At 35.3% G+C, this 57,321-nt stretch overlaps 9 protein-coding genes across 18 annotated transcripts; 4 read left to right on the top strand and 5 right to left on the bottom strand.

The window, feature by feature from the left end:
* The first annotated feature begins 336 nt into the window (after positions 1–336).
* LOC109008861 (protein NDL2-like) lies at positions 337–4,328 on the top strand. Of its 2 annotated transcripts, none has more exons than XM_018989110.2 (11): positions 337–579; positions 1,217–1,316; positions 1,890–1,987; positions 2,106–2,194; positions 2,483–2,543; positions 2,654–2,740; positions 2,817–2,894; positions 3,030–3,086; positions 3,213–3,268; positions 3,589–3,724; positions 3,818–4,328. In XM_018989110.2, exons 1-11 carry the CDS (start codon positions 520–522, stop codon positions 4,037–4,039), a joined length of 1,044 nt encoding a protein of 347 aa, XP_018844655.1. In that variant the 5' UTR covers positions 337–519; the 3' UTR covers positions 4,040–4,328. The 2 variants fall into 2 exon arrangements, with proteins under 2 accessions (XP_018844655.1, XP_035541840.1); XM_035685947.1 differs by having other exon boundaries at positions 338–579; positions 3,030–3,074.
* Positions 3,906–10,040, bottom strand: LOC109008860 (homeobox protein ATH1-like). Of its 4 annotated transcripts, none has more exons than XM_018989102.2 (7): positions 9,242–10,040; positions 8,867–9,147; positions 6,378–7,764; positions 5,679–6,034; positions 5,441–5,501; positions 5,107–5,290; positions 3,906–3,980 (listed from the first exon to the last, which is right to left on the bottom strand). In XM_018989102.2, exons 3-6 carry the CDS (start codon positions 7,542–7,544, stop codon positions 5,123–5,125), a joined length of 1,752 nt encoding a protein of 583 aa, XP_018844647.1. In that variant the 5' UTR covers positions 7,545–7,764; positions 8,867–9,147; positions 9,242–10,040; the 3' UTR covers positions 3,906–3,980; positions 5,107–5,122. The 4 variants fall into 4 exon arrangements, 3 of the variants coding, with proteins under 3 accessions (XP_018844647.1, XP_035541838.1, XP_035541837.1); XM_035685945.1 differs by having other exon boundaries at positions 6,381–7,764; XM_035685944.1 differs by having other exon boundaries at positions 6,378–7,685.
* Positions 10,041–17,218: 7,178 nt separating this feature from the next.
* On the top strand, positions 17,219–17,617 carry LOC109008804. Its single transcript, XM_018989036.1, has one exon. It carries the CDS (start codon positions 17,219–17,221, stop codon positions 17,615–17,617), a length of 399 nt encoding a protein of 132 aa, XP_018844581.1.
* Positions 17,618–19,401: 1,784 nt separating this feature from the next.
* On the top strand, positions 19,402–19,776 carry LOC109008805. The gene has a single exon (XM_018989037.1). It carries the CDS (start codon positions 19,402–19,404, stop codon positions 19,774–19,776), a length of 375 nt encoding a protein of 124 aa, XP_018844582.1.
* A 317-nt stretch (positions 19,777–20,093) lies between these two features.
* Positions 20,094–28,108, bottom strand: LOC109008862 (K(+) efflux antiporter 6-like). 3 transcript variants are annotated; one of them, XM_018989112.2, is made up of 20 exons: positions 27,732–28,108; positions 27,503–27,546; positions 26,903–26,961; positions 26,674–26,752; positions 26,398–26,459; positions 26,231–26,306; positions 26,037–26,111; positions 25,419–25,490; positions 25,251–25,334; positions 24,804–24,872; positions 24,610–24,687; positions 24,345–24,433; positions 23,668–23,764; positions 23,527–23,580; positions 22,600–22,695; positions 22,061–22,249; positions 21,895–21,972; positions 21,546–21,590; positions 20,672–20,786; positions 20,094–20,581 (listed from the first exon to the last, which is right to left on the bottom strand). In XM_018989112.2, exons 1-20 carry the CDS (start codon positions 28,009–28,011, stop codon positions 20,556–20,558), a joined length of 1,767 nt encoding a protein of 588 aa, XP_018844657.1. In that variant the 5' UTR covers positions 28,012–28,108; the 3' UTR covers positions 20,094–20,555. The 3 variants fall into 3 exon arrangements, with proteins under 3 accessions (XP_018844657.1, XP_018844658.1, XP_018844656.1); XM_018989113.2 differs by having other exon boundaries at positions 20,094–20,603; positions 20,697–20,786; XM_018989111.2 differs by having other exon boundaries at positions 20,697–20,786; positions 27,732–28,107.
* A 2,273-nt stretch (positions 28,109–30,381) lies between these two features.
* Positions 30,382–33,766, top strand: LOC109008863. Of its 4 annotated transcripts, none has more exons than XM_018989115.2 (7): positions 30,423–30,483; positions 30,566–30,745; positions 31,842–31,912; positions 31,992–32,029; positions 32,112–32,621; positions 32,698–32,788; positions 33,400–33,715. In XM_018989115.2, the coding sequence occupies exons 2-7, from the start codon at positions 30,604–30,606 to the stop codon at positions 33,484–33,486; spliced, it is 939 nt and encodes a 312-aa protein (XP_018844660.1). In that variant the 5' UTR covers positions 30,423–30,483; positions 30,566–30,603; the 3' UTR covers positions 33,487–33,715. The 4 variants fall into 4 exon arrangements, with proteins under 4 accessions (XP_035541990.1, XP_018844660.1, XP_018844661.1 ...); XM_018989116.2 differs by having other exon boundaries at positions 30,433–30,451; XM_035686097.1 differs by having other exon boundaries at positions 30,382–30,745; positions 33,400–33,766.
* Positions 33,767–34,014: 248 nt separating this feature from the next.
* LOC109008806 (non-functional pseudokinase ZED1-like) lies at positions 34,015–35,025 on the bottom strand. The gene has a single exon (XM_018989038.1). It carries the CDS (start codon positions 35,023–35,025, stop codon positions 34,015–34,017), a length of 1,011 nt encoding a protein of 336 aa, XP_018844583.1.
* A 1,198-nt stretch (positions 35,026–36,223) lies between these two features.
* Positions 36,224–46,118, bottom strand: LOC109008864 (serine/threonine-protein kinase EDR1-like). The gene is made up of 13 exons (XM_018989119.2): positions 45,500–46,118; positions 43,511–43,951; positions 43,189–43,292; positions 41,051–42,000; positions 39,278–39,318; positions 38,996–39,064; positions 38,781–38,881; positions 38,043–38,121; positions 37,857–37,955; positions 37,668–37,736; positions 37,489–37,538; positions 37,198–37,374; positions 36,224–36,722 (listed from the first exon to the last, which is right to left on the bottom strand). Exons 1-13 carry the CDS (start codon positions 45,920–45,922, stop codon positions 36,626–36,628), a joined length of 2,700 nt encoding a protein of 899 aa, XP_018844664.1. The 5' UTR covers positions 45,923–46,118; the 3' UTR covers positions 36,224–36,625.
* A 7,444-nt stretch (positions 46,119–53,562) lies between these two features.
* Positions 53,563–55,511, bottom strand: LOC109008865 (putative GATA transcription factor 22). Its single transcript, XM_018989120.2, has 3 exons — positions 55,226–55,511; positions 54,414–54,773; positions 53,563–54,077 (listed from the first exon to the last, which is right to left on the bottom strand). The coding sequence occupies exons 1-3, from the start codon at positions 55,445–55,447 to the stop codon at positions 53,697–53,699; spliced, it is 963 nt and encodes a 320-aa protein (XP_018844665.1). The 5' UTR covers positions 55,448–55,511; the 3' UTR covers positions 53,563–53,696.
* Positions 55,512–57,321: the final 1,810 nt, after the last annotated feature.

Genomic DNA, 57,321 nt, shown 5'->3' with positions numbered 1-57,321 from the left:
TTATCATTTACCAATCATCTGAAATATTTTTAAGTTTACTCAGGTTAAAAGATAGATAACACCCAATCATTTCGTCAAACATTGGATACTAATATCTTATATTTGTCAAAAGTCAACCGTACAACTTAAGATGCATTATTTTCGAGGCAAGGAAAAAAAGCAAAACAAAACAAACAGGAATACGCGGCGTTGTTGTGTCGTCCGGGGCCACGGGGGGCAATATAGTATTTCAACTAAAACTGTCGGCCTCTATTAACTCTGGTTAAATGTCTTAACTAGAGGCCCCAGTTAAAGGATCCTGACCGACCGCTCGACTCGTGTCCCTCTCTCCTCTCTCTCGTTCAAGCGTCGGTGACTCGGGGCGACTCGGTCCTAGTTTAGGCACGAGTTAATTTTCAACTAGATAGCCGAGAGAACTCTCTCTCTCTCGCGCGCGCTCTCTCTCTCTATATATGTATATATTGACGTACATGGAGGCCTAAGCCAACTGCCTCTGCAAATTTGAGAGAGAGAGAGAGAATGGGGTATTCGAGCGATTCAGTGTCAGTGGATATGGAGGGGATCTCTTTTGGCGGAAAGGTTACTTCCACTTAATTTATCTGGTGTTAACGCATTCCATGCATCTCTTTTTGATGTGCATAAATGCTTTGTTTGATTGCTTCGAAAATGTAGGAAAATTGCGAATAAAACGACTTGTCTCTCTATTCAACTAAGCATACTGCTAACGTCTGACCAAGTGGAGGTTCTTTTGAAACAGTTTTAGATTTTTCCGTTCTTTTAGGCATTGATGAAGAGGCTCGTAGTTTCTGGGTTTTATCATTTTTTTTTATAACATTTACTACGTTTGTTATATCTATCTTGTATCTCTATCGTTGAGTTGATTTCTTTGTGTATTTTAGCTGAATTCTCGTGAATTTATTGGGAATAGTTTGATTAACATTAGAAAGTTGCTCTTCTGGTTGTTGACTGTACATGTTGCGTTGAGTAAAGCTTTTCTGAAATGCCAACGACTCGTTACCTTACTTAGTCTTTGATTCTAAAGTTTGGGCATTCAAATTAGGATTGCATGGAAGGGGATTGGATAGTATTACATGTATGTGTGTGTGTGCATACTTTGTCAGGAATGAGCGTTTGGGGAAGTTTATTTATTTTGACTTTTTAATTTGCTCAGTTTCTTTCTAAAGTTATTATTTGCCTTTCGAAATATGTCTTGCAGGAGCATCGAATACAAACTTGCCATGGTTCTGTGTCTGTTGCAGTGTATGGATACCCGGACAAGCCAGCTCTTGTCACTTATCCAGATTTAGCTCTAAATTGTACGTAAAAACTGAACTTTACATTTTCCTAGAAGGTTTTTCCCCTTTCCAGTTTCCCGTCGATTCAAATTTTAGATTGTAACGAATGCGGCATTTCCAACGCTGTATTATTTACTCACGAAGCCAATTAATTGGCACATGTGTTGACTGACTTCTTAATCTGCAGCATTATATGGTGAGCTCTTTTTTAGTATAGCTAATTGCTTTGAAATTAGCATGGAGATCCTTGTCAAATTTTGGCAGGAGTTTTTTTAAATTGAAAGCTATTGCCAAATTACTTTATCTTTGAAGTTGTGTGGTTCAGGTGGTCTTGGAAAATTATTTTTTCTAAAGCAATGTCCGAAAGACACTCACATTCCATCAAATCTAATCGAATAATTGCATTCTTGATGGTAATTGTCATATTTGAATCCAAACTCTGTATTTTGTAGGATATGAAAATGAAAATATGCAGTATATATATCCTTGATTTGTTGCATTCGGAGATTAAGATAAGAAATCAAATGATACTATAAAACTATTCCACCATTTTACAAAGCTCTAACTTAGCTTTGTCTATATGTGATTGACCAGATGTGTCCTGTTTTCAAGGATTATTCTCTTGTCCAGAAGCATATTCCTTACTGCTCCACAATTTTTGCATATATCATATTAGTCCTCCGGGGCATGAGGTTTGTAACTTACTTTTTTGCATATCATGGTCCTGCGTGATTTTCATATCTGCATTGCTCTGTCTCGTTCATTTAATCTAATAATTAACATCATTTCTTACTTCAAGAGCTGTTGCAGTTGGGAGCTGCTGAAATTAGCCCAGATAAGTCTCTGCTTTCCGTTGATGATTTAGCAGATCAGATTGCCGAGGTTCTCGACTTCTTTGGGTATCTTTTTTGAACTTTTTCACTTATATTTATCTATTCTATTTTTAGCAGCAGCCAATCAGGAGTTCGCTTTAGGGTTATCTCTCTTTTGCTTCAAATAGTTTGTATGTTTTTATCACAACTTCTGTTGGCTAGCAATGCTTCTGGTAGTTGTCTGAAAAAATAACAAGACATTCGAAAGATTTTTTTTAAGGCCTTAAATATGCTGTGTTCATTCCTCACCGTCAGCATTTACTTTGGATATATTGAAGGGAAGCAACTGATGCTCTCTCTCTCTCTCTCTCTCAGACTTGGTGCTGTGATGTGTTTGGGGGTTACATCTGGAGCATATGTCCTTACCCTGTTTGCTGTAAGTTGTCTAAATGGGAACAGATGCATGTTTTGGTGTCAAGCGACTTTTAGGTTCTGTTTTGGACACTCTTGAGTGTTAACCGATCTTACGATTACTCTTGCTGACAGATGAAATACAGAAAACGTGTTCTTGGACTGATACTTGTCTCTCCTCTATGCAAAGAACCTTCTTGGACAGAATGGTTGTATAATAAGGTTTTTTTTTCTGAACCTTGCTAGTTATTTGGGTTGGAGAATCTTATTCTTATGTGAGATCTAATATCATCTACAGGTGCTGTCAAATTTACTCTACTTCTATGGCATGTGTGGAGTGGTAAAGGAGTTATTGATTAAGCGGTACTTCAGCAAGGTATGGTTATGCGTCAACTTTTCTCTATTGATCTTCGTGTTTCGAGAAATTGGTTTGGTTTCTTTATTTGTTTCTTCACTTGTCAAAAAAGGAATTTGGTTGGTTGAGTGATTGGATTTTAAATAATGGTGGCAGGAAGTTTATGGCCTTGCTCAAGTATCAGGGTCAGATATAGTTCAGGCATGTAGAAGAGTCAGTACTCCAACTTTTCCCATATTACCTTTCTGACTTTCATTTATTCACGAATTGGAACTGAGAAATTTTAGTTGAAGGCTTGGCAATTTGTTGGTTTCCATGACATTAAGTTTCTTTTGACAGTCTTTGGAAGAGAGGCAGAGCTCAAATGTATGGCGGTTTCTTGAAGCAATCAATGGGTAAACCCCATTGCTAAGATGGTTTTACTTTACTTTCCATAAGGGTAAAATCCATATTATTTGATACGTTGAGCATCAATGTCTAATTTGAAATCCTTTCATGGTAGAAAGCAGCTCAGGAGTGCAATTGTTATAATGCACTCAGTGATCAATGTTATAATTGCCAGTCTGTACGGTTCAATTGTTTTAATGCTTTATAGAAGAATATCTAACACAGCGTAATAAGCTATGTCCTTGTGGTTTCGTGATGCGCACACATGCTTGATGCTTGATGCTTGTGCCTTGAGATTTGGATTAACTTTATTTTTTACATCTAGCAGGAGACCTGACCTTACCAACGGATTAAGAAAACTACAATGTCGTTCGCTCATCTTTGTCGGGGATAACTCTCCATTTCATTCTGAGGCTCTCCACATGACTTCTAATCTAGATAGACGATACAGTGCTTTAGTAGAGGTATGTAACATGTCTATCCTATGATTTATGCATTTATATTAAGCTGGCATGAGAAGCTAGCTTTATTTACTGGATGGTACTGGGAAACCACAGGTTCAGGCTTGCGGGTCAATGGTGACAGAAGAGCAGCCCCATGCCATGTTGATACCATTGGAGTACTTCCTAATGGGATATGGCTTGTACAGGCCATCTCAAGTAAGTGTCAGCCCAAGGAGCCCCTTGAGTCCCTCTTGCATTGCCCCGGAGCTTCTTTCACCTGAAAGTATGGGCTTGAAGTTAAAACCAATTAAAACTCGAATTTCTCTGCAAGTTTGAATGAAAGATCAAAATGGGTGTAGAAAAATGGTTTCTTGTAATGTATTTTATCATAGGGGGTGTTTGGATGGGCTGGATAAGTGAGAGGTTAATATGTGGTGTTGTGTAGATAGAGGGGAAAAATAGAAGGAAGGAAGGCATATATTTTCATTCATTAATTTGTAGTAATCACTCTGTTGAGGTGGGCTGAACAAAGTTGTCTGTAAATCCTCAACCAATCATTCATCAACGACAAACGAAGGATAATAATAAGAAGAATAAGCCTTGGATGGTGGCTATGCTTTTCTCAGGTTTTGAAGTATGGTTTGGTTCTTTGGCTAATTTATTCTCTCTCTCTCTCTCTCTCTCTCTCTCTCTCATTTGGGGATTTAGGTTGTTTGAACGTGAAGGAAGTAATAGCTTTATAGTTGCACTTTTACAGTTGTATTTTTATTTTATTTTTTTATGTTGGGGACCTCTCCAAGGTAGGGCCATTCGGATCCACTCCTGCAAAGTAAACCCTAGTACCCGCACCCTCGAAAGTTTACCTACGTGGAACTAGTAGGAGCCTCCATGAATTCGCAATTTGGAGCCTCCATCTTTTCCATGAAGACAAAATAACTATTGGCGTTCTGGCATTTATAAGTAGGTGTGTATACACACTACCTACTATGTCTCATTACAGTTACCAAAAATAAAAAAAAAAATTCTAAAGCATGAATAATTTGAAATCGAAGGCTTTCAGAAGTAAAGAACTTTTCAACTGAAGAAGGATGGGTATTCACAAGATACTCATGCTCAGAAGCATGCAAGTAGGCGAATACTAATTCTTTAACACTCCCCACCCCCTAAATTTATGGAAAATTATTAAGTACCGGATCATGTCATCTAATTCAAATAGCTTATGGAAACACTAACTTTAATTGATATAGCATGTTGTGCTTGGACGGGAGCACCATGTGTTGGAAGTATCTATAATTACTACAACTTTATAGAGCACTATCCACAGTTATTGGTAAACATGATCTGGATGTGGTTTGTTTCTTATAGAATGACAAAAAAGTTGTTCATCCAATTTTTCTGTTTACCTTTCTTCCTTCAGCTTCAATTCACATTAGATCTACGGTTGCTGATACTTATGATGTGGCTTCTGTGATTGCTTTGGGCTCCTTCCTCAACCCGTCGCCCCTTTCTTCTATTCATCTCGGCATACATTTCTTCAATCATTGGTTTCCACAGACGAACCCGAGCATTTATAAACCAATTGGATACCTGATCATATATCCAAATACAGATAAGAAAATAAATTGAGTCTATTCTATTTTTCTATCCCTTGTTAATTCTTAAAAAAAATGCAATCCTTGGTTAATAATACCGCAAAGCATTCTATATACTTCGATCCACAATGATGGAGGGAAGTACCTGGCTTCTAGTCAATCCACTTTTTACTGCAAGTAAATGCTTCTCTGCGTCTTTAGGATACCTGACATTTATCATGTGCAAGAGGTTCTTGTATATCATATATCATATACCATATAAAAATGTGAATTTTCACCAAATACATCTATCTATCTGATAATTGAGTTCAAAAACAATGTTAGCCGTGATATATTAATCTTACCGCACAAATGTTAAGATACTCTATAGTAAGAGAGCTTACGGATGAAGAAAGTTCTGAAACATCCATGCCCGTAAAATTGAGACAGATCTTTCAGGCAAGCCTCGTTGGGGTCTCCATATATGATGATCTTTAGTTTTTAGTTGCTGGAGAGCCCATTGCTTTTGGATGAAAGAAGTTTCAAAAGATCTTTCCTTCTCTTTCTTGCATGTGCTGTTAAAATGTGCTCCCATTGCAAGGATGTGGTTGCTAATCCTCTCTCTCAAGTTTTTGTAAAAGAAAGAGATTGTTTGCAGGGCAAACCGAGCATCTATCTGAGGGTCCAACTCAGTAGCAGCATGAAATGCAGATATCACAGTATGGATCTCATCCATACATTGGTTGCAACGGTCATCAACCTAGGTGCAAAAAAGTATGATATTCAAGGCAAACTATGGCAAAAAAAAAAAAAAAAAGTCCAACAGTCATCTGAGAAAGAGAGAGTGAGAGAGATGGGTAAATTGCAAGACAGCTTGGTCCACAAAAGCTTTAATATTGAAAATTTTCTGAACAGTTGAATCCAATTTAATTTTTTGAAGAAATCCATTCTCTTTTGATTCACAGCAGTAAGTGTTTCAGCATGTCTCTACCCATAAATACCAATATGCATGACAAAGTTAGCACTAACAGACTACGATTGATACCAAAAATCCAATCAGGTAACTGTTGACATAATTAGTAGCATAAACTAAGCCCACATACCACCTGTAGCAGAGTCAGCAGATGGTTTTTCTTTGCTTCAACTGTCCATATTCGCAATGTGGACTCCATTTGAAGCTCAAATCCACCATCCACGTCAGGAAACATTGACGGCATCCATCTTTCAGCGGCGAAATTTGAAGAGAATGGAGCTGTTGGATAACTCGAATGATCTAGATTTTCTAGAGAATATTTTGCAATCTGTGCAAATATCTGTTTAATTACATGAAGATATCTAGATCCTAATACCCCTTGAGAGAATTGAGGCGGATTGTAAGAACCAAAATTTAAGGAAATCTCCGTACTGTTGCAAGACATTGGCTGAGATCTTAACCTTTTTTTATTCAAGCAATGGCGAGTTACATCAGACATGCCCATTTCTGAGGGCCGATCCGGGATATTAATCTCCCTGAGAATAGAAGGCTCAGATGTAGCAAGAGTTAGAGAGAGCTCATTATTAAAATTGGATGGACTGTACGAATGATTTGCAGAAACATGCCCACGATTTGATGACATCCATCCATCTGGAACCAAATTTACTGCAGATGGATAGGGCTGAAGCTCTGCTCTTACAGGGGATTTCCCATCAAGCTCCAGTGGAGCGGGGTACTTGGTATCCCACTTGGTGTTCATACTACCAAGTACATTATCGTATCCGCATTTCACAGAAGTTGCAAACAAGGCGTTAGAATTGCCATTTGAATCATAAGTTGGTAAAACTTCCACAGGACAGATTGAAGCTGCTGAAAATGCTAAATTGTTAAAATTTTCTTGAAGACCACTTCTTGCAGGTAGAAATGTAGCATGTGAAGCAGTAGAAATAATCGTTCCTCCAGCTGCTTGGTCTGGAAACCCAGAGTTATCAGTGAGGCGTGGACTGCAAGGTGTGGCATCCCTCACAACATGTCTTCCTAGCAATGTAAGCAATGCATTCGATTCAGCAATGCACACACCATTTGGGATGTGAAGATTAGCATGGAGACCGTTAATAGGTTCACCTTGCAATGCTGAAAGCACTGGGAAACCAGCCATGACATGGTTTTGGTTATTAAGGTCAAATGACTCAGGTTGTGTAAGTGCATTTGTTGTTGTACACGGTGCAAATCCATCTATGTCAACAGGACTTTGGCTGCCCATACCCATCGGAACTCTACCCAAATTATTCTCCATCGTATGATATACCAAAAATTGCTTGGCATCAGGTATAAACAATGACTAAGTGCTGCATAACTGGGTTCTTGTGCTTCAAATGAATGCTAGGCCAGCTTTATTTCAAGAGCACCATTCTGACTCTCCCAGGAAATCTTCTTACTAAAAACCAGAGGAGATCAGAACATATTAATGCCTTTTTTCTTCATGCTTTCAACGTTTTCTGCCAAGTAATATTAACCTGGACGAATGCAAAAGTGGAAGCAGTAAATGAAGTCCATAAGAGCACACACATACCACAACAATATTGAGAAAACAACTCTTCAGAGTTGTTACTAAGATGAAGGAAATCACTTAGACCTATCATATCAAGACCTAGTTGGTATGCAATTGCAACTTTCATTCTTTCCTTTATATTCTCAGCAAACACACAAGCCAAAAGGCAATACAAGGCATGTAAGACATTTGTTGTTATCAAACACTTCAGGCATAATTTTTTTTATTGGCCCCAGCAAATCCCGGGGGTGCACAGGTCCTCAGCAAGGAGTTTTCTGCAAGTGCACCTCGGGTAATTCAAGGGGAAAATCCCCCAATCCGATGACCCCTACAGATTGTGTGCACCCAGTTGGATTTGAACTTTGGACCTTGGAGGGAGCATACCACCAAGACCAAGGTCTTTTACGACTTGAACCAACCCCTAGAGGTTACTTCAGACATAATTTAACCATACAAATGAAAGGTGAAGATTATTTTTGACAGGTTTCAACACCTCAGGCACAAAGGAACAGATATTGACTAGTAACTATGAGATGCACAAAGGAATTAGTTATGAATATCCCTAAACAGCCACATGTAGCCTTAATTGCAAACAAGTGAAACTGCATCCAAGCAATAACATCACTGGAGCAAATGTAAGACATTTAAACAAGAGTGTGCTCATATCATTCACTGAAAAGCCAATACCCAGGTAAGGTAATAGGGAATACTCAAATTGTTCTTTCAAGCTCTTTGAGCCTTATGTTTAATCTTGGAAAGGCATTAGCATACATTTTCATTTTCTTAGAATAGCTCTTTGAGCTCTTTACATCCTGGGACACACTGAGAATTAAATGGTGGCACAAGTTAAGATAGAAGCAATACTAAGTCAGACCTAAACCGTGTTACTCTATCACCACAAACTAATAGCTAGAAAACAAAATGAACGTAAAAGTCTGAGCATACCATATTACAGAAAATTTACAGCTTCAAATTCAAATTATAGCAGTTAGCGCTATTCTGAGTACATAACATAGAAGGTGAAGCATAGGTCATTGAGCAGAAGGAAACATGAAAGAACAACCAACCTCCCATTCATATGCAGAGGAGCTAGCACGCACAACAAAACGCTCACGAAGACTGCAGCTTTCTCCACCAAACCTCCCAGAAAGCAAAACACTGGTGACAATAGTACTCATGCAGGTTCTTAGGATTTCCCCAACTTAGATCACAGAGATCTTCCAAATCTCAAAGATAAAGTTGTATATGAAACTGTTTGCTGCTGCGTGCAGTTTTCCTTATGAAAACCAAAACAAGCTACGGCAGTGCAAGGTTCACTCGACAGCGCTGGTTTCTCTTTTCACATTTTCTGCAACCAGAAAGCAGTGGTTAAAACAAAAAAAATCTCTTTTTTAATCAAGAGAAAAATTGGAAACGCTAACAAGAAATAGACATTGTCCCACCTTCTCAAACCACAAGAACTTCATGAGCCAATACAAAAAGTGGGTTGCTTTCTTTGCATGAACAAAGTAGAATTTCCTTCAAGAACCCAAAACCCAAGAACCTAAAATTTAGAGTCTCAGCAACTCGGACCCCATCATGACCCTCGATCTTTCTCTTTTTCTATTTCTGTGCACAAATGGGTCTGGAAAATAAAGAATACTAACTTCACAGAATCCACCAAGAGGAAGACTTAGAGAGTGCGCCAACAAGCGAAAAAAGGCCTTTGCAGAGAGCTTGGTGGAGACGAATAAAAATGGTGTGCAGAGTGAACGAATATAGCCACTCGAGCAAAAACAGAGAGAGAGAGAGAGAGACATTAATCTTTGGGGCAGCAGTGCCACTGATTTCTGCTGCAGTCTTTAGAGGGCCCATCCCTTCCCCCCGTCTCTGATCTCCTTTGTCCTCACTCCGTCTCATTATCTGCTGGCCTGCAATAATCACAACTAAAGTATTTGGATTCTCTCTGTTCAAACTTCTGTTCATGCCAGGTCTCCACGGCACCATTTTTCAAAGAACCAAAAAAGGCTTTCTTTTCACCTATTTTTAGACAAGAAACTAGTGTGATTAGAGAAGAGTGATTAGAGTCAGAGGGTCTCTCACTCTCTAATAATCTTACACGACTCAACGGTGAAGGCAATGGAGCTGTGGAAAGATAGAAACGACTACTGTTCAAGTACTGTACTTTCTCTGTGAGACAGAGAGTGAGATGTCTGAACTCTGAAATGACGATGCAAGCAACAGAGGATGATAGGGGAGATCTTGTGGGATTGGGAAAATCTTTGACAAATTTATTGGGACAATTACAAGCCCATCTACTTCTTTTGGGTGGCTTTATTGGAACAATTCAATATTATTCGCAGATTATATTATTATTATTCATAAATTTTTGATAATGTCTAGCAAGCACATTTTTAACTGAAAACTACAAAAACATCCCCTCATCGAATTATGTAAATGCTAAACTAGCCAAAGTTCTTAACTTCAGCTAATGTAAAATGAGTATTTTATTCTTATATTATTTGATCACTATAATTTTATGATTTTCATTTCTTACTTATATAGAACTTCGGATGGACCATATAAGATTTAAGTACTCCCAAATGAAATTTTAAGAAATGCTAGCAAAATAAAATGTAAGAAAATAAAAAATTTATGATTTCTGGAATTTTTTTAATTTAACGAAAACTTTATCCTTATCTACGCAACCTTTCGAGTTTGACTATCTTAGGAAAATGCTCTTACAAATTATAACTGTACTTTGAGTTTGCAGAACAATTCTCTTTGGATTCAAAGATAAAATGGTATGAGTTGAGATGATTTATAAATAATAATAAAATTTATAAGTTAAAATTTATGAATAATAATAAATAGTAATGAGATTCATCTCCCAATCCAAACCAACATCGTAATAAAGTCAACCAAAATCAACTTTAGAGCATATTCTTACATGTTTGCTGCACATAAAAATCATCCTTGTTTAATTCATTTGGGTTAGATATAGCATAGTGTGCATTTCAAAAGTGTAATGGACGTAAATAAAAACAATCCTTATTTAAAAATTATCATTAAAACAAAAGACTTTAATAAAAAAACGTTTAGATGAAATAATACATACTCATATAATACGTTGAGAAGTATCTTTATTTGCCAATTATGGTTGGAAGGTCAAGATATCAATCTTTTAGCATAATTAAGGATCGGGTTTGGCAGAAGTTGAGTAATTGAAAAAATCAGTTTTTGTCTCCATCAGGAAAAGAAGTGTTATTAAAAGCAGTTATTCAAGCTATCCCAACGTATTATATGAGTGTTTTCAAATTGTCAATGAAGTTATGTAAGGAGATTGCATCTTATATGGCTAAGTTCTAGTGGGGATTTAAGCATAATGACAATAGAATTCAGTGGAGGAGTTGGGCAAAAATGGGTCTGTCTAAAGCTGAGGGAGGTTTGGGTTTTAGAGAGTTGGAAGCTTTTAATAAAGCTATTTTGGCTTGTTAGATAGTGCATGCTTCTTTGGGATTTAAATCTTCTGCTATATGGAAAAGCTTGTGGGATTCACTAGGATTATTGAAAGAAGGTTTGGTGTGGAGGGTGGGGGATGGGAAGACTATAAAAATTTGGAAGGATAGGTGGATTCCTAAGGCTGTAACTTTCAGGATACAATCTCTGTGAATCTGTTACAAGATGAGGCAAGAGTGGAGGAGTTGTTTGCAGTTGGTGGATGATAGAATGAGGAGCTAGTAAAGCAAGTTTTTAATGAAGATGAAGCTGCTATAATATGTAGGCTACCTGTTTGCTTTTTTGGACTCCCTGATAAACAGATATGGGCTTATGCAAAGAGTGGTTTGTACATTGTTAAAAGTGCTTATCATGCTGAGATGAAGAGGAGAAGAATGGAGAATGGGGAGGCTTCATAAGAAGTTGAGAAAGCATGCAGAAAGTTATGGAATCTGAACATTCCAGGGGTTGCAAAGGTTTTTGTGTGGAAGGCAATTACAAATTGTCTACCAACAAGAAGGAATCTAATGAAAAGAAAAGTCCTAAAAGAGGCTTTATGCCCAGTCTGTAAGAGGATGGATGAGTCTGTTTGTCACGCTTTGTGGAGTTGTTGTGGAGCAAGTGATGTGTGGGGTTGTGAGAGAAGTCCAGTGCAGAAATGACCCTGCTGTGAAAGAGATATGTTGGAGCTGTGGTCAGAGTGGAGTACAAAACTGGCTCAGGTTCAGCTGGAAATAATAGCTGTGGTTCTGAGAAGAGTGTGGTTAAGAAGGAGTTGGGTGGTTTTTGAGAATAGTTTTGAGGATCATTCTGTTGTTTTTAACCAAGTTGTTGAGTGCTTACTAGATTTTTGACAAGCTCAGTGCAGACAAGGCTCTGGTCAGAGTCATGGGGTTGGAATTAGTAGAGCTACTAGATGGAAATCTCCTGTGGGGGAGACTGTTAAAGTAAATTGGGATGCAACATGGATGATGAATGATTATAGATGTGAGATTGTGATTGTAATTAAGGACAACAGTGGTGAAGTACTGGCCTCACTGTGTTGTCCAAAACAAAACTTTGTTGATCCTGTTGTGGCTGAAATATATGCACTGTGGAGGGCAATGGAGTTCTGTGAAGAATTACAGTTCAATAGGGTGCAACTGGAGGGAGATGCTCTATTTGTAATTGAAGTCGTGAATAAAGAGGAAACCTCATGGGAGTGGAATGAGCAACTGATAGATGCAGTGAAGACTGTGTTGAATAACAGAATGCATTGGGTTGTCTTGCAAAAAGTGCTTTACATGTAAATGAAGAGATAGTGTGGATGGGGGATTATCCTCAAGAGATTAGGAAATTGGTAGAAGTTGATAAAATTTGTAACTCATTTGATTCATGAATAAAATATACAGTTTTACTTCAAAAAACAAAAAGAAAATTACAAAAGATTATTAGCAAACATAATTTTAATAGTTTGACAAATTTATACATAATCCAATGTGTGGATGTATAAGAAATATATTACCTAAACTAGCAAAGATGGCATTTCTAACAATGTTTTGAATACCGTACTAGACGCCGTACCGATCAAGGCACTTAAATGAAATATTTCAATACCGGTACCGTTTCGTGTACCGTTTTGGGAGAGTCAATATATGAATAAATTATATATAAATATAAATATATATATATATAAATTATAAATAGTCTAGTCTGAATTGTGGGTAAAAAAATGAGTTTGTAGTTTGAAAAAATGAAAAAAAGAAATTAAAGGCCGAAATATAGGCCGATACGAAATATATGTAATACATGTACCAGACCAGTGGCCGGTACGGCATATTTCGGCCGTACAGGCTGGTACTGTATTTAAAATAGTGATTTCTAGCTCAATTTTAACTACAAATTTAGAGAATCTAATGCTAATGATCAATAATATCTAAGGTCTCGTTTAGATACAGAAACACTTTCAATCCATCTTATCTCATCATTATAATTTTTTCAAATTATCATACAAAATATAATAAACAATTCAACTTTTTCAAATCCTAAAATAATAATAATATTAAAAAATAATATTTTAATAATATTTTATTCAACTTATATAAAATCATCTTATCTCATCTCACTATCCAAACGAGCATTAAAAGTATTTTTTATTGACTTAGCCAATGATCAATCATGATGGATTTTTGCTACAGTTGTTCAACAAATATGTAAGAAATTACACTTTAGGCAAGACAATTTTAATTATTATTTACTTGTTTTCTCCGATGGTCATTTGGGTTGAGAAAATAATATAAGAATAACTTAGCCAACCTTATTCCTAATTCAATGTGGGATGAAATTGATTGATGTTAGCTAAAATCACATGGATGTCTTTTTTAATTAAATTTGGCTATAATTATGCACAAGTCAATAGTAACGCTCTTAAGACATGTAAAACAATTTATGTTTTCTGTTTTTAGGAAAGTAACAAAACATAAGGAAAATTGTTTTCATTTTTTGGAGAACAGAGTGATCACTGTCTTGAAATATGCAAATGGTATTTGAATCTGCTAAAACTTAAATCTCAACTATGAGGATTTAAGTGATAGAGAAATAAATATATAAAACGAGTCTTGTAATATTTATTGAACATTTAACGTTATCCAAGATATTCATTCAGATGGTCATAAATGTCATGTAATTTGTTTTATGTGTCTATTTCTCTCACACTCTAAATCCTAACGTTTGAACAAAAATTCTAAAAAGTTTAAATTCATGCAAATGCATGGGATGATTTTAAATTTTCCTAAATATAATCACATAATAGCACAATCAAGTCATTTTCCCCCATATAAAGAAATTCAAATAGTTCAATGTATAATATAATCCTTCTTTCTTAAAAAAAGTAAAAAAACACACTTGGTCATCGATTATACTATTTGTAATATAACCAACAAATTATAAAAATTATACCTGAACCTCTCTTTGTAATTAAAACATAAATTGTAATGTTTTCATTATTAAAATATGACTACTATGCAAAAAGATGTGACGTGAAGAATGTAAAGATCCTACAAGGAGGCGAGGATATAGAATATGGATGGTAATAGATGACATGTCATAACCCATGAACTTAACACAAGCAAAACACAAAATACTCTGGATTTGAATTTAATATAAATGAGTTTGAGTCCAGACGAATTGACCCGATAAGATATGATAATTAGTAAATGGGTTAATTGCAGAAAAATTCGTGAAACCTGCAATTAACTTTTATAATACGAATAAATTCTATTTTTAGATTCTATAAATGTTTAGTTTTATATTCCTTTATTGTTGTTTGAATGTAATATTAATATATTTGCCTACTTAATATCTCAAACTATTAAACTTTTTTTGTCAATGTAATTTTATTTTATGGAAATATTAGTTTTTTTTATATTATTGATTTGGATATTAATTATAAAATATTTTATTATGAATATAATTATAATTGTGAATGATTTATATACTTATTATTGTATTATATGTAAAGTTATATTAATTGGGCCAAAAAAAATATATGGGGAAGCTTAAGCAATTTATATGAAACAATTTAAATAGGTTAAGACGAGTTAAACGGGTGATATCCATGTTAATCCAATAAAAGTTAATCGTTAAACAAGTTATGCGAGTCGTTTCATATCATCCATTATTAATATGGGTCATGTTAGGATTTTGGAGTCTAACTTGTTTAATTAAATAGATCGTATTCGAATTAATCTATATAGTCTAATACTCAACCTTGATATGACATGAATACGACCTGCGAATACAAATTGACACCCCTAATTTAGAAGCGCAATGCCAATATTAACTAAGATAATGAAAAATTCGATTTATGTGACAATGTGGAGTATACAATCCCCAACGTGTCTAATATGACAAGAGTTTTTTTTTTTGGGTATAAGATTCAAATTTTTAAACTTTAAAATTCTTAAGATATCGATTAATAAATTCTATCATGAAAACCACATCCATTTTTGTACCCAACTATGCATCTTTTTCAGACAATTTAAGAACAACAACTTAATAAGATGTTTTAGGGAATTGAGAAGAATGGCTCCTCTTTCATAGAGACTCTCTCTTGTCTACGTACAAGTGGTTCATTTCTAGCTTTCCATTCGTTTTTCTCAGGGACTCTAATAGTATCTTGATCCCTTACGAAGATGGAGGAAGAACTGGAAGATCTGTAAAAGCAATTATCACTCTCAGAAAAGGAAAAGGAGGAAGTCCTAGTGGAAACTGAGATACTGGAAGAGACCATCACAAGGGGGAAGAAATGCCTGATTATCTCCCTTCTCATGAACCACCATTACAATAAGGAAGCACTGAAGCCAACGATGCGAAAGATTTTGTGACTGGTCGAGAGTATTTACCTTTACCTTTAGAAACCTGGGGCCGACAATGATTTTGGTGGAGTTTGAGGATTGCAGAGATAGAGATAGAATTCGCTCAGAAGGTCCTTGGTCTTTCGATAAGAATCTGATTTTGATGAAGGAGCTAGAGGGCGAATTACATGTAAACCAAATAAAACCAAACGAAGCCTCATTCTGGATTCATCTGTATGATTTACCTCTCTATGTAATGAATGAGAGAGTTGGGTAATTGATAGGTAAAGAAGTGGAGGAGGTCAATGCAGAGTAAGGTGAAGCGACATGAAAGGAATATCTTAGAGTCAAGGTTAAAATTGATATCACAAAACCATTGCTGCGTGGAAAAAAAGATTAATCTAGAGAATCTTGGTACAAGCTAGGTTCGATTTGTATACGAAAGAATGCTGAATTTATGTTATGCGTGTGGAATGATAGGGCACGACTATAAAGATTGCGCCTTGTGGAAGATGAAAGAAGAACACTTTGAAAAAAAGGGCTTGCCTTTCGGGCAGTGGATGAGAGTGGAGAAAATTTGGTAAGATGGGGGGAGAAATAGGATTAGAAACAAAGAGAAACTCAAAATTCACCACTGGTGACAGAGCGTAGAGCAACACCGAAGGCAATGGTGGAGGGTGGTACATTTCCAAAAATTAAGGATCTAATCAAGTATGTTAAATCGAAAGACACTTTGACAGAGTCCCAAAACGTTATAAAAGAGATATAGGATAGAAACTTGTCTGTTTGACTAGGAACTGTTGGATCAGCATAAAAGTTGTCAAAGGAACGAGGAGGCTCAGTTACACAAAAAGGGGAAGGAGTAACATGTCAGCGAGATATGGTGGATTTAGGAGATAGGGCCTTGGTGGAGTGCCTCATAGCCCAATTTGTAACCCAACCCAAGCAAACAAGAGGCATAAAGTGGCAGAGGATCTGTTGTAGTGCCACAACCAATACCCTCCACAACTCAACAAAAAAGACCAGAAGAGAAGAGTGCTATGAGGGGAAGAAGATCCCTCTAATCTCCAACAAAAAAACTCATAAGAGAATGAAAGTTGAGAGTACTGGTAAGGGAGCAACAAAGGAGATATTGGCGGAGGCTTGTCCCCAGCCCCGCTGGGGGCAATGAAGCTGATAAGTTGGAACTCTCGGGGGGCTTGGAAACCATCAAGGAGTCTCGATCTTGTGTTTCTACAAGAGACAAAACTGTCAATAAGGAAAATGCAAGCACTGAAATTTAAATTGGGGTTTGATTATTTTCTAGCAATGGAGAGTGAAGGAAGGAGTGGAGGACTTGCCATGCTGTGGCAAAATAAGCTCAACCTAACGGTTAAGAGCTACTCAAAACATCATATTAGTGCCTATGTAACAGAAGTGGAAAGTATAAACCAATGGGTTTTAACAGGGGTGTATGGATACCTAGACACATAAAAAAGAGAAGAGACATGGAGCCTGCCGAGATCTCAGAAAGAATAAGAAAATAAGGCATGGTTGGTGTTGGGGGATTTTAATGAAATACTAAGTGGAACTAAGAAAAGAGGTGAGAGAGAGAGACTTGAAAGACAGATGGATGCATTTAGAGCATTGGTGTATAAATGCCATTTAAAGGACCTAGGTTATGAAGGCGTCCCTTATACTTGGTTTAATAAAAGAGGACCCCAAGATAGTATAAGTGAGAGATTAGACCGATGCCTAGCCAATCGGAAATGGTGTAATCTCTTCCCATATGCTAGTGTCATCCATGGGACAGTAGCTCATTCTAGCCACATCCTCATTATCTTGCACCTGAATGGTGGAAGCCACAGAAGGAGGGGAAAAAAGCCCTTCAGGTTTGAGGCAATGTGGGTAGAGACTGAGGACTATGAGAAAATTATAGCAAAATCTTGGAAGGAAGATACAATGAATGCTGACCTTGAGACATTAATGGACAAAATAGATTCTTGTAGTAAAAGTTTGATAGCATGAAACCATCAGGTTTTTGGAAGAATCCACACAAATATAAACCATGCCAGAAACAAACTTGAGCAACTGCAAACAAGCTACCCAAATTATATCAGAATTGGTGAACAAAAGGCAGCTCGAGCTAACTTACAATGCTGGCTAGAGAGAGATGAAATTATATGGAGACGAAGATCCAAATCCCTATATTTGAGAGAAGGCGGAATATCAAATATTTCCACTATAAAGCATCTCAGTGGAAAAGGAAGAACACCATTGTGGGTGTTTTGGACGAGGCAAGAGTATGGCAAGTAGAGGACAAAAGAGACAAAGTGATCCTTGAGTATTATCAGGACCTCTACACAACATCCAACCAGTTGGATGAAATGGAGTTCTTGGAAGGACTAGAAGGTAGAGTCAGTGAGGAAATGAACCAAATGTTAGACCAAGATTTCATTGATGAAGAAGTCTGTAGAGCTTAGCACCAAATGAACTCCACAAAAGCTCTTGACCTCGATGGAATGGCACCTATTTTCTACCAGACATAGTGGAAGATTGTTGGCAAGATAGTAACTTTTGCAGTCTTGAAAGCTCTAAACACTGGTATGTTTCCTAGCTCCCTAAACCATACTTATGTCACTTTAATTCCAAAGAAGAAAAGGATTGAGAGGGTTGCAGATTATCGACCAATTAACTTCTGCAATGTGGCTTACAAACTATTGGCAAAGGTGCTGGCCAACAAACTCAAGTTAGTTCTCCCACAAATTATATTTAGCTCCTAGAGTGCTTTTGTTTTAGGAAAACTAATCACAGATAATATCTTAGTAGCTCATGAGGTAGTTCACTTTTTAAGACAAAGGAGAAGGGGAAAAACTAGTTACATGTCCATCAAGCTAGACATGAGCAAGCAAGGCTTATGACAGAATAGAATGAGGCTTCCTTCAAAGAACAATGCAAAAGTAGGGGTTCTATGCAAAGTGGATGGACCTAATCATGAGATGTATCAAAACTGTTTCCTTTTCAATTCTAATAAATGGGGATCTTAAAGGACCTGTTACTCCTCTAGAGGATTAAGGCAGAGTGATCATTTGTCACCTTACATGTTCCTTCTTTGTATTGGAATTATATCACACTATTGAAGTAGGCTGAAGTTAAAAACCTTATAACATGCATCAGGGTCTGTAGGGGGCTTCACGTATTAACCATTTATTTTTTGCAGATGACAATGTCTTGTTTTGTAAGGCAACAATGTAAGAAAATGCTCATATTCAAAATTTGCTGGAGAACTATGAGAGAGCATCAAGCCAGAAGGTATTGAAGGTAATCTGGAAGATGCATATCCCCTATAGAATCAAAATTTTCGCTTGGAGAGCTTGTAAGGAAGGTCTATCCACCATAAACAACCTGAAGAAAAGGAAGGTGCTTACTGATATTTTTGCCAATTTTGTTGCAAGGAACCCAAGGATCCAATACATGCTTGTCTTATGCCTTCAACTAGAAGAATGCTAGAGAAACGTCCCACTGGCCTCATTTGTTAATGACATTGAGAGAAACAAAGGCTTCTTGGAGATTACTTATCAGATATATGAAAGGGGTTGAAACTCGAAAGGAAGATCTAGAAACATTTATGATGATGGCATGAGGTTTCTAGTATAGAAGGAACCAAATGGAACATGAAGGAAAGTTCCCACTTCCAGACCAGGCACTGGAGCATACTGTATCCCTGTTAAAGCTGCACTAGGAACTGAAGTTGAGGCCCAAGAAGAAGGATCAATCTCCCATTTGCTGGAAAAAAACCTTCACCAAGAGTGATGAAACTCAATGTTGATGGGGCTGTCTTCCAAGACCAACACAGGGCAGGGGTGGGCATCATTCTTAGAGATGCAAATGGGGAAGTATTATTGACTGCAAGCAAGAAGGAGAAGGAAGTCAATGATCCAGCAGAAGTAGAGTTGCTGGCAATGCTGAGAGGCTTACAACTATGCCCTCCCTTGGGCATCGAGGAGCTTATTATGGAGAGTGACTCATTACTCATGGTGACTCAGGTGCAAGCGGTAGAAGAGTATTGGTCCTTGCTCGGCAACATAGTCAAGGAAATAAAGCTACTCATGAAAAGATTTAGAAGATGCACAATTCAACATGTTGGACGTATGGGGAATGTAGCTGCTCATAAATTAACTAGATGATATCTCCATTTGGTGGGGATCTTGCCTTGAGTTTATAGTTTATACAACAGATTGTATGGATGGATGAGCGTTTGTAATAGTTTGTTTGTTTGTTTGTTTGTTTTTTTTTTATTATTTATTATAAGTCGTTTGTAATAGTTTGTTATTCAATGAAGCTCCTTTAACTATAATTAAAAAAAAAAAACAAAAAAACTTAATAATGGAACAATCAAACCTTGATTTATAATATATTCAAAATTCGAACTCGACTCAAAATCATCTGTGAATGACAATTTCACTTTTACGTTCACAAATTGCAATCATCAAAGAGAATCTAATAACAAAACAAACAAGCCTGGATACATTTTTTGAAATCATCTATGAACAAAAATTGCCACTCTAGATTACAAAACTGAAACTATGTTACATTTGAAAAGAATAGTTCTCCACAAATAGGTCATGCAGTGGAGACAGGTGAATCACAAATAAAGAAAGCTTCAACTGTTAGTCCTTTCAGCAGTTAGATTACCTCTTTCCCGATCTTACAATTCCTCAACTCGAATCGATTCGTTGATCTTTGGTCAAATCAGTAGCAGGCAACAGCGATGATCATGGAAAAAGCTTTTGTATAGTGAAAGAAATGTAATAAACTTCACCAGAGTCTGTTGGAAAAGCGAGTGCTATAGTACAAATGTGTCCTTTAAATCATACTGAAATTGCTTTCAGTTCATAAATGTCATGAATCATGAGGTCCTTGGTCGATCAATATAGCACGCTGCTTTGCACTTTCTGACCGGAGGTTATCTCCTTTTAATCCTATCTGAATCTGGAAATAGGGAAAAGGAAAACTATTCAAGATTCATTAGGAACAATAAAAACCAGAAGGATATGAGAAAATTTGTAATTAGAATATGACCTTTTAATTGTATACTAGTAAATACCTCAACAGAGCTGTTGAGGGAGAACCACCGTACCAACACACCAAGGTGAACAACAGCAGGAATTAACTTGAAAAGCAGAGGAGTTGTCACCTGGAGAAGTTTTTGTGAATGATCCACTCAGATAAAAGTATGGTTATAGTAAGGAAGATCATTACTGCAGCCATGATCATATTTATCATTGACATATATGAACAATTCCAAGCTTCAATTGCCTTCCTGTTTCTGTAAGATTGTGTCACATCAGCATGCCCTTATCATTTCAATGCAACATGAGAGAACTAAACATTGCCTTGTTTGTTTTTGCAGATGAGATGAGATGAATTGAGATTAAAGTTAAAAGTTGAATAAAATATTGTTAAAATATATTTTTTTAATATTATTTTTATTTTGGTATGAAAAAGTTGAATTATTTATTTTATTTTGTACAAGAATTTGATAAAGGTGTAATGATTAGATGAGATGAGATGAGTTAAGAGGAGTTGTGAAAACAAACGAGGCCTTAAGGTTTGAGTTGCCTTTTTGTCATCATACAACCTTTTCTTATTGGCTTCAGGAAATTGTTATTCCATCATCATTCATGGCTTGGGTTCCAGTAAAAAGAAAAGAAACTGCTAACTCATGTAAAAGCAGGTAATGGATCAGTTCACCAAACCTATAAAAAGATGAAACACACAATGCAGACTTGTTCCAGTTTTAGTAAGAATTGTTTATATCTGATATTACTTTGTTATTCATCAAACAAAAACCGAAATGTTGAGGAAAAGACAAATAAGGTACATCCTTAGCATGCATGGACTCCATCAACTACAAAAAATATAAGCTAAAGCATAACACAAAATAACTCCATACCAGACTTAGAGCGGTAGTTCCAAGAAGCAACAGGTACACTTTCCCCTGAAAATGTTTAAAGTTTCAGCTCTATAATAGCTTATATTTTCCACCTACTTTCTGGCCAGAAGTTAAAGACCTGGCAAACAAGGCCATAGTAATATATGATGGACATTAGTGCAAAATGGGAGCACCTGACATGTTTGCTCTCCAAAATAATCCTTGCTAGGAAAATTCTGGAGAGCAAACATGCTAGTAGAATTTTGGAGAGCATACATGTCTGGTGCACTCATTTTGCGCCAATGGCCATAGCTAGCAAGGGAAATTTTCTGCAAGTATCAGCATGAAAAACTGAGACTGCAACACTAACCTCAACTAGATGCAGATTCGAAGCACGACTGAGAAGAACAAAAGCAAATTCCCCTATCTGTGCCAAAGACACTCCAACCTATACATGTACCCAAATTCCCTCAAAAAATAAAACTTTTATTTTTCCAAAAGAAAAAGGTAAAACTATTGTGATATCAAAATCTTACAAGAAGAGAAGTTTTGTTGTTATAACCAAATCCCTTGACAACAGTAGAAATTATGATTGTCTTTACAACGATCACCAAAATAACAGATGCTAGCAATATATCCACATGGTTCCAGAGAAATTGAACATGGATCAACATTCCAATGCTAGCGAGGAAAAGAGCCGCAAAAAGATTGCGAATGGGTTCGATCTGCAGAGGTAACAAAATTTGATGAGGGATCACTCAGAGCACAGCCTAATAACCACCCTTGAAATGTTTACTCATAAGACGTACACGTGATCAACAGTTTTTTTACAAAGACAAATCAAAACATATTGCATATCACAAGACTTTTGCATGATGGTTGTGCAGTCTATAGTACAGGAAGGGGGGGGAGGGGGTGGGTGAAACCGCCACTGCTACAGTTGGGAGAAGATGAAAAATGTAAAAACTTGGGGGGGAGGGGGTGGGTGAAACCGCCACTGCTACAGTTGGGAGAAGATGAAAAATGTAAAAACTTGGACGCTGGAAGAATAACAAAATCAAATAAAAAAGTTTACTTGTTCTAGTGTGTGTTGAGCAAGATCAGTTGTTGATATCATCACTCCAGCAGCAAAGGAGCCCAGTTCTAGACTTAGCCCCAGCTTATCACTACACTGAAATCATTAGAAAAATTAAACAACAGTTGCATGCTTAGGGTCTATTATAGTATATGCAAGAAAAACAAGTCCATTCAAAAGCAAAATTTTGCTAAATTAAATATTACATTGAAGCAACCAACACTAGTTAACAAGGAAACTCTGACCATAGCCTTTTATGCCATCTAATGCACCACCGGTAGATCCGTTCTAATCCTTTTAGATTTTCATTTGTGGGTGATAATGTCAGAACATATGAATATACTCTATACTTTATGCATAGCAGACCAAGACAATCACAAATTTTTAATGGAAGATTATTCTTGGGGTGATATTTAAATAGAATAACCTGATGCAGCATCTTTCAACCATCTGAGATGAAGCCTTTTCCCATAGGCTTAACCAATACCACACAATTCATCATTATAAGACAATACAACAAGTTTATAATTCGAATGTTGCAATCCATTGGCTTAAATGTTTGAATCACCATGAAGAAGCAGGGAGCAAGTACTGATGGTGGGCTGTTTTATATTTATTGGAATCATGGAAGAATATCCTATTGAGTGTAAACCTTTCCCTTTCTTTTGTGCCAAGATGAATCAAGAAATTGAAATCCTCACTTTCGCATACCACCCTTACTAATGCATAGAAGAAAGCAAATGAAATTAACATCCTTTTAAGGTAACCACTATCAAACTTCTTGATGATGTATCCATGCATTAATGAGCCTCAAACTCTTCTTTTCCAAACCTAAAGAAATTTAAAATTTAAATGGAATGAATATAGATGACTGTCTTAGTGAAAGCAAGAATTCCAACAGAAGAAGAATTGGGAAGCAAAACCAACCCAGGCTACAAGCAAGCAGAATGCAACTGATGCCAATTGATACAGTTCATTGGTCTGCACAGATAAAAATAAAATTATAGAACAGATAACAGTCAGTCAGGTTTCTATCTCTGACATTTTGTAAAAAACAAATAATCACACCTGTGATGATAGGCTTATCATGAGTTTAAGTAACCAGGGAACACAGGTACGGGATAATACTGATAGAACAGCCAAAAATGTAATTAACATCACCAGCCTGGAAAAGAGAAGAAATAAGATGTTATAACATATAGTACTCGGCAGGGACAAAGATGAACAAAATGATAAAGTAAACTTCTGAAAAGAAACAATCTATCATCACTGTACTAACTCCCACCCCTGGCAGTGTCAGTTCATCAAAGCCAGATTTTCCTGGGCCATTTACTCTTCATATCTACATGTAGTATCATCATCTCAAGCAGAAATACCTCTTTCTTTCAGCTTTGCTCACTTGTAAAGAATCAAAACATCTTATCCAGTTTAATGGAAATAATATAAAAGTAGTTAGTTCCATTTCAGTTGTATATAATCTATCAAATATGTAAGCTTCACATTACTTGGTATGTAGTACTAAATAGTCCTATTTGTCCTCTTCAAAATAAGATACACTTTATTCTTTTTCTTTATGTACTGTTACAGAATAAAGTGCCAGCGATGCGCTTCAACTCCTTTTGCTATATACTAAATAGCAGAAACACATCTTCTCTTGAAACATTTCATATCAGACACATCGACACTTCTGAGACACAGAGAAAGAAGGTTGAAAACGTGGAGAGTTTCACAAGTTCATTACTTACACTTTAGTCATGGACATCACTCCTTGAAGGACACCAGAAGTCCCTCCCAGAACTGGAAGCAAAGCAAACAGTAAACCCACGGCACAGTCCTGGAGGGCAAAAAGTTTTTAAGACTGAAAGAGTATTTGAGAGAAGAAATTTAGTGACCACATCAATTGTTTAGTACTAGAAGGAAAAAACACTGACAAATGAATTGGAGTTCATGGAAAGAAGATTGCTAAAGAAAAAAACTAATTAAAGAAAATAGGAAAAAGCAGCTAAATACCTGCAAAATAAGGGTGCCGATGGTTACTTGGCCATGAAGCGCATTAGTAGAGTTTTTTTCCATCAGAAACTTCAATACCTGTGTCCCAAAGAATAAAACCTCACCATTCTGGGCATTATCCATTATCCAACCAGTAGATAGTTGTAGAAGTCAAAGCACACGCATTCAAAAGACAGATTCACATAGAGCTTTACCACTGCTGTTGAAGACATTGAAAGTAATGCGCCAACAAATACCCCCTCGGAAGCTTTACCACCAGACAACTGCAAAAAGATAAGTGCAGCTTTGAAAGTCAGAAACATCATATAACAGTCTGTTTTCGAGAAAGATATTTGGAACTTAACAACACTGGCATCAAACATCCATTTGAGCTGCGCAAGCACCATACAGTAAACATTTCCCCTTTTTTGTTCACAAAACCTAATAACCACCCTAAAAACACCCTACTGCTTTTACACTTGAGCCAAGCCAAGGGGCTCCACACTGAACTGTTCTGATTGCTTTGAAAAGTGTAACTCTTCAGGTATTTGCAGTATTCCCAATTTAATTAAACTCTTACAAGGGAGATCCAGTGCAAGCAGTTTTTACAAGTAGAAAAGTACAGAGTTTCATGACAATTCTGTTAGAATCTGTAGGCATACCGAGGCTGTAATACCACACAGGCACATAAACAGGAAAATTTGTAGCAGGCCCCCTAGAACAGCAACAGCTCGAACAACTCGAAGCTACAATCACACAGTAGTAAACTTTCAACCACAATTTCACTAAAATCCAAAGAAAGCGAAGCAGGCTAAAGAACAAAATTTGACCTTTGTTGTGGAGAACTCCAGGCCCAGCGCAAAAAGAAGAAAAACAACACCAAACTGAGCCACTGTTTCAACCTATGTGCATGCAGTAGTGAAAAAAGTAAGTGGCATGTAAAAATATTTGATAGAAGGATTGATGCATATGAAATCTTCACCAGAGAGGAGAAAGTATTGGTGCATTCACTTGTAGACTACATGTGTAATTGAGCTATGCCAATTTTCGTATCAATCAAATTTCTTTTACTTATCAAAAAACAAATTTTAACAACAATGTCAACAAAATGCATGATCTCTAGTAAATTTCTAATGCGGGCACATTGAAATGGGTTCTAGAAACCTAAATAAATGCAAACAACCAATCCAGAATAAGTGATAGTCTAGGCTTTAACTAGGTTTTAAAGGAATCAATACCATGATGATCAAAATGATTGTTAGATAGGTCAATTAAATCACTTCCATCATTAGATATCATTCATTATCCATGGCAAATGAGGGGATTACTAGACCAAAACAGTACAGTATGATGTTGACTCGTTGAGCAAACAAACCATCTTCCAGATTTTTTGAGGAGGGAATAAGAGAAAACAGGGCCAATAGCTTTCAAAGGAAAAAGCAACATACCTGAACCATTTCGCTGACAAAGTTAAATCCTCCAGGTCCAATCAAAGATCCCGCAAGCAAATATCCAGTGATAACCTGAGAAACATACAGCATGATCAACAATAATATCAGATAATTGGTGCAATATAACACATGAAACAGATCCTAACACTGCACTTTGCCATGTATAAAGCATATATCAAATATAATCAGACCGGCTGTCCAGCACAAGCAAAGGCAATGCCACCACAAGTTGCTGAGACAATAACAACTACCAAATCCGATATCAATCTACAAGGAAATAAGTAGAAAATCTTAGATAAGCTTATAACGTACATGCAGAAACATAACTTGCAAAACTATTACAAATTCACAAGATTACCTTATGTCTAGCTGCAGAACTGGATATTTTGATTTAAAATTAGATATGATAAAGACATTGTCCTGGAAAAAAAGCACATAGATCATTCATCTATAACTAAACTGATTGACTTGAAACGGGAAAGGAGTTCCTTTTTTAAGTTGTTTATCAAAAAGGCCATATTTTTTTCAATAGGTAATCAAAAGATTTTATTCATTAGAAAATAGGCATGGCGCTAAGTACACAGGACGTATACATGAGAAAAAGAGCATAATTTTTTTTATGAAGCAATCTTACCTTTCGATCTATTAGTGTTGGTGTATCTTCGGCTCTATTATCAGAATCGAGATTAAAAACATGATGCAGTTGGAATGACCTAAAAGTTGGAAGCAACAATAGAAAGTGAGGAATGCGGAAAATGCTCATCTTACAAGTGATGAATTCTAGTGAGAAACTAGACATGAATCCTCAAAAAAAAATTTTTACAAGTAACATGAATCCTCAGATTAAAAACAGAAAGACATACTTTTCCTCCTTTGTGTCATTTTTCTTTGGCTTAACTCTGGCTACAGTTTCCAGAACTGCCTGATTAACACAAACAGATAAAGAAAAATCAATTCAGCAAAAGTTTCATGCTAGAATGGGTACAGAATGATAATCTTAAGCGTCTCCAACTAATTCTTTGGCAAGTAATAAGACTTCATTCGAAGGCACAAAAGAACACATGTGGTTTTTTGGCAACGATAATATATAGCATGCCAACTAATTAAGAGGCTGAAATGTAAAAAAAAATAAAAATAAAAATCGCATTTGAGAACAAGGAAAGAATCTATCATAAGAACGCAAGTGATATAAGCTACATAATTGCCAGCAAATCTAATCGCAATAATTTTTCATGAAATTGGAGCTGTGATGATTTAGATCTTATAGAATCTTTAATGAGATCAACATTTTGAAATGAACTACCAAATCAATTATCAAGTATTAAAGTCAATTGCCGCATCGTAGTTTATTGTATCTCGATTTGATTTCTCTTTTCGGTGTAGAGAAATGCATCTTAATAGAATATTTTAGTTCTTTCAAAGATTTTATCAGTAAAATTCTCAAAGAAAATGGTGCCACCGACCTGCCGTTCAGCAACACTGTTGTTGAAGCCTCCAGCATCAGCCGCTGCCAAAATAATCATACAAATAAAGTGAATCGAGAATAAAAAACAGTAGCTATTCTAAGCAAAAGAATTACACATTTCTTTTGCATTTCATGCTGGTTCTTCAGAAACCAAACAGAGAGAGTAATGCAAACCCTAACGAAAATGAAAAGAAGAGAGAGTGACTAAACAGCTTGGATCTGCTAACCTTCTGGCTGATCGTTCTCGGGGAATTCGTTGGCGAGGGCTTGATCAATCATTTGGGCGAAGCTGCCTTCTTTGGGCTTAGAAAGAGAGACATTAGACTGGGTGGAGTTATTGGGGTCGAGCCGATCTGAGTCGGCGAGTGAGGACGAAGGAAGTAGTAACAGAGCGGTGCAGAGAAGGAGCAACGCAGGTGCTGCCAACAAGAAGAGATTGATCTCCGAGGATGGATATTTCTTCGACATTGCAGAGAGAAGCTTTAAGCCCGTGGTTTGTGTTCGCATTTGTGTCCGCCCCGAGAGAGAGAGAGAGAGAGAGAGGTCTTGGTTGGTCGGAGTTCACTGAAATAGAATAACGAGAGCGAGAGAGAGAGAGAGAGAGAGTGGCAGTGGAAAATTGGAAATAGAAAATGGATAATTCCGTAATTTTGTGCTTACCGATTTACGATGGGGGAATGTACGAATACATTGGATTTTGTATTTAAGGTGTTTTAATATGTTTTCTAATGTTATAAGAGTTTTTCTAGCAATTTTCGGTATTATTATTATATATATTAAATATTTATTTTATTTTATTTTATTAGTTTTTTTAATTTGAATTATCAATTTCGAATTTCAAAAGCAGATATCTAAACAACACAACATTTTGTAATTTTTATTTTATTTTTATGAAGTCTTTTCGATAATATAACTTTAATGAAGCGCTATATTTTCGATAATATATAATTTTTTTTATAAGATATGAGAATATTTTTCATAAGATATAAATATATTTTTTATAAAGTGTAAATAATAACTGATAAAAATAATTTATATATATATATATATGTATATGTATGTGCGCGCATGGACATTGGGACCGTCACGCGATGGTCTTGCAAGTTGCAATTTTCTCATTTTCAATATATTTGCTTTATTTAGAGGGCCAATTGAACTTTTTTTTTATTTTTTATTCTTGAAAAAAAAAAGAAAAAAAAAAGATGAAAAAGAGCTTTGAAAACACAGCTGGAACAAATTATAAAAATTTTCACAATAAAAACTTGACAATGAAGAACATTTTTCAGAGCCTCTTGCCATACGACTTGTAATGGTTGACGAAAGAGATACTCCCTTGATGGTTGCTTGACGTGACCAGACACCTGAAATTCTCTTTATGGTTTTTTTTTCTTCTGTTCCAAATCTTAACAACACAACTAATTCGTAAATATATATTTTATAATAAAAATAATTTTATAATTTAATAAATCATTTTAAATCACATCAATTTATAAGGTTATTTTTATTGTAATTAAAATATTTTTTAATTCGTAATAAGTCATATCTATTTTATAATTTAATATATCATATCGAATCACGTTAATTTATAATTTATTTTTTAATAATATTATTTTATAGATCAAATGCTTTATCTTCAAGAAGTAAAATTTGAATATATAATTTGATTTGAAAGTTTTGAATTTACTACTTATCGTGATTCGTGAATCAATAGAAAATTCGATACACTATATTATTATTTCACTTTTATCTTATTAAGTATGATGTGTCACATTTATTATTATTAAATATTTATTTATTGCATGATTCTTCATCATCTAATAGTGATGAATGTGCTATATACTACTTAATATGATGAGATTGTGGTATATAACATTACTAAAAAAAAGTGAGATTTGAAGATTTAATTCATATTTTGATGTCCATCAAACTCTCATAATTGTTGGTTAATTTGGGAATTAATTGAAATTGATAATGAAAAACTTTAGATCCTGTTTGGATACAAAAATAGTTTCATCTCATCTCATCTCATCATTACAATTTTTTTAAATTTCAAAACAAAATATATTAAACAATTTAATTTTTTAAAGTTATAAAATAATAATAATTTTTAAAAATAATATAATAATAATAATATTTTATTCAACGTTCATCTAAAATCATCTCATCTTACTGTCCAAACAAGATCATTGGAAGCAAACTAATGAACAAATTTGTAAGTTCTCACAAGGAATCACTTCATGTTGGGGTACTCAAAGTCTCAAACCATCAAACTTTTAAGAATAAAAACTTCTTTTGTTACTTTGGTGACATTTTATCTTGCGCTGGTAGGACTACTACATATAACTTAATTAGTAAGGCTTTTTCTTTTTAGTATAATAATAATAAATAAAAAATTTAGTCATTAAAATATTAGAAATTAATATGCATACCAAATTTCATTTTCCTATTAATAAATTAACCAACTATACCATGATTGTGATAGATAAAACGTGTGCAATCACCATCTTAATATGTATATATAAATATATGTATGTATGTATATCAACATTATGTCATTAATATATATTTTTCTTTCAATAGAAGTAAACTTCTAAAAAGATTAAGATTCACTTAAAAAAAAATCATGAGAAGTTTTTTTTTTTTAAAAGTTTGAACAACTTTAAATTAAAAAAGTATTTTAATCACAAAAAAATTTTATAAAAATAAATTAATAAATTGACGTGATTTAATATAATAAATTATATTTTAAAATTATTTATATTATAAAATAAATTTAATATATAACATAAAATCATGTTTATTTATATTTTTTTTTATTTCATCTAATTTTTAATATTTTATATAGCATCAGCCCCATAGAAAATAGTTTCGGAATTTAAAAAGAATGAGACGTAGGTAAAGTTGATGGGAAGAGCAAAGCTGCAGTGATTCAGATCACTTTTCGGTGGTTCGACGATAGCAAGCTTTGAAAATATTTAGGAAATTTGAGGGAACTTTTCTCTTTATTTTGTGCACTGTATTCTCTGAATCGAATCCCACGAGCATCTCTCTTTTTTTACAGTCTCTAAACACAGACGAAGAAGAAGATAGAAAAGGGAAATGGCGGACAAGCCAAGCCGAGCACTGGTGTTGTACGGAGATGGGTTAGCCCGTTTCCTCCACCCATCACACAATCATCTCCACTCTCTCGCATCCAAAGCTGCCTGTGGATTCTTGACCCTCCCCAATGCCCCTCCCTCTGGTTTTTACTCTCTCTCTCTCTCTCTCCCCTTTTCTTTTCTTGTGCCCTCTAATTTTGTTTGAATTGATATATCAATCTCGTTCAACCATAAATGAGTAGCCATAGGTGTGATTCATAGATCTGCAATTTACAATTTAAGGCTATTTTGTTTTTAATGACGCATAAAAAAGTTGCTAGTCTATAGTCTTCCAAAAGAGAAACTTTGCTATTTCATTATGATCGGAAACCTTTTCATTTTGATAAAAATCGCCTCTTTTCTAAAATTCACTTTTAGTGCTTCTTTGTAATTCAACTCCATCGAATCCGTGAAAGAAAAAAAAAATGCTTTCTCTGTATTTGATGTGTGTTTAAAGCCTTCGATTTTGATGAACTGCATGCAATCTAGAGGGCCAGAACTGAATAGTACTTGCAAACTTTGGTATGTTAGGAAGCTTAAAAGCCTTCAGTTTTGATGAAATCCTTGCATTTGGGACGGCAAGAATGCTGTTAACTTGAAAGCACTCGCAAGGTTTGGTCCGTAATAGGAAGCTCATTTTTGGACTCCATGTGTGCAATCCAATCATATGAAGCTCATTTTATTGGAACTCCAAGGGGGTGGCTAGAAGTCACGAGGCAAACCGTATAAACCAGAGGTCCTGAGTTTGAAACTTCGCATTCACACTCGGGCGATCGGAATGAAGGAATTTTTCCTTGAATTATTCGAGGTGCATTGGCAAAAAACTCCTTGGAGAGAACCTTTGCACTCCCTAGGATTAGTCGGGATTTGTCCTGGACAGCCGATGCCCATCAAAGAAAAAAAAAAAAGGAGCTCATTTTTTTAGGCAGGCCGGTTTGCCATATTTTCCAATAGGCAGTTAGTTTTTTTAACCTGTTACAGATAGAAAGTCTATTGGTGCTGATAGTGCTCTTGGGGAGTGTAAGTTTTACATAGTTACCTTATAAAAAATTTACTTGTTTGCAATATTGTATTGCATATGATCCAATTTAATTCACCTTAGTTGATTCCATTCATGTTTGTTTGCATTCACTTCCTCAATTTACTATTAAAAGTTGTTAAATCTATGCTCGTTGAGATTGACTTGAATTTAGATTGCAGAAAGTGGGGATGAGAGAGTCGTGAGGGAGTTTGCGGTACTGCTGGATGCTTCTGAAGCTTACCTCGACAAGGTGAGGTCCCCATACTAGACACGTGACACTTCGGTTTCATGATGAAATATCATACATAAAATCTTCCCTTTTTGTCCAGCTTGGCAATGCCACTAACAGGCCAGCCATATCAGAGAGGTAGTCTTTCCTTCCGGGTTTTCTGTAGTTGTTGTCATATTTGTAATTAGAAAGTTTCAATCAACACACTTTTGAACTTCAGGTTCATGGGAATGAAAGCTGCTCTAATCACAAACAATCCAAGTTTGCAATTTTTCGGTGCCAAACTTGGCTTAACCGTGTTGAAATCTGATGACCTAGTAAAAAACCCATGTCTCCTTGCGGAACCATCAGCTGATGTTGTGGCATTGGAGTTTCTAAATTTGCTTGGATTTAAAGAAGGGAAGACACTGGAGACGAGTGAGTATGACATAGTTTTTGTGCATGTTGGGGATGGCGAAAGGGTAAATGATGAGAAAAATGAGGCTGTTACCAATGACATGGAGTACGTCAATGCTTTGGTGGGGGGTATAATGCAGATAGCCCAACCTGGATCCGAAATTGGTTCCCGTCTGCATTTTTCTCTCGTGATGAGCTACAGTGATGTCCCAGCCGACGATGAAGCGAACTTGTCAGTTTTGATAACTAAAGATAAGGAGGACGCTTCTATTTCAATTCTCTTCCCTCATCAAAGTTACACTATGAGAGGAGAGAATCCACGGAAGGATGTCAGGTGAGTAAAAATTTGATGGTTTCTAGCACTTCTTAGATCATTTCACACAGCTCTAGCTAATTTTTGGGATGAACAGGCATCACTGCCCAATGTTGATTGCACAATTGCAGTATGGCGTAACCCGCAAAGATATGGCAGAGGCATTCTCCTTTAAAGAATTTAATGAGGTAACTGATTAAAGTAATCAAACATTCAAACCTAATTTATTCTCATCTGCTAGTAAATGTTTTATGGATATCTTGTAGTAAGAAGTTCCACACTTTTACAATATATATAATATATTCCAAGCAGATGCTCTCTTACGTGTTCTTCAACATTGTGGAAATGTGATATGGAATAAGATGTAGTTCATATAAAGGTCTTGTACTTGTCATCCTTGTTTATTTTGTTTACTATCATGACATAGAACCAGCTGGATGCATATCAAAATTTATTGAACCAAGTGATACCGTGTGCCCACGTGCTCTAGCTAGATTTATACCCCAAAATTCTACTGCTTTTGAACGTCACATTGTATAAATGTTATTAGGATACAGGGTATTTGAGGTTATGCATATGGCTTTATCTGTACATTCATTCGTGGTTGCCATAAATTCTGTCTTAGCCTCCTTGAGGTAGTATTAAAAAGACTTCCATGCTGACGCAACTCTGGGAGACTCAAACTATCTTCAGTTCTAATTGGTCTTGGGTTTAGATTGGTTAAAATGTGGCTAAATGCTTTGCTATGTTGTATGTACCTAATAACTGCTTGTTCTCTGTTTTTCCTGTTCATTCACAGCATGGTGGAAATCTTGCAATACCGGCTGATAGGTTTCTGCATGAGGTTGCCTTTAAGCTTTGGAAGGCCCCCAAGTATGGAGCATGAGATATATTTATCAACAGTCCAGTTACGTGAGACAATATTCAAGTCCTAAAATATAGATCAGAATAACAGCTTCCTGTCCTGATTCTATATGCATTATAATCTGCCGATTTTTATTTTTTATTTTGGTAAAACCAGACACTGCTTGATGGGACATGTTTTTACGTGCTCATTTCTCATTTTCCTTCCTGTTGCCAACTAATGCAAGTGCTAGTCATTTGATTTCCTGACAGATTTGTCAATTTTCATTCAGTCCCAGATGTGAGCTTGGCTTAGAAAGCTATTCTGATGTTTGTGCAGTTGTGCTTCCATTTTCATCGGCCAAACGTGGAAAAATTTTAGCCTCCAGTCCAAATGGTAACATATAGATATCAAAGATTTCAATTGAAGTAAGCCTATTATGTCGCAATTCATAGAATATCCAACTGGGTCGGGGTGGTAAGAAATTAAGAACTGAAGAGCCTATGAGGAAATAATCATTGTGGAATCGACGTTTACATGACAATGTGTACGTAAAAAGGGAGAAAATAATCATGGGACAAGCCTATCAATCTGCCTTAGTTGTTTCGCAACATCAACCATAGTTGGCCTCATCTTTGGATCCACACCAACGCACATGAGAGCCAGCTGCAGCACTGCTTGCAGTTGCTCCATGTCTGTTCCTCCTGCTTTTGCCATGATTGCAGCATCCAGGATCTCATTTACCTGACGATTTCTCATGTACTCTTCCACATGGTAGTGAGTATCTTCCTCATCGATTGTTGCCGAGTGGAGGAGATCGATTGCATCTCTTCCCGTTAAAAGAACTAACAGAAGCATACCAAAACTATAGACATCAGTTTTCTCAGTTACATAGGAGGTATGAAAATAATCTGGGCATAGGTATCCCAAAGACCCAGAATATGGAACTCTTGCGCAGGTTTCACCCTCGGGGATCGTTACGCAGTCAAAAAAGTTAGACAATTTGGGAACGTCATGTTGGTCAAAGACTATAGCATGCACGGATATTCGCCTGTGGATTATGGGTCGAGCGAAGGCAGTATGGAGATAAGAAATTGCATGAGCAATGTCCCTTGCAACCCTTAATCTCCTTCTCCATGGCATAGGCTGACGTTGTTGTCGTGGAACTTCATTATCAAAGGCATGAATTCGATCGGCAAGAGTCTCGCTTGCAATAGACTCATGCACCAAAATGGGAAATTGGGTCTCGAGACAACACCCAATTAGCTTTTGAACATTCTTGTGAGCTCTCATCTTTGCAGAAATGACTATGTCGGTGAAGACATACTCGAGCGAGCTTAGATATCCGTTGTACTTTTTGATGGAGATGGTTCTTCCTTCAAGAGAACCCTTGAACCATTTACAGTAGTCTTCAGCACGCAGAACAATTTGAGGATCACAGTTATGTGTTGCAGATCTAAGCTCTGCATAAGAGAAACTACGGATGGGAACAGGCCTGCCATCACAGGCAGCAACCAACTTCTCCAAAAGCATGCTTCCATTCTCTAGAAAAGCCTTCTTTCTCCCACTTTTTCCATACATTCTTAAACAAAATGATCTCTTCCTTCTCCACAATCTGCAGTGCTGAGATTTTTTTATCCCCTTCCATTCCCCGACCGTCCACGAAATTAGATGGAAACTTCGTGGCAAGTGAACGGAAGCTTTCCACATAAATGCTCTGTTACAGTTCCTTCTGTAATTCTTGGTTGGTGCCTACCCGACCCATGGAAAAAAGGGGTTATTTTGAGACGCGTGTTTCATGTATTGGAAAATTTGAATAGATTTATTTTTAAATATTCTTTATAACTTGTAAATACAAAAAAGTTGATTTTTACAGTAATTACATAGGGCCACATGGAGAGATGGGATGAACAACCGTGCAATATGGGAATTGAACATATGCCCTGCAATTTCTCTACTTCAGAGTCAAGTTCTTTACTCTCAAATTTCTGAGCAACCAATCTACCCCAAGTTTAACAAGATGGTACAGAAAAAGAATAGAGAATTTACATTCTCACTGTGGCACTGAGCAATCGATTGCCCACACAAGCCCAACCCAAGTTCATCCTCACGATGGTAAGAATCACTGCCCTTGAAACAGGCAAATAATCAGGTTAAATGCCCCTGTTTCGGACCCCACGATGCCGAGCCAGGCCACGGGGAGGTCGGTGAAGAGTTCAAATGAATGTCACCGGAGGCCCTTGAGAATGGATAGGAGGTGGAGAGGGTCAGGTGGAACAGGGCACTCTGGTAGTGGAGAAGATTGAGGTTTGGGATTGAGAGGATGGGTGAGAGGAAGTTGGATGTGGAGTGAATGAAGAGGATCAGTTGCTTCATCCAAGTGAAAATATTGTCTTTAATTACTTGTTTAGCTGAGTGTATGTTCAAAAAAGGGGAGAGAGTTCAATCTGCATAGATTGCCAACCAAATAAGCTGAGTTGTAGTTCAATTGATTGGGAGGCCAAAATAATAGGTCTTCAAGTGTGTAGTCTCTCTGAAGTTACAAAAGGAGAGAGATTCTGAATTTAATTTGCCACGGATGCGTGCCACGCACGTGCTCGAGAAGAAAATTAAGAAAAGTATAAATTATAATGTGAAAATTAATAAAAATGAGATTGTAGATAAAAACATGACAAATTCAAAAACAAAACATGCAAGACTGTTATCCGGACCTTATAGCCCCTTAGGTTGGCTTTGCCAAGATGGGTGATTCGCACAAGAAAATGAAACACATCTCAAGTAAAAAAATTCCTTTTTTTTTTCTCCTTTCTGGATTTTGGTCTTTTTTTTCACAACATTTTGCAGAGATCAAATGTATACAATTCAACGGACATGATCTCAACTTGAACATGTTATTTTTCTTTTTTCCTTTCTTTTTTTTTTCCCCTCTTCTTTTTTCTGTGGGACTTTCTTACATGTAGAATGATACTAGCTACTTACACTACTAAAATTCAATGGTATCCTCCACTGCACTTTTGCAGCTATTCAGTTAGGAGGACCGCCAAATTGTTCTGAATGGGTTGGTGTTCAGCCCCCACTTTGAATGAGCCAACACTTCCCAATCCAGCGACTTTCATTTCACATAAAAACTTCAGCTGCTCTGGCTCTTTGAGCCGAAGAACTACAACTAAAATGGAACTGATCAGGTCACTGTTGATTCATTTGTTGAAACAACTAGCCGTTGAAGATACCGGAGACGAGAGATAAGCTGCGAGAAGGACGGCCGTAATTGTGGGTCCCTACAATAAAAAGGGTTTAAATATGATATGCAGGATAAATAGATTACTGCAACAACTTATCAAAAAAAAAAAATACTGCAACCAAGAATTCCATCAGAAAGCACGTTAATGAGTTGAGATGAGTTGTGAATAGTAGTGAGATGGGTTGTGAATAGTAGTGAGATTTGTGAGTTAGAGTTGATAAATAGTAGTGAATAGTAGTGAGATGAGTTGAGATGAATTGAGATGGATTGTGAATCCAAACCGGGCCGAAATCTTTTGTATCTATAATTGATACTATTCCAAGAAGATAGTAAAAGTTTTCCATTAACCTGCTCTCTCAATACAAAAAGTTAGTACAACATTTCCTTTCACTATCTGATTAGGATGTAACTAGATGTTTAAATTGAAATTAATATACTTGCCCATTGGCTATAAGAATTAAGAAATGACATCATGCCAAGTATCAATAAGAATAGCAAGGTCTAGAACATACGTTTGCCAGCAATCAAGTATTATCTGGGCAACCGCTGGATCAACTTCTTCAGGAATTTCGAGTCGCTTGTTCTGGAATCCAACAGCTCCAACAACCTGCATTGGGTTCAATCCCTTCCAAGGGATACGCAAAGTACATAACTCCCATAGTATCACCCCAAAGCTATACACATCACACCTGAAAACAAGACAACCTGATTAAGTTCAAAACCCAGCGGCTAACAATTTTCCAATATACACCTGCCAGCCTCCAGACATTAAGCAGAAAAGAAGCCCACATATATTAACTTACTTCTCATTTGCTAGTTCATTCCTTAGAACTTCTGGTGCCATCCATTCAGGCTGCAGTGCATAAGCAGCTTTCGTTATTAGATCTTTTTATCAAACAGCAAGGTGAATGACTGAAGTATAACGTGGAAAGGAGCTATAAAAAGAAGATTATAAAAAGTTTTCACACATAAGAAGTATTACAGTTCCTGCAGTAGACTTGGAAGACAGAAAAGTGTGGTGCTTCATGCGTGACAAACCAAAATCACAAACCTGCAGAAACAAAATATTGGAAAAGATTAATTGATTTCCTGCATCAAACAGTGTGACAGTCCCTCTGTTTAATAAACAATAAGCATAATCAGGAAAGAGCTCCCAGAACTTGGTTCGAACCTTAACAACCCAGTTTTTATCAACAAGGAGATTTGGAGACTTTAAATCTCGATGCACAATGGGAGGATGGCTTGTGTGTAAGTAATTCATTCCCATGGCCTGCAAATATCAGGAAAATTTTCTCAAGAAAACAGAACTAAATTGAATAGAGGAAGCAAAAAGAAAATGAGAGAATCCAAATTATACCACATCGAGTGCCATCCACATTCGCCTCTTTTCATTGATTGGAGGAACGGGACCATGCAGTAATCTATACAAACTCCCCCTACATACCACAGAGTTAAGAGGGTAAAGATGATATAGTAGAAAGAACTAGTAATTGTGTTTTGTGACAATCCTATTTCAGTGAAAGTTTTTCTTGCAAAGACTAACAATGAACATGAGCTCAGAAATCTCTCTGATAACACACTTTAGATAATTTTTGTAAGGAAAAATATACATCTGCAGAAGGATCTTTTCATTTGCACATACAGCACACAACAATTTGCGTTCAGAATCACATGTTTACTTTATAATTACATTCATGATAGAGATAGTTGTATGGGCTTCAGGGATTAATTTCCAGTTGGGGCAATTTGGCATACACTGACGTCCATGCACTTTCAATTAATGAAAACAAATGTACACACACACAGAAATGCACAAGCACATGCATATGTACAAAAACTTGCGCATGATGCACTGACATTTTCTGTGATTTACCATTTAAAATGAAAGAAAACCAAGATAATATCAACAAATAACAATAACCACCCTCTCAATACGAGCAGAAATAAAAGAAGCAGCCCCTTGAGGAAAATATTGGCATTCAAGGCAACATGGTAAATTGGAAATATGTACCATATAGTTGGGTTGGTAAAAATATGGTACCATTTACCACCAATTTGAAAAAAAAAAAAAATTGGAGTATACAAAAAAATGAACCTAGGCAGGAACTCTGTAAGGATAGAGAAATGTGGGGGTCGAGTAACTGCTCCCATGAAAAGGACAACATTAGGATGTCTCAGCCTTAACATGATCTCAACCTGCTTGAGGCAGCAAGAGGGATTTCATCAGTAATACAGAGCAAGATAGATAAAGGAAATATATAGCTCGTTGTAAGACAATAGTAAATTATGTAAGGTATGTCTCCTGCTTACTTCACATTTAACCTGAACCAATGCATCACCAGATAAATCTTGGTCTAGAAACTTCTTGACAGCAACTTCCTGAGATCATTCACATAACATCAAGATGGACAAATAAATCGAGGGAGGTATCATAATTTTTTTAAAGTACAGAGCTAAAATCCATGCCTATTAACGGAGGGATTCAAGAAGCTAAGGGCACAAAGTCCCCCCCCCCCCTTCCTTCCCAACTGCCTAAATATAACTACTGACAAAAGATAAGATAAAACCATTCGTGCTAAAAATATAACTCACAGTGCCATTCAATTCTGCAAGATAGACCTCACCATATGAACCTGCCAATACATCATGTAAGACTAATATCAAATGACAAATTATACTATCATACAGATATTCAGGTTAAGGGGGAGATGAAAATCTCAATCAGACAATCTTTCACAATGGGAAGCATATACGTACCATTAGACCAAAGGGTTGGTAGCATTAAACCAAACAGGCTTCCCAAACTTTTTTCCTTTTGTTGATTACCAAAGTTTGGGATATGAACATGAAATTTTACTGTCAGTGTTTTAATCGAGTTCCCCAATTACTTTTCTCATTGTATGGCTTGGATCATGAAAACACAGTTCAAGCTCAAGCTTTCACACTTCACTAAGCCTAGCTGAGATTAAGGGGATGCTTGGAGAATGAAATAAGATGAAAAATCTGTGAATAGTAATGAAATAGTTTGTGAATAGTAGTAAAATAGTTTTAGTTATGATGTTTTATGGGGTTTTGGGAAAGGAGGGAGAAAAAGTTGAATAAAAAATACTATAAAGTTAAAATATTATTAGAATATAATTTTTTAATACTATTTTTGTTTTAAGATTTGAAAATTTTGAATTATTTTGTGTTTTGTTTGGAAGTTTGAAAAAGTTGTAATGATTAGATGAAAAAATTGAAAATTTGAAATTGAAAAGTGTTTTTGTTTGAATGATGTTTGGGAAGGAAATGAGATGAGATGAGATGAAACCATCCCATCTTCCAAACAACCCCCTAAGTAAATTAGCGTGTAGAACTTTTACAAGCCTGAATTTGAATTTGAAATCAAGTCACAATAAATAAGGTAGCTAAAAACCTCTCGAGTCTTTTAGAGGGAGAATTGGACTAAACCAACTAGAAATTGATAGCAATCTCATAACTAATTGACAATATGATTATCATAAAACTATGAAATGTATGCTATAGTACAAGTACAATAAAATCTGAATACGGCTCAAACATAGATGGGTATTAGATCAAAACCAATCAATTTAAACTAACTCGTAAGTTTCTTCCAAGTTGTATAAAGCATACGCATATCTACATTTGTCTAGGGCAAGGATCTTAACATCCTCTTAGAGAGGTAAAAAAAGCTGATCTATCAGAACAAAAAAGAAATTTGCAACAGTTCTTCCAATTATATCCAGTGTCTCCATATGGACTTCCCCTTAGCCTACTGGAAAAAGCATTTGGTATGAGTCTCATTATTAATCAGATATTAGATTTAAACTATATAAATCTGTCTTTTTATTTGCAATCGGAATTTGGCTCAAGTGGTTGGGGGTGGGTCTTGATCCGAATCCTGACAAAAATGAAAAGTCTGCCCTCTCATTCTAAATTGGGCCTCTAAGAAAAAAGTTGCACAACGGATAATTTCAATTATTCAACGAAAAAAAAAAACCAGCCAAAGAAGCAATACATTCAGTATACTGCATCCATGTGAAATGGGGTAACATCATCTTTTCTTTTATTAAATTTATCTCTAGCATATATATATAATTATATGTATGTATTTATACATGCATTTAATAAACTTCAGCACCAACATTGTTTTTTTTTAGTAATAAACTTCAGTACCATTAAAATGAAAAGAACATATATAAGCCCAAACATTACCTATGTCATACATGTAATGTTAACATATCTTTAGGGTAAAAGTTAGAAACTAAAAAAACCTTAAGGTCTAGCATGATAATACATTGTCTAAACTATTACACCCGTTTTCTCCTATGAAACTGAAAAATATCAGATGAAATATAATCTTACCAATGCCAATACGATCACCAATTCGTAGATCCTCCCATGGAATTTCCCATTCTACAACTGGGTTAATGCCGTCGCGGTCAGCATCAGAAGCAACACACACACTACTGTTTACAGTGGATTCTTTGCCCCATTCAGTGTCACTAAAACCTCTTCCAATCATTTTAGGGTGATTAAGAGTAACCATATTTACACCCATAGCATCAGTCTGGAATGAGTCGTTAGTTCTATTACCAAAAATTGTAGGTTCAGTGGACAAAAACACACCGGATTTAATGGAATTTGTCTCCAATTCTTTATTTTGTTTGGATAAACTCTCTGTAGACAGTTTTTGTTCCCAAACAAAATTAGCATTGTTCAAAGGCTCCACTATAGCATAGGGCAAAAGGTACTGCTCATGATTTGACAAAAACTTATCAAGGCCACATGGAGTCGCATCATCTACACTTTTACCATTTACCATATCATTTTGTTGAAGCACTTCCTGCCGACCCAAGTCGCATGGATTTATGTCCGAAAACAAATCTGGAGGAGGCGATGCACCACTCTCTAACAGAACGGCATGTAGTTTCTGAGCAAACTCCGGGTTCTTCGCTGCACTGATTACATATTTTGAAACATCCTTAACTTTCTTTTTCCTTACAGATGATGCTTTTCCAGACGGGCCTGATGGGCTTTCACATTCAAATCTTTCAGTTTGATTCTCTTTTGTTTGGATGCCTACAACTGAAACTTTGGCTGATTTTGAATTGCCAACCTCAAAAACTCTATCAAGATCAGGTGGTAATGCAAGCATTCTGGTTCTTTCATTATCCGCCAAACACAAATCGTTGGGTGTTCCTACAACATCTGCAAAGCTCCTAACATCAAAGCCAGGATTTGTGAGCTGACTGCTTGATACTTCAGCAGGAATTAGGGCTCCAGGAGCACCCATGAGATCAATAATATATTCACTGCATGAAAATCAACAAATCAATAACATCATGATAAATTCCTTGCCGAGGGCTTGTGCACCCTTGGCATTAGTTGGGACGCTGTTCCTGGACACCAGGTGCAAATAAAAAAAATAAAAATAATATCATGATAAATTATTCCATAAAATTTTCATGCTGCTTGTATTTTCTACAGCACATCTGCATTAAATGGTAGAGCAGAATGAAAATACAGAGCATACGACCTTTGAAATCAACTCTCCTTAACTACAAAGGAAAATTCAAAGCCAACAACTTGAGTTAATATTGTGAAAACAAATTGCAGCATTAAATATATCCCACTGATGGATGGATTTACATACACCATATATATATATATATAATTATTTGTGCGTGTTAATTGTAACGTAAGAGAACTGCTGCTAGTGGAATGTCTCAAATAATTGATGTCCACTAATTTTGTAAATAAATGCATGTCCTGCTTCATTAACCCCTTTCTTCTCTTTTTTTGGCCCTAAAATAACAATTGACTACAAAGTAGGGAGTATGGCTCAAACGCCCAAAACCCCGCTGTAATCCCCACCCAATGAATATTCCATTGTGGGCCCTGGTACAGCCCCATAGGGCATTTATCATCACTTTTTGCAGTCCCACGTGATCAAGTTTGACAGTCTGGGGTTTCAGCTTCCATGATTTCCTTGTAAGTGTTTCTAGTTCCTAAATAGGTGTATGCCTGTGTATACTCCTAGTGTACTTGGGCTATACCTATCTTTCTATCAATGAATTAACTTATTACCTATCAAAAATAAAGTTTGACAGTCTGGGGATTAACTAGATAAAAATAAACCCTAACAATCAGCAAAATGCATAATACCAATTAAAGTGCCAAAATCACAAAATTGACTTAATCATAATTTTCACAAAATTGACTTAATCTTTGGGAGATCTTAGGGGTTTTTTCTTGAGTACTTTGAATTCTTGGGCTAAAGCTTTTGTAATGGTGGATAATTTTCTGCATCTGTTTTAGCTTTTTATGGTGGTAGTTTTCTTTTTTGTTTCTGGAAGTTGTAGGTATTTCCTTTGTATACACTTGGGCTTATGCCTATTTCTTTGAATAAAATTTATTACTTGTAAAAAAAAAAAAAAAAAAAATTCAGAAGATTCTATATCTGAAGCATTGAAAAACAACAGCCAGCTGTAGCTTATCACCTTCCATCATCAATTTTGATAAAGTTCACAGCTCCATCATCAGTGCCTGTGTAGTAGCTTCCTTTGACCAGCATACAAGGAAGATTAATCCTATCAGCTAGTACCTAGTACCAGAAACATCAAGTAAATAACTTCTTACCACTTTGTTACCGCAAGATGAGAAACATTGTACAACAAGACAAAATTTAACAAAAACAGGGAATATATTCACAATAAAAGAAGGTGATGGAAATTAAGCAATGGAGAGATGCCTGAGGAGAGTTAAAAGGTGCATAATTTCTTCATAATTCAGTTTATATAAGGTAAGTCAAAGATGATTAACCTTAAATAGCAAGGCCCTGTGGCGCGAAAGTCCAATGTCAAGACATCCAAGGGGAAGAATAATAGTGTTTAGAGAATTCCGTAACTCATAACTCCTCATGGTCCACCTTCTCAACATTTCATCAGCATCAACTACCACACCACCCATTCTATCAACAACAAGATTGGCAATTTTTTGAATTAGGCCGCTTAAAAGCAGACCATGTTCAGAAACTTGACACTCTATGGATATGGTATATGCTCTTCTCTCAAGCTTTTGAAGTTCAAGATCAACCAAGCGATTTACCAAAATAACTTCATAATCAACATTATCTAAACTCGATATTGCTTGAAGATCCACCAGCAAAGGCAACTTCCCTTGCGTGTCCAACTTTGAGGTGATGCCATATACATCATAAAATCCATCAATCACTTTTTCATGATAATTTACAACATTATAGTTCTGCGGAAAGAGAAATGGAAACTTATCAGAAACCTCCCTCCCAAGACAGTAAACAATAATAAGAATCTGCATGCAGAGGACTCAGAAATTAGCTATAGATCATTAAAAAAAATAAAACTATAAAATATTATCCATCTAACATAGGAAAGTGCACAAGACATTGATATTTTGAAACTGAGATTGCCATGATCCAAGTTCCAAGAAATCAAGGCCTCTGCTAAAATACATGCAATATCTAAGACACCACAATAGTATGGAGTTAGAATATTGATTATTTAATTTTCCTCGATCTCTCAACCAATTTGACGGTTTAGAAAAAGTGAAGAATGATCTCATCAAAAGCTTCAGTTATCAAGAAGTGAAGATTGCTACCATTTGGAAGATGGTTCCCCTATGCCTTAGGTGGTGTGTTTGACTTGAGAGGAACTGCCGTAGTTTTGAAGATAGAGAATGCTCAATAAGAAAGATTAGAGATTTTTTTCTTCCATACTTTATTACTTTGGGAATCTGATATTGTATTTGATGGGGCCTGTTTTCATGATTTCATTGTTGTTTTTTCTAGTTTCTAGCTTGTAATTAGGTGTTCTCTCTTGTATACTCTTTGTGTACTTGGGCTATGATGCCTAATTACTCGGTTTAATAAATTTCTTTTTACCTATAAAAAAATACTGGAGAAACTAGATCCAGATAAAGCATAGCACATAAGACAACCAGAACACGGGAATAACCTAATAAACAAAAGAATAACCAGCGGTAAAAAGTAAATAAACATCTCCATAAGCAACACCAAGAAAAAAACTTTATGGTTAATATAAAATCAACCAATTAATATGTGGCGCCAGACACCATAATGCACAAAAAAAAAAATTAATTGGCAATTGAAATCAATCATTACCATAGCCTGAATGTACCAACATAATTCAAACAAATCAAACTGCCCATCCTGAACACAACACTAACTCCCCTCACCGCCACAACCAGTTGTATTGCCATAGACAATTAGCAAATGACGTGGCCCAGTAATTATTCTTCCTAAGCCTATACATGTGCAAGAGCAAGGACACCCCCTCGAGGGAGAGGGGGAAGGGGGAAGAAAAACGATCAGTAAGAAACAATACAAAATGAAAAAATACTAGACAACTGCTGCAGAATATCATATCCAAATACCATTCACCATCATTATTCGACCGACGATTTAGAGTAACAATCCAAAATGAAAAAAAAATGAAAAAGAGAGTAGATAACCGGTGTTCAATAGAAATACCATTTATCAACATAAAACACAGGAAATAAGAAATAAAAATTATCTTTTAACATCAAACAAATCATTTGGAACTCTCAAACTATCAGTTCAACACTAATGCACCAAAGGAATATACCTAAAAGGCGTTTTGACAAATGCCGAGGATATAAACGCGAATAGATGTCACCCAAAACGAGAAGAACAAGATCCAAAAAATCCAAAAACAGGTAAAATTGGCTCTTCACACACAAAACAACATGAACGACGAAACGGGGGAATTTTGAAAATCGGAATTCAAAGCCTACCCAATACCGAAGCGATAGGAACTTGACGAGTGCTTGGCTGTCGGAGACGGGAGCGGAGCATCCGAGGCTAATCCGCTTGGCGGCATCGATCTGAGCAGTCTCGGGGTCCTCACGCCCATCGGGATCCGACGCGCTAATTGCGAGGGCCAACTGCATCTGAAACTCCTCCTCCAAGAGATAGAAATCCCCGTACCCATCACCGCCGCCGCCATCCTCAACCATTCGATCGACCACCGACTCATCGGCCCCGATTCTCCCCATTGTGGCGGACCCAGAGGCCGAAGAAGACGAAGCGAGCGTGTTCGGACTGGGACCAGGACTGGGAATCAGGTTCGTTGAGGGTCGGGTCTCGCCCAATCTGTGGTGCTCATTGAGTCCACCACCGATGTGAAGCTTTCTCAGAAGATGCTTCATTTTCGACATCGATCATCGAAGGAAAACCCAAATTCTCTCTCTCTCTCCCCGTCTTTCTCCCCGTCTACTGGCTTAACCTGCGCCCACAACGAAGAAAGCAGATTCGCTTAACCTGCGCACCCTTCTTCGTCAAGCTACCTGCGCACCCTTATTTTCAATCAACCGCTCACCAATTCCCTCCATTGCTCAGTCCCAAAAACAAAATTTTCAATTACGGATATACCATGAGATTTTTTTTTTTATAAATATATATTTATATATTACAAAAGCAAAAAAAAAAAAAAAAACAAATTTTATTGTAACCTTGGTCCTATGATGTTTTTTTCCTTTCAAATATTATTACCAATTTTAGACGCATCCATTCAAACATTGTACCATATTAGTCTATTAAAAGAGAGAAAACATAGATAAAGTTGTGAATACATAAATAATACATAATTATTTTAAAAAAATAAATAAATATGAGATTTATATGAAAAAAAATTAATATTTTAATAATAAGACTTATTTTTTTTTAGAACGACTGTATGACGTTTGCATATTCTACGACTATATGTAGCATTATTCATTAAAAAATAGTGATGTTACTTAGCCTCATGAGTTTACCCCCCTCAAACTGACCACTAGTGTAAATTGTAATTTTTATTTTTTTTCTTTTTCTTTCAAACATTTTTTAAAAATAAAAATATATATCACTTCACTAATAGTTACTTTCTTAACCATTAAAAAAAAATAAAAAATAAAATAAAATATCCGAACAATAACTTTGAGGGGACAAACTTACGAGGCCAAGTATCATTTTCCATTAAAAAACTTAAAGGTGGGTTTGGATAGACAGTTCAGATGAGATGAGATATTTTGTTAAAAGTTGAATAAAATATTATTAGAATATAATTTCTTAATATAATTTTTATTTTATAATTTAAAAAAGTTAAATTGTTTATTATATTTTAGTATGAAAATTTGAGAAAGTTATAATTACGAGATGAGATGAGATGTTTTATGTATACAAACCCACCAAATTGTATTTCGTTTAAACCTCAATCTCAATCGTTAATGTAGAAGATATATTCATTTAAATGATCTATTATTGGTGTGTATTTCTAACATGGATGGAGGGTGGATTGTTTTTTTTTTCAATAAATAGTATTTTATTGATCATAAAAATAGACAAGAGACCAAGTATACATGACATATACAAGCAATGTCTAAGCATATTAGTTTAATTATACAAAAAACTCATAAAAATTTATATTATAAAAATCAATTACAATCGACCAACAAAGTAAAATACGGAAAAATAAGTTTATAGGCTCATTTATTGACTAATGATCTTAAAAAAAAAAAAAAGGATTGTTGGGACATGAAATTCGAATAGAGGTAGAAAATATGTTTTGTTTGTGTAAAAATAAAATAAAATAAAATAGTGAGGTACATTTTGAGAATGGATGAAGACTTCATTTACGAGGGAAAAAAATTTCATCCATCAGTTATTATTTATTTTTTTACACTCTATATCTTATAAAAAATATATTTATATTTTATAAAAATTACCTTTATATCTTATAAAAAAAATTATAAATATAAAATATAAAAAATAAATAATAATTGATAAATAAAATATCTTTTATATGATGATGGGTGCACATGATGAGGAAGAAGAGCAGCTTGTGACTTAGCTGTCCAATTGACTTTATCTTTTAATTCTTTCACCCACTTTCTTTTCAGTTTTATCACACGCAACCGCAGGCAATTGGTGTTTCTATAATTCTAATTATTCCCCCTATTTTTTTTTTTTACTATTTTTCCTTTTAATTTAAGTATCAAAACTGTTAAGATCATTTATCCACACTTTTCAAATTATTATTATTATTTTTTATAATTTACACATCGGATTGGAATTTGGATCTAATAGTTTAAATTAATAATAATAATAATAATAAAAAGATAAAAGCATAATTATTAATTGTGACTATTATATATATACAAGTTTTTAAAAAGTGATATATAATTGATATGTAAATTAACTATTTTAATACTTTGCTGTGTAGATCGTAATTTACACGTGTAAAATATATACTTTCCCAGCTATTAAAAAATAGATTTTGTTACGAGGGTTCGAGATTTATTCAATTTTTTTTAAAAAAAATATGTGACATTTGTACATTATAAAACTGTATAAATATTTTTTTAATAAAAATATTAGAGAAAAAAAAAACAAAACCTGCAATAATGTACAAACAAGCTAAAATGGAGGGCAGGATTACGTGGTGAGGAAGAGAAAAATATAACAATATTAAAACATGAATACAAACATGGCAACCTGGAGCTTTCTGCATAGTCTACGTACCAAGCTTGGGTTGGAAATTTCCATGCATGTTTTCTGCCTATGATCATGATCTGTTTCTGACTGTCACTTTACTCTGGATGCATGACAGTAGCTTCTTACCTTCGCCATTTGGAGTATTAGAGGCAAACTAGTGGCATGCACACATTTTAATCCAGTCAATTAATTCTTTTACTTGCAAGTAGACAGAATTATATATATATATATAAGAAAAATATTTTAACCGCGCAAAAAAATTACATGAAAAATAAATTTATAAATTAATGTGATATATCAGATTATAAACTTATTTTTATTGTAAAATAAATTTAATAAATTCTATGAAATCACGTCAGTTTGTATATTTATTACTTTTATATAATATCTTTGTGTTTGTATCATGTAGAAGCCCATGTATATATATGAAGCCAATTAGGATCAATAATGTCTAATTTTGGATTGATATATACTATTTTCAATGAGTCTTCTCATTCTGATCTAATTAATGAGGACTTTAGGCCTCGTTTATTTTTAGAAAACATCTTATCTTATTTAATTATTACAATTTTTCTAACTTTTAATATAAAATAAAATAAATAATTGAATTTTTTTAAATCTTAAAATAAAAATAATATTAAAAAATATATTCTAATAATACTTTATTCAACTTTTTAATTTTAATCTCATCTCATATCATCTGTAAAAATAAACGAGGCCTTAGAAGTGCTATTATATATTTCTATCGATCACTTCTAAACCCAATATCAGTTGATCTTTGTCCGATTGTCAAGGTATTAATGCAAGATTATTCGATCCCAATTTTTCCCATTTTAAGATATTGTAAATTATTATCTAATTATAATACTATCCATTCTTGTGAAATTAGTAGCTTAAAAGCTCAAAATGGAAAATGGAAACAAGAAGTAGACAAATTTAAACAAATTAATCAACAATTAATAATGAATTCATGGACGATTACTGTTCCATTAACACCAGAAATTAAAGAATTGAGTAATTAATATATGGAAAACTCTACTTCCACCGAGGATATCTACCGAAATTTTGTACCGAATTGCTTTTTATTTTCATTTTTATTATTACTTAATGGTTAAGGAAGCATTTTTTTAATGAATTTATATTTATTTTTAAATATTTAAGAAGTTTAAAAAATATTTTGAGAAAAAAAAGTTATAAGTTCTCGATCGGTGGGTGTAGCATTTCTGATCTACATATATATCTAAGACAAAGCAAAATACAAAGACAATGAGTAAACTGTAAAAAAAAAAAAAAAAATTGAAATTTTGATTGCAAAAGGGAGTGATGACTGATCAGAACCTCAAAGCCATGAATTACAATCTTCTGCCACATTACTGACAAATTAAGTATATGATGACTACTTATACAGCTAATTAATTAAGGATAATCCAATATTAATGTTGCATTCTTAATGATTTAGGTTTCGTTCAACATATATTTAAACCTAGCTAATTTAAACATATGATTTGCACGATAAATGAGGTTTTGTTTTCATTTTTAATTTTCTGTTTGAGTTATTCTATGATCTTTACACACGACATTTATAAAAGTAATTAATTACACATTAACGTATTATTACAATATCATCTATTAATTAATAATTATTTCAATTTCCAAGTAAGTATGCTTGACATTTCCGAATACGGATATTAATGCTACAGCCCCCACTGAGGGCTCCAGCTGGGAGTATAGCATTGTTCTTTCAAGTGTTTTTTTGTTAAGTTATTTATTATATAGATTTTTTAACACTTTTATATATTTTTAAAAAGTAAAATAAATTTAAAACATTATTAAAAAAACACTTTTTTAATTAGAAAGTAAAAAAAAAATATTAAAAAATATTTTCTTAATCATGAAGTAATATTTTACTTCATGATTAAGAAAATATTTTTTAATAATATTATGATTTTTTTAAAATATTTAAAATTATTAACAGAATCTATATAAAAAAGAACTAAACAAAAACACATAAAAAAACACACACTAATACAAGCAGTAGCTCCCACTGAGAGCTGGGAGTGGGACGCTTAGTATTTTCCTTCCGAACACTTTATGAACTCTTGAGCCCAAACTAATCCTTAGACGACACTGACAAACACTAGTACTAATTGTAACACCACGTATTTTTTTTATTTAGTGTATTTTTTTTAATTGAATGATTATTTGTTATTAATTTAAAATTTGATTATCTTGTTTTAAATTTTCAGATTTTATTGGGTTTATTTTTTTTTTATGATTTTTAATTTGTGAAAATTAAATTTGACACGTTTCCTTAATATTAATAATTGTTATGCATTTAAATTTCTCTTAATTTAAATTAGTTGTGGGTTTCAAAATTATTGTATTGTTGGATTTAATTATTTTATTTTACTTAGTTACTGTGTTTAAATTTATTTTATTTAAAACTGTTGTGTTGAAATAATTTTCGTTGGAATTTTATGACTCAAGTTGTGAGTTTTAGACCTCATTTTTTTTTTCCCTTCATTTTTTCTTTTTCCACTTTCTTTTTCTCTTTTCTCTTTTTTTTGTTCTTTCTTTTTTTTTTTTTTTCAATTCTTTTTCCTTTTTCCAGAACCACTCCTCCCGCGCGACCTAGCCCCCCTCCCCTCTCCCGTGCGTCTTTTTCATCCGCCCAGCCCACCACCCCCGCGCCGCCGTGCCCGACACCGCCCAGTCCATTGCCTCCCCCACCGGCCGGCGACACCACCCCACCAATCTCAGCCTCTAACTCGCCGCCAATAGCCCCCACGCACCATACCAAGCCGCGGCGTTCTCTTCACTCCAGCGCCGCCGTCGCGCCACCATCGGCCACCATCTCTTCACCACTTCATCATTGACTTCCTAGCAACCTAATGCACCCATCCTTGGCTCCAATCTGTCACCGGTGAAGCCCATCTATCTCCATCTCCGATTTGTGCTTTTTGGCCTTCAACCGCCGCCCACGCCGCCACCCACGGCCAACCACCACCATCACTAGCTTCACCGACATCCCTAGGTCCTACCCTATTAATCTCGGGTCTTCGTTTACAACCGTTCAAAAGTGGGTTTCTGAGACCCACGGCCACAGTGCATTTCGCACTGTTTTGTTGCTACGTTGCCGCTTCCAGCACCTCCGTGATCTTTCAAAAATTATATTATAGCATTGTAAGTATTTTTTCCCAAAAAACTTTTGAGATTTAAATGTATTTCTGCGCTAATTCATATTTACTGTGAATTTGTTGGTTGTGCCGGACTGAGTCCGAGGAGGAAGGAGGTCGGTTAGATTTGATGGAGTTGTTTGTGTGAGATTGGTTTATGCTATGAAATTTGTTGGCTGTTGATGATTTAAATATTGGTGTTTTGAGTTTGACGTTGGTCATGGTGGATATTGGTGATTTTTTTAAGAAGTGGTGATATACTTTGGGATTATGAGGATTTTAAGTTTTGAGAAATTAAGATAGATTATTTTAGAAGTTTAGGCTTAAATATGGAAATCCGTGATTGGTTGAAAACTTACGGAAATTGTGTGATTATTTTTTATAGGTGACGATTTATAGTCGACTCGACATTTTTTTGAAGAAATTTCAGAAAAGCTAAGTTGCGCAGGTAAGCGGGGTTCATATACTAGTTTTGCATAAAAAAAATAAAATGAGGTTGACTTTGAAAATAAACGTGTTTGTTTTTGAAAAGAAATGATCTGAAAACAACCTCAGATGTTTATTCTGCATATGCATAAATTCAATATAAGAGAAAGTGTTTTCTGTCATGACTGGTGTAGACATGAGCTAGTTTTGTGCACTTTGTTTCTGAACTATGTAAAAGAGCGAATAAGGATTCTAAAAGTTTTGTTATGAACAAATGAGAATATTTTGTTTATGTTTATCTCGAACATGTGAAATGATCTGAAGCTTTTCAGTGTTTTGTTTTGATATGATGTGTCATTTGAAAATCTTGGCATGAAGTTCTGATTCTGTATATGTTTGTAACCGGATTTTCGATGAAATCCGTTCTGTTTCTGTTAAGGCCCAGCCACGGGTATAATGGTGGTTTATAACCCTACCACGGGGGTAAAACATGGTATACGGCCCAGCCACGGGTATAATGGTGGTTTATAACCCTACCACGGGGGTGAAACATGGAAAATGGCCCAGCCACGGGTATAATGGTGGTTTATAACCCTACCACGGGGGTGAAACATGGAATATGGCCCAGCCACGGGTATAATGGTGGTTTATAACCCTACCACGGGGGTTAAACATGGTATTGTCCCGATGTGTTTTTTTTAAACGATGATATGATTATAAGGTGTCAGTTTAGAAATGCCAACGGATTCTTTTTTTGGAACAAGTTTATTTTCTGAAAACTGCGCTCTAATGTTTTTGTACAAGTTTTGTTTCTGCATTCTGAAAGTAAATGTTTTGTTCGGCTTATCAAATGTTATAAATGCTCATGTTTACATGCTAGTATATGCTCTTTGCTTACTGAGTTGTTGATAACTCACCCCCTTATCTCCACAATATTTTTCAGATATTATGATGGTTCAGCTGAGGATCAAGATTATGAGGCATTGAGTGAGATGTTTTAGGTGTGGTGGTTCAAGCATAGGAAGTTTTTTATGAGTATTGTTGATTTTATTAAGAAGTTTTATTGTGTTATAGTGACTTGGTATTTTAGAAAATTGGTTATATTGAGGAAATTAGATTTAATCGAATTTTCTATATGATATTGAGAATTTGGAGTATTTTTTTATATTGTTGAAATGTGAGTTTAAGTGTTAGGAAGTAACTCTCTGACCCGTGCGGGACCGGGGCGTTACACTAATTAAGTCAGTGTGTAATGGTCTTTCCTAAATATTTAGTTTTTGGTTGTAATCACGGTAGATCGGTTTTTTTTTGTCACAAGTGAGAGTTATCAATAAAATTGAAATATTTTTCTTTTTTAAAATAAAAAAAAAAAGTCAGTGTGTAATGTAGCAATTTTCCTCGCTGTTTTCTTGGCCACCCCAAGTATTATGAATGAATAGAGAATATTGTCACCAGTCCATGCATCCAATCAGAATTAATGCAGATTGGTCCTAAATTTTATATGGACCACCCAACTGTACGTACTGATTAGTTCTTCTCATGACCTGGGAATCCCATGGCATTTCGCCAGCTTCTTTTTTCAGCAAAAACTCTGAATGCGACGTCTGAAGGTTTACACAGCACCCCCCCTAGCTATCTGTTTCCTAATATACATGATGATATCCCCGGCCATTCCATGGCGGGGACACCGAACGTATCAATTAGTATGATTAGAGATGATAAAATTTTGGATCATTCTGAAACAATTACGAATGCAACTTTGAAAAACTCTAGAGATCATACATGCACGCACATAAGAACAGATAATAATAAACTTCCTCAAAGATCAAGAAGAAATTAATGGAAAAAAAAGTATAAATTAACTGTGAACAAGGGCGCCACAAGATAGTTCCATTAGCAAGATTGCTGCAGCTTCTGCCTCGTCCTGTGGAAACACTCGTCCAAGATCAGCTGAACTGTTTCTCAAACTTAGAGCGAAATCCTTGAAAGAAAGCTGCTTCCTGACACTCATCATCTCACTGTGAGAGGGGTACTTGAACTTGCAGTTCTTATTCTTCTTGTATGGTGCAGCACGCAGATTTTTTGTACCCGATTTATTTTCCTTCTTGTGCAAGTTATTGATCTTCTTCTTCTTCGAAGAGATATCTGGAGCAACTCCCATGCCATTTGCAGCTGCTGCAGCTTCTGCCATGGCCCGTCTGGCCTTCCTCTGCCGAATGCCACAGGCATTGCAAAGTGACTGCGCGCATCAACAAACAGGCTGGATCCTAAGAAAGTAACTCAAATATATATCAACAAACAGGCTACTCTTCTTCCCAAAGCTTGTCATCCTCAGTCACATATGATGAATGTCATATTTCAAGTGGCTTAATCATCAACCACTTAAATATATATATATATATATATATATATATATATATATATATAGCGTGCATCCACTTGAAATATGTCAGATGATCTCACTAAGTGTGGCTTGAAATGACAAGTATTAGGATGAAGATGATCATCAAGAGCATTCAATATCAGAAGTGCTAGTTTTTGGACAAATTGAAACGGAGGAAATGAAATAATTAACCTTAGGTCCTCGAGGGCCACCCCTCCAAAGAGGGGTGGTGGTGGTGTTACAGTCGGCGCAAACCCGAGCGTTGGAATTTGTAGTACTGTTGCTGCTGCAGTTAGGTGAGCTAAGTTGATCAGAATCACCATTCTGCAGATTATTTTGGAACTTCTTATAAATAATTCTCACTGGCTTATTATTTGTAGCTGGGCAATTTGGGTCCATCATTTTTTGCATCCACCTCTTCTTTGAGGACATACATGAGTACTGTACAGGTCCATCATGAGCAGTATTTTTACTTGGATCTCCATATTCCTCCTCCCTTTGACATAAGGATAATTTATGGGGATTAATGTTACCATCTTCCTCCACAGACTTCTGAAATGGAGAACAGAAAATGCTTGATTATTACACTATGCATGATGCAACAGTATCATGGGCTTATCATCAGCCTATGATCAACGAGATCAAAATATATATAATTTAAGACCAGCAAATTGAAGATCATGTAATCTTCAGCTCATGACCTAGAAATATATTACCAAGAAATAAGATCAGAGAATACTAAACTCTATGATCTGTAGTAAGATCATGGTCATGATAATTAACAAAAGATCCAAGAAATTAGATCGAAAGTTAACTGGGAAAACAAACCCAACCCAGTACTTTTTTTTTAGAGCCCCACAGTAGCATGCGTGAAGGTACTATAATTAACTATATATATAGCAGTACTGGCGCGAGCCTGGACTTGATAAAAGGATAAAATAAATTATCAAGTCAAGGAATAAGATGAAAAGATCATAATCAAACTAATTAGTTAACACGCTTGCCTTTTCATCATGTTCTTGTGACTGATCTTCAAATATACTCCCTATTTCATCTTTGGTCCTCATGTCAAAGAAAGTAGGACATGATGATGTTGAGAGAGAAGATGAAGCTTGAATAATATGTGTTGAGATAGAGAGTTTTAGGTCATCATGTTGATCTTCTCTTTGATCTACAAGATCAGGGCATGGAGAAGATGGTGGCCGGTTCAGATAGGCTGGAGTCATAAGGGCCGGAGAGATAGCTGTTGTCCAGTAAAGATGGACAACGTAAGATCGGCTAAAGAATAACAAAGCTAAAAGGGACAGATCCAAGGGTGGTGACGGCCTTATAAAGGAGAGAAAGGGCAAAAATTGCAAAGAGAGGTCTGAAAGTTATTCACGTGACTTCATGTCACCCAAGCAAAACAAGTTTAGAAAAGACAAACCAAAAGGAGGTGTAGAATGCTACTACTCAGTACTCAAGATCATGTTGAGTACTACTCAGTATATATCATGACAATCGATCCCCTATATCACCAGTTTTTTACCTCTCAAACCACTTCAAAATTAATACATGATGACATGCATTCAGATCATTGTAAGGGAAAAGCTTCTATGCCCTCTACATTTGACTGCCTAGTTGACCATTGGTCGAATTTTTTATTTATTTTATTTTTTTTTACTTAATGATTAAATAAGTGATTTTAAATGTATTAATATATATTTTTATTTTTTAAAATATTTAAATATATTAAAAAAAAAAGGGTGTGGGCGTCACGTCCAGCGGAAAACTCTGACCGGCATAGTAGCCTTACCCTCATTGTAAATATATAACCATCAATTCAACATGCATGCATGCATGCTTTTATCTCTCACTGATAATCTATACCGATCAACGAGATCATGATGAAATCTTGATCTTTTTCATATTGCAAGAAAAACGGTTTTTGTGGCTATTTAATTGTGATAAAAAGATTATTTGTGATCAAAATAGATTTATTTTAATTGTAAATAGTCATTTTACTAGAATTAACTGACCATAAATAAACAATTTTCTTATAGTGATATAACTTTTTACGTGCTTTATTTACATATCATTGTAAATATATAACCATCAATTCAACATGCATGTATGCATGCTTCAGGTACCCCCATCTCATCTAACACAAAATAGAATAAATAGTTTAATTTTTTTAAATTTTAAAATAAAAATAATATTAAAAAATATATTTTAATAATATTTGATTCAACTTTTAACTTTAATCTCAATTCATCTCATCTCATCTGTAAAAAAAACGAGACTCAATTAACAAGATTTGATAAGTTTTTTCACGAGTTTCTTGAATTTATTATAAGAAAAATTAATATTTATGACTTATTATTTATAATAATAAGATAAAAACACTTTACTTTAATAAGAAATAATTAGCTGATCACGAAAAAGTAATTTTGATATTTGAATTTATCACTTTCTACATGATGCATCAAGCTGATCATCAGGGGACCACCAAACAGATCATGACGATCGATCGATTTGGTTCCAGATTTTTCTGTGTAAGAATTTTCTGGTGCCCACATGCATGTCACCGGCTTACAGGTTGAATACGATTTTTTCCTTTTTCCTTTTTCTTAATTTTATAGCTAGGAGCATGGGGTTGGATCGATGAATATCATGTCGACTTGATTCGTGGACATCTACATGCAAGAGATTGATTCTTTTTTGTAAATACTTCCATTTAGATTATGTTGATCAGTTATTAAATTAGTTGTTAGTTCGGAGAGTGAGATGAGATGAGATGATAATTTTATAAATAGTAGTAAGATAATTTATAAATAGTAATAAAATAATTTGAGTTAAATATTTTTTAGGTTTTAAAAAAATAGAAAGAAAAAATTGAATAAAAAATATTATAAAGTTAAAATATATATTGTAATAATATAATTTTATAATATAATTTTTATTTAGAAATTAAAAAAAATAGAATTGTTTTTTATTTTTATTTGAAAGTTTAAAAAAATAGTAATGATTAGTTTAAAAATTGTATTTGAATTATGTTTAAAAAAAAATATGAATGAATGAAATGAGACTAGATCAAAATTTTATGTTTCATTGAGACACC

This window comes from Juglans regia, chromosome 15, assembly GCF_001411555.2.
Source record: "Juglans regia cultivar Chandler chromosome 15, Walnut 2.0, whole genome shotgun sequence".
NCBI classification, from domain to species: domain Eukaryota; kingdom Viridiplantae; phylum Streptophyta; class Magnoliopsida; order Fagales; family Juglandaceae; genus Juglans; species Juglans regia.
This window is presented reverse-complemented; position numbering and strand designations above follow the sequence as displayed.

What these genes read in the sequence shown, in the direction of transcription:
- LOC109008804 (XM_018989036.1), top strand. Translation starts at nt 17,219, where the DNA reads ATGGATGCATTTAGAGCATTGGTGTATAAATGCCATTTAAAGGACCTA.
- LOC109008863 (XM_035686097.1), top strand. Translation starts at nt 30,604, where the DNA reads ATGGCGGACAAGCCAAGCCGAGCACTGGTGTTGTACGGAGATGGGTTA. An exon ending in CCCCAATGCCCCTCCCTCTG is followed by an intron (nt 30,746 to 31,841) that starts GTTTTTACTCTC and finishes TTTAGATTGCAG; the next exon opens with AAAGTGGGGATGAGAGAGTC. An exon ending in CCTTTAAAGAATTTAATGAG is followed by an intron (nt 32,789 to 33,399) that starts GTAACTGATTAA and finishes GTTCATTCACAG; the next exon opens with CATGGTGGAAATCTTGCAAT.
- LOC109008861 (XM_018989110.2), top strand. Translation starts at nt 520, where the DNA reads ATGGGGTATTCGAGCGATTCAGTGTCAGTGGATATGGAGGGGATCTCT. An exon ending in ATGTCCTTACCCTGTTTGCT is followed by an intron (nt 2,544 to 2,653) that starts GTAAGTTGTCTA and finishes TCTTGCTGACAG; the next exon opens with ATGAAATACAGAAAACGTGT. An exon ending in CAGAATGGTTGTATAATAAG is followed by an intron (nt 2,741 to 2,816) that starts GTTTTTTTTTCT and finishes TATCATCTACAG; the next exon opens with GTGCTGTCAAATTTACTCTA.
- LOC109008860 (XM_018989102.2), bottom strand. Translation starts at nt 7,544, where the DNA reads ATGGAGAATAATTTGGGTAGAGTTCCGATGGGTATGGGCAGCCAAAGT. An exon ending in TTTCAGAACTTTCTTCATCC is followed by an intron (nt 5,502 to 5,678) that starts GTAAGCTCTCTT and finishes GATAAATGTCAG; the next exon opens with GTATCCTAAAGACGCAGAGA. An exon ending in GTGGATTGACTAGAAGCCAG is followed by an intron (nt 5,291 to 5,440) that starts GTACTTCCCTCC and finishes ATATATGATCAG; the next exon opens with GTATCCAATTGGTTTATAAA.
- LOC109008805 (XM_018989037.1), top strand. Translation starts at nt 19,402, where the DNA reads ATGAAACTCAATGTTGATGGGGCTGTCTTCCAAGACCAACACAGGGCA.
- LOC109008806 (XM_018989038.1), bottom strand. Translation starts at nt 35,025, where the DNA reads ATGTATGGAAAAAGTGGGAGAAAGAAGGCTTTTCTAGAGAATGGAAGC.
- LOC109008865 (XM_018989120.2), bottom strand. Translation starts at nt 55,447, where the DNA reads ATGACTCCAGCCTATCTGAACCGGCCACCATCTTCTCCATGCCCTGAT. An exon ending in CACAAGAACATGATGAAAAG is followed by an intron (nt 54,774 to 55,225) that starts GCAAGCGTGTTA and finishes TCTCCATTTCAG; the next exon opens with AAGTCTGTGGAGGAAGATGG. An exon ending in GTGGCCCTCGAGGACCTAAG is followed by an intron (nt 54,078 to 54,413) that starts GTTAATTATTTC and finishes TGATGCGCGCAG; the next exon opens with TCACTTTGCAATGCCTGTGG.
- LOC109008862 (XM_018989111.2), bottom strand. Translation starts at nt 28,011, where the DNA reads ATGCGAACACAAACCACGGGCTTAAAGCTTCTCTCTGCAATGTCGAAG. An exon ending in ACAGTGTTGCTGAACGGCAG is followed by an intron (nt 26,962 to 27,502) that starts GTCGGTGGCACC and finishes TGTGTTAATCAG; the next exon opens with GCAGTTCTGGAAACTGTAGC. An exon ending in CGAATCTGCATCTAGTTGAG is followed by an intron (nt 21,591 to 21,894) that starts GTTAGTGTTGCA and finishes AAACATTTTCAG; the next exon opens with GGGAAAGTGTACCTGTTGCT.
- LOC109008864 (XM_018989119.2), bottom strand. Translation starts at nt 45,922, where the DNA reads ATGTCGAAAATGAAGCATCTTCTGAGAAAGCTTCACATCGGTGGTGGA. An exon ending in TGTGGATGGCACTCGATGTG is followed by an intron (nt 37,956 to 38,042) that starts GTATAATTTGGA and finishes TGATATTTGCAG; the next exon opens with GCCATGGGAATGAATTACTT. An exon ending in CCAAGTCTACTGCAGGAACT is followed by an intron (nt 37,539 to 37,667) that starts GTAATACTTCTT and finishes TATGCACTGCAG; the next exon opens with CCTGAATGGATGGCACCAGA.